Genomic DNA, 69,275 nt, shown 5'->3' on the forward strand with positions numbered 1-69,275 from the left:
TCCCAAATGGGGATGTGGCCTCGGCGTCCTCAGCTCTGAGGGATCCCTGGGAATAGTCACTGGAGGCGCTGGCCCAGAAGGAGCGGGGGCGGGATGAAGAGAGCAGGAAGCGGAGGATGGAGCTTGGGGGTCCCAGACCGTTGGGGACAGGAAGAAGACCTGGAGGACTGCGGGGAGGGGCGAGGCGGTGGCGCACGTGGAGGGAGAGGTCGGCTTCTGGGGGTCCTGTAGGGGTTCCCGGCCATCTTTAGGGATGGGTCAGAAGGCAGAGGCGGGGTCGAGGCTGCCTCTTAAGTCGGAGTCCAAGCGGCTGGAGTCTGGGGGCGCCGACGGTGAGGAAGGGGAGCCCGGGGACTGGCCGAGTGGCCGAGCGCAGCTCCCACCCCAGCTGCCTGGCGGGACCGGGCCACACTCGCCCAGTTCCCTCGACGCGCAGGGAGGCCGCGGCCCCGGTCCTCACGGCCCCACTCCGGGGAGGAGCCACGAGGCGCAGAGGCACGTGCCAAGGGCACTGGCCCGGGGTCTCAGCCCGCGGGAGGCGCCGGGGATGGGGGGCTTGGTCCTCTCAAGTGGCGCGGAGCCCCCGGTGGGTCCCCTGGGCTCCTGGCGGTGGCTGCGCGCTCAGAGCCGCCGGGACCAGGTTGGGGGGCTTCGTCCAGCTCACCGAGGCCGGCGCACTGAGGAGCCGGGATCTGGGGTCAGGGCAGCCTCGCCAGGTCGCGCTTTCCCGGACGAGGCCGGGTGAGGTGCAAAGCTCGGAGTACGGAGGGGTCCCCGAAACCAGGGCTGCACTTCGGACTCCGTGTGAGCAGTGTCGCCCAGGCATCCTGTCAAGACCCACTCCGACTCCGGGTGAGGCGGCCCCTCTTCCAGCCCAGCGCCAACACCCCTCCCGGCAGGCCGGGTGAGGGACCGCTCGCCCGGGAGAAGGCTTGGCGCTTGGGGGAGGGTCCCCTAAAGCCGGCGCGGGGATACCCCCAGGCCTGGCGGGGCCGGGGGCACGGGTGCCTCGCTCACCTGTGTCCGTGGGGAGGCAGGCGCGCTGGGACGCTCTGACAGGCCTGGCAGGGGGCTACGCTTGCTCCCCGGGGCCCCCCGGCGGTGAGTGGGGGAGTGGACATGCGCAGCCGCCCTCCCTCTGCTCCTCAGGCCGCCCACCCCCCTGCGCCGCGCCCCTGCCCCTGCCACTGCCCCGCCCCTGCCCCTACCATTGCCCCGGGGGAGCACGGGGTCGTGCCCCCAGGTGGCTTGCGCACAGGTACGTGGGTGCCACAGCGGCCTCTAGGGGTGCGCGGACGGCAGCCAAACCTCCTTGTGTGTCCCCTACAGCGCCTCTCCCTTGCTTTCCTATTGGTGGGGTGTGTGTGTGGGAGAGTTGGGGGTCAGATTTTGACCAGGATGGCCTGACTTTGGGAACCGTTTTGTGGGAAGCTCTTTGAGGCCACAGAGCCCGTGCTGCCTCAGCTCCGTTTTTTGGTAGCTCTGGAGAAAAGTGGAGAGTGACAGAGGAGAGGTCATTCTGTCAGGGAAGAAAGCCCCTGATCAGAGGCGGCTGCCTGTCAAGCTACACATTTCCCAGGCTCCCTTGCAGCTATGGCAACCACATGCACAGCCCTGATCAATGAGAGGGCAGCAGAGGTGGGGCATCCAGAGGGCTCTTAAAACAGGGCAGCCCCTGGCCCGGGAGTGGTGGCTCACACCTGTAATCCCAGCACTTTGGGAGGCCGAGGTGGGTGGATCATGAGGTCAGGAGTTCGAGACCAGCCTGCCCAACATGGCGAAACCCCATCTCTACTAAAAATACAAAAATTAGCCAGGTGTGGTGGCGGGCGCCTGTAATCCCAGCTACTCAGGAGGCTGAGGAAGGAGAATCACTTGAACCTGGGAGGCAGAGGCTACAGTGAGCCAAGATCGTGCCACTGTACTCCAGCCTGGGCGACAAGAGCAAGACTCCATCTCAAAAAACAAAACAAAACAAAACAAAAACGGGGCAGCCCCGGCCCTTCCCCATCCTTCCTCTTCTTGACTCAGTAAGGCTGTGGTGGTCAGCTCGGGATCATAAGGTGGCCATGAAGACAAGTCCTGGAAACCTCAGGTCCTACTCCCTTGAGCTGCCAAAGCAATTCTCACCACGTGGGAGAAATTCAACTCTCAGACTGTCCTCCAATTTCCCACCTCTGGTCAACGGCAGGCACCCCTTCTGCCAAGAAGCTACCATGACCACCACATTCAAGTTAAACGTGGACCTCCCGCCATCCCGTCAGGCCAATGAGACAAATGGGGAAACAGGCCTGGTGAGGATACTTTCTGCTAGTTTTCTTGCCTTCTCAGCCTAGGGTGTGGGTGTGGCTGGGACTGGCTGTGAGGCCCCTATTTCTAAGGCAAGCACCCATTTTCTCATGGATTCTACCATTTCATCTCCCATGGAGCCAGTCAAAATGGCTGCTCTATTTTCAGTTAGTTTTTTGGGGGCAATGGATGGGTAGGGGATTGACCTGACAGAGACCCACTCCCTCTTTCCTTCATTACTCATTGGCTCTGCTGGCCAGGGATGTGGGGTTCTCCACCTGCTCAAAGTCAAAAGGCTTTCTCCAGGTTTTTTAACAGCTTGTACTTTATTATATATGCAACCTTGCCATACCTGCCAGTTAACTCCCCTCCCGCCAATGTTATCCTCGTGATATCAGCTCCCTCTTGGGGCCACTGAGCTGCCCCCCTTTCCTTCTGGGTTGGAATAGTGGTACCCCTCAAGCAGGCAATGGGCAGGGGGAGATCCACAATTAATCGTCGCAGTTCTCTTAAAAGTATTAACACTTAAATAAGCACTCTTGGGGAGTTGCAAAGGATATTCAGGATGGGATGCAGTGGGAGGCTACCCCTCATCCAAGGTACAGGCTGGAATGAGCTACAGCTGGTCTATCGTGGGCCTCAGAAGGTGAAGAGGGACCGTATTCTGGGGCTTAGTGTGGGTGGGGCATATCCTCCCCAAACTTGTTCTGGTGGGCGATGTTCTTCACATCTAGGAGAGCCTGAGGAGGAGGCAAGAATAGGGCAGGTGAGAGAGAGTGAGGACCCCTCTACCTCGGCTGCAGGGCTGCCCCCACTCCAGCCCTCAACCACTCTGTCTTCTGGACTATCCCACAGCCCCCGCCCCATGCAAAATAATCACATGAGGCAGCCATGCAGAGGGGCCTGTGGTCTCCCTTTACCCAATCACAGAAGGGGTGTGTGTGTGTGTGGGGTGAGTGTGCACGTGTTGAAGGGTCTACCCAGGGCCCACCTGGTGGTGGACATAGGCCTGACAGTAGTAACACCAGGTTGACAGGTCGATGTAGCTGAGGACCAGCGGGTGTCCAGAATTTCCATGGTGTTGGAGCATGTGGCCATTGATGTAACGACCACAGTAGACCTGAGGTTGGGGGTGTGAGTGACAGGTGGGGGTCAGCACCCCCCTGTAGTTCCAACCTCCGCCCCATCCCCTTCCTCTGCTCCATACCTGATAGCAAGAGAGACACACCCAATTCTCTTGGATTGTTCCACAGTCCCCACAAGGTTGGGTCACGTCTAGGCCTGCTGCAGGTATGGGGCATACTGCCACCAAATGGGGACACCAGGGCAGTGGTGTCACAGCATAAAATATGGCCTGGAGTGGGTGGATGAAACTGAGTAAGCTGAAGACCCCATCTCCCCATTATATGTTTATTTATCACATGCTCCTACCTGGAGACACAAAGTGGCAAGAGAAGGAAGCCACAGTCCCAGCCTCTCCCTGAGCTCACCTGATCAGTGAGGCCCCTAGATCCCTGCATCAGCATCGAATCAGCCATGTCCTGACCTCCAGCTGCCTCTCCTAGTAGGTTCTCCTCTCCTGGGGCCTGAGATTCTGAGGCCCCCTGGACACGCAGAAGTAAGAGATGTATCAGAGAAGCCTGATTCTTGCCCCTTCTTGCCCCTACCTGGGTGTGGTGGGCCTTACCTGAGATTTGCTGCCTAGCTCCAAGGTCCTGAGACTCTCAATCAGTGTACTGGGAGATATCTGGGGTGTAGTTCCCTGCACAGGTGAGGTTGGGGGGGTCTGGTGGTCTGTGCTCGAGGCTAGAGGAGTTTGGATCAGCTCGGTGCCCCCTGGAGCCTCCTCTGACGTAGTCTGGTCCAGTGTGGCTCCCTCCATGGCTGCCTCCGAGGTGGTCTGGGCCAGTGTAGCTCCTCCTACAGCCTCCTCTGAGGTAGTCTGGCCCAGCGTGGCTCCCCCAACAGCATCCTCTGAGGTGGTCTGGTCCAGAGTGGCTCCTCCCACAGTCTTCTCTGAGGTGGTCTGGTCCGGAGTGGCTCCCCCGACAGCCTCCTCTGAGGTGGTCTGGCCCAGCATGGCTCCCCCAACGGCTGCCTCAGAGATGGTCTGGGCCAGTGTGGCTCCCCCTGTGGCTGCCTCTGAGGACTGGTCCTGAGTGAGGGCCACCACAGCTGTCTCTGACTTAGTCTGGCCTGGAGTGGACACTTTCCCAAATGATGCCGAGGTGATCTTTCTCATGCCTGCTTCGAGAACCTTCTTTTCTCGTGTGGTCATCCGCTCAGCTAACCTAGGTTTGGCTGGTTGGGGTGCCTTCTTGGTGACCAACTTAGAACTGGAGGGTCCCTCTCTGTCTTCTACCTCTGGAACCAGGGAGGGAGATCCTTGAGTGTGGGTACTGTCCTCCTTCCTACCTCTAATCCCTGCCCCCCAGCCCCCTCCTTCCCTGAGTTCCCTCCATCGCCCCCAAATCCACTCACTCATGACCCGTAAGCTGCGCCAGTATCTGCGATGGACTTGGATGGTCTCAGTGATTGAGGCCAGGGCCCCTGATAGAGGGGGCCGTGGCAGGGTCAGCAGGGGTGGCGGGTCTCCAAGGAGGGAGCGAGTGCAGGCAGCCATGGACTCTGAGATGGATGTCAGGTTATAGCCACCCTTTGTTAAGGAAAAGGGGAGGGAAAAGTATGGTGGGGGTTCATTGGGGAATTTGGAGGGCAACATGTCCTGCCTCCCCAATCCTCCCTACTGAGCCCTGCAAGTCTGGAGAGGGAGGGAGAGTACTGGGAACAAGTGAACAGAACCCACACCTGTAAGATGGGCAGCACCCATTGTGTAAGGTGGTTGTTGTGGGGAGTAAATTGTGATGTAAAGTGCAAGATAACGATACTGATAAAAGCATTAGTAACAGCTGACATTTATTGTTTGCTGTGTGCCAGACTTGATTTTAAGTACTTCATGCATATTAACTCAATCCTCACAACCACAGGTGCTCAATCTATACAGGAACTTGCCTTCATGCCATACAGAAATCCGTCTTCACACTGTCCAGGAACCCCTGGCCTCACATCATACAGTAACCACTGACCTGACCTGCACAAGACGACTGCTGTGAATCCATACAAAAGACCCTGCCCTGACCTAGTACAGGAACAACTGGACTCCCTCTCCACATGGACTCCTGTATTGACTTTTTTTTACATTCCACAGGAATCCCAGTTGCTATTCTTTTTACAGATAAAGAAACTGAGGATCAGAGTGGTTAGATGACTTGTCCGAGGTCATAACAGCTGAAGAGGCAGCACTGGGGTTTGAACTTGGGCTCTCTGATGGAGTCATCTGTGTTCTTAACTCCCACCGTGTCCTGTCACAAGCAGTACTGGGCACACAGTAAGTGGGACTTTTTGCAAGCCAATTAATTTCTTTGTGACTTATTTTCCTCATCTGTAAAGTGGTGAAAATAACAGCACAGGCCAGGCATGGTGGCTCACCCCTATAATCCCAGCACTTTGGGAGGCCGAGGCGGGCAGATTACCTGAGGTTAGGAGTTTGGCCTGGCCAACATGGTGAAACCCCATCTCTACTAAAAATACAAAAAAATTAGCTGGGTGTGGTGGCAGGCGCCTGTAATCCCAGCTACTTGGGAGGCTGAGGCAGAGAACTGCTTGAACCCAGTGAGCCGAGATTGCGCTACTGCACTCTAGCCTGGGCAACAGAGCAAGACAACGTCTCAAAAAAAACAAAAAACAAAAATAAAGAAAAGAAAAGAGAATAAGAGCACAGAAGGTTGCTGAGCCGATTAATATCTGAACAATGCATAACAGTAACCAGGGGCCAGGCGCGGTGCCTCACGCCTGTAATTCCAGCACTCTGGGAGGCTAAGGTGGGTGGATTTCTTGAGGCCAGGAGCTCAAGACCAGCCTGGCAGACATGGTGAAACCCCATCTCTACTAAAACTACAAAAATTAGCCGAGCGTGGTGGCTGGTGCCTGTAATCCCAGTGATTCAGGAGGCTGAGGTAGGAGGATCACTTGAACCCAGGAGGTGGAGGCTGCAGTGAGCTGAGATCGTGCCATTGCAGTCCAGCCTGGGTGACAGAGTGAGACTCTGCCTCAAAAAAAAAAAAAAAAAAGAAAAGAAAAACAAAAAAACAAAAAACCAGATCCAACAGATTCAGCATTTACCATATGCCAGATATTCCTCCATGATTAGCCTGCCTCATAAAAATGAGGAAACTGAGGCACAGGGCATGGGGATACTGGGCCATTTACAAAGGTCAGTGAATTTCCTTTGTCCCAGGAACTTGTTAGAGGCAGTTTAGGTAGAGTAAAAAGTACAAATCCTGGAGCCAGGCTGCATGGGTTCAAGTCCTGGTTCTGCCATCAGTAAATGTGCCATCTCAGGCTAGTCATCACACCTCTTTGTGCCTCAGTTTCCCTGATCTTGAGAGAGGAAAATGAGGTAAGCTGACCCTACCTCATAAGGCTGCCTTGCCAAGTAACTGAATGAATAAGACACATGAAGTGCTCAGAAGAGTGCTCTGTACATAGTGAGCACTCAATTAAGGCTGTTAATGTTGCTGTTATTCTTATTACTACCCAGTATGTGCCAACAATCCCAGGCAGGGACACTCAAAGGAGATTTCAGGAAACTGTCCTGAGTGATGGTGCCAACATTTCCAAACTACCCTCCCACTGTGGGAAGAGGGACCAAGAGAGAATTACCTCTAGAATAAGGATAATGCGGCCACTGGCAAGGCCCATCAGCAGGTGGGTGAGGTGGGCATAACCCTCAGGTGACACCTGGCAGCCCCCCAGCGGGTCCCCCCGTGCAGCATCAAAGCCAGCTGAGACCAGCACCAGTTCTGGGTTAAACTGAGGCAGGGAGAGAAGAGATGTATAAGCATGAGGGTGGGGGCTTTTGGTAGATAGTAAGTGATGGCGACCCAGAGACATGGAGAAAAGGACAAATGAAGACATGGAGATGCGAGTCAGAGAGATGGAGACACAGGATCTGCAGACTGGGAGATGCAGAAGCAGAGACTGAAAATGAAGAGGGGAAGAAAAGAAATACAGACTCAGAAGAAACAGATGCAGACTTAGAGACATGGAGACAGTAGAAAGGGACAGATGGGGACATGAGACATAGTCATGAGACATGAGACAGACTCAGACATCAAGAGAGTGACATGAAAAACAGAGAGACAGAGACATGTCCTTACACACACACACCCCAGGGTCAAATGTGGGACACACATACACAACATATAGGGTTTTATATACATAGTGTCAAAGAGAGGTGTTTGCACACTTCCATAACAGAAGATGGCAATGCAAGTGCCACATACAGAGAAGATAGTCACACAGAGCCACAAGTACTGCCACACACAGTCCCATATAGACCAGTACTACATATCTGCACTAGTCATGTACACACACACACACATAGTTTCTCAAAGAGGACAATAACCCACAGCCACCCTGCAGAGTCACATACACATGCCATTACCACACAGCCACAATGGCGACATGTACTCTGGTGTGTCCACAAGAGCTGGTTACTTGCACATACAGTTGTACACATACAGAAGGCTGTCCTGGCCACCCGCGCATGTGCAGATCCAAAGATGCACATCAGCGCCCAGGGTGACAGAGCGGTGCTCACACCCCCTCCCTCCCTCCCAGAGTCAGCCATATGCAAGCCACTAGCCCCCCAGCTCACACAGAGGGAAGGCAGCTACCTCCCAGTCAGAGACACACACATAAACAGCCAGGGCAGACAGCCAGACAGTGACTGCTGTAACACACAGCCTTTCACATCCAGAGGGTCCCACACAGGCTGTCACAGAGATGGTTGCATTTAGTGACATACAATATCACACCCATCACACAGAGAAAAGGTGAGAAATACCTGCCTGCACAGAGTCGCACACACACATACTCAAGCACTTGTGATGGTACACACACAACACAGATCCAGCCAGGACACGGGCCACTGCTGCATAGTCAGAAGGCCCTCACACACACAGCCAAGACAGTCACCCACATAGTGTCACACAGAAGGCAGTCATATAGTCACCTGTGCACAGGCAAATACACAAAGTGATCACAGTCACCAATTGCCCTGGTAGCCTCATTAATCACCCATGGGCTGTCTCATATCATCAGCCACCTGGCAGTCAGACGCACACATGCTGAGGAGGCAGGTCCAGGCTGCCACCTGCACAGGCATGTCACATACATCCTGCGATCTATCCTGAGCTGTACCTCGTAGGCAATGGGAAGCACCAGGCGATGCCAGGCAGCTAGGTAGTCAGCGTCACCCATGCGGGGCCCGTTCCATGCCACGTTGACGGTGAAGCCTGTGCCAGCAGCCCGGCCGATCTGGCTGCTGGCACCCTCATCCCCCATGGGGAAGAAGGTGCCATGATCATAGCGGTGCAGGGACACATATAGCACACTGCCGGGGAGGGGGTAGGAAGGGGGCCATGGCTGGTTAGGGGCTCCAGTACCCCTGAGGTGCTCACCCACCTCCCTGATCACACTGCGGCCCCTGATTGCAGCCCCTTACCTGGGGTCATCCTCAAACATGTGCTGAGTTCCATTACCATGGTGGACATCCCAATCCACAATCAGGATCCTGGGGAGAAGACAGCACCTCAGTAACCTAGGATACTCACCCCCTGGAAGAGGGCTGGGCCAGACCCCTGGGGTCTGTAGGGGCATTTAGTGCTGAGTGGCAGGACCCTAGTCCTATCAGTTAAGGAGAAAAGTCTGATCCTGGTTCCCGAGGGCTGCCCTGTAGGCCTGAGCAAGTGCTCGGGGCTGGGCCCTGGGCTCTTCTGGGTCATTGCTAGGGAACTGGACCCTGGGCCTTGGGCAGCTAATGCTGGGGACTGGTTCCTGGGTCTTCTGGAGTATGCATCAGGAGCCTGGACCTGGGTTCTGTCGAGGCAGCTGCTATAGGCCAGAAATGCTGGGGTGGGACCCTGAATCCTGTTTTATAAGCACCCAGGTAATATGATCTGGGGGTCCTATCTAAATAGGCACTGAGAGGCTCCATCCTCAGTCCTTCTCTGGGTAAGGGCTGTACCCTTACTTCTTTCTGGGGAAGTCCTGGGAGCTGGACCATGGGGCATGATGAGTAAGCAATGGGCTGGGGAGAGCATCCAGGTCCCCACAAGGATCAGGATTTGGGGGGTCCCCAGGGAGTCCTTACCGCAGGGCACGCCCACTGATAGCCTGGGCATGGCGAGCAGCCACAGCCACGGAGTTGAAAAAGCAAAAACCGCAAGCTGCATCCTGCTCCGCGTGGTGTCCTGGGGGACGCACCACAGCAGCACCATTCAGAACCTAGGAAGCAGCAGGGTGCTAAGATCAGACAGCCTGCCCTCCAGCTCACCCTCACCTTCCTTTCTTCCTTCTTCTTTTTTTTTTGAGATGGAGTCTCGCTCTGTCGCCCAGGCTGGAGTGCAGTGGTGCTATCTAGGCTCACTGCAAGCTCCGCCTCCCATGTTTACATCATTCTCCTGCCTCAGTCTCCTGAGTAGCTGGGACTACAGGCGCCCACCGCCACGCCCGGCTAATTTTGTGTGTGTTTTTTAGTAGAGACAGGGTTTCACCGTGTTACCCAGGATGGTCTCGATCTCCTGACCTCGTGATCCGCCCGCCTCGGCCTCCCAAAGTGCTGGGATTACAGGCATGAGCCACCGTGCCCAACCTTTTTTTTTTTTTTTTTTTTTGACACAGAGTCTCACTCTGTTGCCCAGGCTAGAGTGCAGTGGCACAATCATGGCTCACTGCAGCCTTGACCTCCTGAGCTCACCTCAGCTTCTCAAAGCACTAGGATTACAGATGTGAGCCACCGCACTTGGCCACCCTTCCCTTTCTCCAGTTCCTTCCATTATTACTGCAGCCTCTAGGCCCGCCCCTTCCTGTGCCCCTCCCCATGGCCCCTTTCCTCAGGTCCTGCTTGACTCTCTCAGAGCCTCCAGAAACAGCAGGTGGCCCTCTTTTTCCATTCTCCCCAGGTCCTCCTCTCCCCAGCCCAGAGGACACACCTCTCCCGAGAGCACAGCCTCCACCAGGCGGCAGGCAGCGCCAGTGGCAAGCTGTGCACAGGCGAAGGTACTGGGGCAGATGTAGATGGAGTCAAAGTTGGAACTCTCACGGTGCAGCTCCCGGGTTTTCATTTTCTCTGTGGCCCGGAGATGACCCACATACTCAGCACTGGAGGTACAGAGAGGCGCACCGGCAGGACAGTGAGGAGGGTCCATCCCCTCCCTGGACCCCACCCTCAAGACAGGAACTTCAGCCCCTCTCAAGTCCTGCAGCAGCTCCCTGGGAGGGGAAACCCAAGCTCCAGCCCCTGAGACCTCATCCACAGTCCTGGGAAGCCACCCACCCCAGGCACCGGGGTCTGACCTGTGGCAGGTGAGCAGCTCAGCCTCTGTGGCGGGGCGCGGTGTCAGGGTGAGGCAGCGCCCAGCAAGGCCCAGCTCCTCCAGACGGCACATGATCCGCAAGATGCGCTGCGGTACCTCAGGGTGGTGGCTAGCAGTGGGGAAATGAGAGGTAGGGGCTTAGTGCCTGATGGGGAGGGACCCCCAACACCTACTCATCCAGCCCTCCAAATGCCTACCTGTCCCACAAGTTGCAGTGATTCATCATACTTTGGTCATAGACCAGCCCTGTGCGAGACTGTAGCACTGGCCACGTCAGGACTGGGAGCACAGGGGGCTCCCAGGGTCCTTCCTCCTCATTCTCCTCTACATTGTCCTCCTCCATGTTGTCCCCCTCCACGGTCTCAGCTACAAGGGGGAGGCCACGTTTGTCCTACCCTCTCACTCTGAATCCCCGTCATACTCTGGAACTCAGGTGACCCCAAATAGAAAATGGGGTGGGAGGCCTGAAACCAGGGCCCAGGGAGAGAGAGGGCCTGACCCTCTACCTCCAAGGCAGCCCAGTAAAGTCAGAGAAAGTCCGAAGACAGTCTGCCCCAGGGCTCATCCCACGTCCACCCCACACCAGGCCCACACCCCACTTCCTACTTGATCTCACAAGAACCTCCCAGAAGGGCTCAAGGGCTTCCAGAGCACAGGAGACTGAAGCCTGGGCACTGCAGGGCAGGGCAGGGCAGGGAGAAAATATGAGGTCAAGGAATGTGGGCAGGCAGTGAGGCTCCCGCTTTCCCCTCCTCCACTGGGGCTCACCTCCGGCAGGGGGCACCAGGTGACTCCAGCATGGGGCAAGGGTCTCCCAGAAGGGTGTGGAGCGAAGCACTGACACCTTCAGCCAGGGCGCGGAGGTTGTAGCCACCCTGGGGCAAGGAGTTGTGAAGGGGGATCAGGAAAGGACCAGACATGACCAGGGAATAACAATAATGATGATAATAATAAGAGAGTGCATACCAAATGTCAAGCAACAAGGAACTTAGAAGGGGGCCTCACTGAATTCACTGGACAATGATATGAGGTGATTACCATTATTATGCTCGTTTTACAGAAGGAAAGCGGAGGCACAAAGAAGTGAAGTGACTTATGCAAGGTTGTCCAGCTAGTAAGTGAAATGCTGGGCCAGGAACTCCTGTTGGACTTGAAAGCTTCGTTCTTAAGCCCTCCAGGATCCACAGGCTGAGGGACGAAGGTGAGTCACTCACCTCCAGAGACAGTATCAGCTTGCCTCCTGCCAGACCCATGAGCAGGTGGGTTAGCTGGGCGAACCCTGCCGGAGTGGCGGCCATCTCACCCTGGGGGGACATGGAGGGTCAGTCTGGCTCCGTGCAGCCCATCTGCCGCCCCAGGGAGCCTGCCTTACCTTGGGGTCCCCTTGCAGGGCATCAAATCCAGCAGCCACCAGGACCAGCTGAGGCTGGAACTGAAGGGGGAACAGACTCCATGAGGCTACCTGCCCTCATGGCCTAACCTTCAAGGCCACTCCTCTCCCCCAACACACCCCAGACCCCCAGGACCTCGAGGGCGACTGGCAGCAGGACGTGCAAGAAAGCAGCAATGTAGTCAGCATCCCGCATCCCCACCTGCAGACACAGGAGTGTAGTGGGGGATGTTCAGCCACCTGTCCCGAGCTGCTGACAGAAGGGCGGGGCTGGGCCTCACTCTGGGGACAAAGGGTGGGTGGATGCTGACCTGGTTCCAAGGCACATTGATGGTATATCCTTGGCCTTGGCCGAAACCTGTGGTGGACCAGTTAGAGGCCTTCAGGTGGGGCCAGAACCTACCCTGCTCATAGCGGTGGATGGAGAAATAGAGGACACTGGGGGCAGAAGAAAAAGAGGTAAGAGAGTTGGAGAAGAGTCAATCCCCATAGACACTCCCAACCCAACAGTTGCCAGTTTCCTCTACCACTCATTTCCCCATTCAACCACTCGTTCATTCTCTCATTCATTAATTTCCCCATTAATTATTTAATCCATGAATCCATTCTTCCATTAATTTATCCTTACATTCAGTCACCAATTTAATTATCTTAGCATTTATCCATTCTTATCTTTATTTATCCATTACCTCACTCACTCATTCATTTAGTCTCTCACTAGAACCTCTTCCTCAGCAAACATCACTGCCCCCTCAGTGCCCACCCAATTTCAGGCTCAGCTCTAGGGTCTATCCCAGATCATGGGGGCTCCTGACTCTGTGGGGTATTCTAGATCATGTCTGCCCACTACCTGCCCCTATGACAAAGGTAGTAGTAACAGCAGGTCAAACACTGTGACACTGGAGTCCCAAATGGAGCATGGGTCTCTTAGCTGCAGGGAGCTAGCTAAGGTTGAAAAAAGCCTCAAGCCAGGCTGGGGAGTTGGGTGATTCTCTAGCAGGAAGTAGAGAGACCTGGGGGGAAGGGGTGAGACTTGCTTCTGTGGGTGGAACTGGAGACGGGGTGCTGGCTGGGGCTGCCACAAGGCCAGTGAGAGGGCAATTCCTTCTCCCCAATGCCTTACAGGTCACCTCTACTACTTCTTCTATTTTATAGGCAAGAGAGTGAGCACTCAGAGGGATGAGATGGACCGACATGCAAAATAGATACTGAGAAGATGCGATGCACGTGTTTTAACAGAAAGCCCAGCAAGGGGCCATGGGAGGGCTTAATTCTGACTGGGGAAAGCAAAATGAATAATCTATCATCCATCCATCCTTCTATCTGGTCATTTACCCCCTGCCTTGTTCCAGAGAGGATCTAAGGCAGCTTTTTTAGGGAAATGCAAGAAATAGTGGTATGCACTGAATCTAGACAAACTTAAGAGTCACATTTTAATGTGTTGATAATGTAGTTGTGAAATTTAATGCAAGTGATATAAAAAGATTCTTAAAATTGAGGGAAAAGAGCTTGGAATTTGGGAATAAAAACATGCAAAAGTTCTGGTCTTGAGTGGGTGGAGGATGATTGTTTTATTTTTGACATTGATAGATAAATCTTGGTTCTAAACTTTTGGTAAGTTAATCATTAGAGGAAGAGAAACACAGTAGGACATAAAAATTATCATCAGGGGCCGGGTGCAGTAGCTCACACCTGTAATCCCAGCACTTTGGGAGGCCAAGGTGGGCGGATCACTAGAGGCCAGGAGTTGGAGACCAGCATGGCTAACATGGTGAAACCCTATCTCTACTAAAAATACAAAAAATTTTCTGGGCGTGGTGGCATGTGCCTGTAATCCTAGCTATTTGGGAGATGGGGGCAGGAGAATTGCTTGAACCCAGGAGGTGGAGGTTGCAGTGAGCTGAGATTGGGCCACTGCACTCCAGCCTGGGAGACGGGTGACAGAGTGTGACTGTCTCAAAAAAAGAAAAAAAGAAAAGAAAAGAAAAGAAAAAGAAAAAAAAATCATCGGGGAAGACAGCAATAAAGAAAAGATCTGAAGAAAGCTGACTCTAAAAGAGAGCCATCAAAGTCAACAAACAACAGAACTAGCACTCAAGGAAGCTAAGTTTAAAAAGAAAACAGAAGGGAAATTCAAAATAAGTTCAACTACCTTCAAGTTAAATGGTGGACTGATAGCACGGGTTTACCTCACCCTCCTACCACCCCGGTCAAAATACAGTAAAGAAATTGTAAATAAACAGCAACCCAGAAAGAGAGAGTGGAAGAAAGGATGTCAGAGAATAAGAGACTTCAATGAATTTCTAGAAAGTAGACTTTGAGATTCCAGGAGCCCCAGGGTGCTCTGTCTCATGCTGAGCAGGATAAGGGGGCACCCAAGATAATCTGAGGTTTCTTTTCTGGAGAAATCCAGTACAGATCCAGGTCAATGCACACAAAATCCCTTCTGAAGAGCCCCACCGAATCACCAATGCACCAAAGTTATTTGTTTCTTTTAACTACTTAGTTTTAGATCATCTGCTTTCCTTGTCTTCACAACAGCATTTTAAGGACTGTCCAGTTTGTCTCCCTGCTGCTGGAGTTCAGAGACTGAGAGATGGGGAGCTGGGAGATTCAAGGGTATGGACATGTTCTTTTTGTTTGTTTGTTTACACATGTTTGTTTATAAGGAAGAATGCACTGAATGTGCACACAATGTTTCACATCTGTGTGTGTAGTCAATAGTGTACCCACGAAAGAACACACAGCTATAGCCTCCTATGCATTTATTCAAACAAAAAGAATGATTAATGATATTAAAGAATTCTTTGAATGACAGACCCTTGGCAGATTGAGAAAATAATTCTTGTTAATTTTCAGGTATTGATACTAAGGTAATGCTTTTCCAAAAAAGTATACTTATGTTTTAGAGATGCATTCTGAAATATTTACAGGAGAAATTATATGGTAGGTATCTGGGATTAGCTTTGAAGGAAAACAGGAAGAGGGCAGTGGGTACAGGTATAGATGAAATGAGATCGGCCAATGAGTTGATAAATGTTGAAGCATTCAATTCCAGAAGCCAGAAATGAACAAAATAAAGAATGTAGTAGGAAAAAAATAATAAAGATAAAACCAGAAAAATTAATGAAGTATTAAAAACCCACCACAATAAAACAGTAGAGATGACCAACAAAGCCCAAAGCTAGACTGGGAAAGGTAAGTAGAACAGACACACCTTTGGCAAGGCTGAGGGAAAAGAGATGCTACCCCAAAGAAGAGGCCTCCTTTGTTCTGACATCTGGCAGGATCCCATCTAATGCCCGGGTACTTGCCCACACTCGCTAACGTTGCAACCTGTCAGTGGACATTCCCTGTCCCCATTCTGGGGAAATGCCTTTCAGGAAAACAGATCTACAAACACCGCAGCAGCAGCGTAGTCCTCTGCTCCCTACAATGGGCCTTCATTCTTGGGTATAAATAGCCAAATAAGGATTGCTAGACATTTGAGGGAAACCATCAGCATAAAAGAGAAGGACCAAGAAAAAATAATTCAACCAGCCTCAGAATAAAGAGACATAATTCAGACAACAGAAGAAACTTAAGGCACTTCTTTTTTTTTTTTTTATTTAAAGACAGGGTGTCCCTCTATCACCCAGGCTCGAGTGCAGTGGCACGATCTTGGCTCACTGCAACCTCCGCCTCCTGTGTTCAAGCGATTCTCCTGCCTCAGCCTCCCGAGTAGCTGGGATTACAGGTGCGCACCATCACGTCTGGATAATTTTTGTATTTTTAGTAGAGATGGGGTTTCACCATGTTGGCCAGGCTGGTCTTGAATTCCTGGCCTCAAGTGATCCACCCACCTCGGCCTCCCAAAGTGCTGAGATTACAGGCATGAGCCACCACGCCCGGCTGGCAATTCTAATTCATACTCTATAAAAACAAGATCAGGAACGAGAGGGCACAGAAACAGAGAGGAAGAAAGAGCTTTTGGAGTTTAACAGAATATCTAAATACATAATTCAACAGAAGGGCTTGAGGATAAAGTTGACAAAATCTCCCAGGTCACAGCAAAAGAAAAAAGAGACAGAAAACATGAGATAAAAAATAAGAAGCCTGGGCAATATGGTGAGACCCCGTCTCTACAGAAGATTAAAAAATTAGCTGGGTATGCTGGTGTGCACCTGTAGTCCCAGCTACTCAGGAGGCTGAGGCATGAGGATTGCTTGAGCTCGGGAGGTCGAGACTGCAGTCAGTCACATTTGTGCCACTGTACTCCAGCCTGGGCAACAGAGCAAGACCTTGTCTCAAATAAATAAAAAAAACCTCAAAAAGAGATAGACATAGAGGATCAACCCAGGAAGTCTAACATCTGACTAACAGAAGTCCTAGAATGAGAACAGAGAAAACAAAGAAGAAATTATCAAAGATCTAATAGAGAATAATTTCCAAGAATTTAAGAAAAGCATGAATCTTCAGATGTAAAATGTCTACCTGCTACTGAGCAGAGTGAAAAGGCCAGGGTAAAAGTTTAGAACATCAAGGCTAGGTACAGTGGCTCATGCCTGTAATCCCAGTGCTTTGGGAGGTTGCAGTGGGAGGACACTTGAGGTCAGGAGTTTGAGACCAGTCTGGGCAACATAGTGAGACCCTGTCTCTACAAATAATTTAAAAAATTAGCTGGGTGTGGTGGCACATGCCTGCAGTCCTAGCTACTTGGGAGGCTGAGGCAGGAGGATTGCTTGAGCCCAGGAGTTTGAGGTTACAGTGGGCTATGATCTCGCTACTATACTCCAGCCTGGGTGACAGAGTGATACCCTATCTAATAAAAAAAAAGAAAGAAAGAAAGAAAAAAGAACACCAAGATAACCTTGCAGAGCAGAAAGTAGATTACTTGTAAAGGAATGAAAAGCAGACACCTGTCAGGAACACTGAATGCTGGAAAATAGTAAAGCAATGTCTAGAGAACAACCAACCTAAATTGGATTCTTCAGATGTAAAATGTCTTGGATAAGTGGATTCCCTGTAGTCAGCTGGGTAGAAGGCTAGATAAAACAACTACTACAGGTTGAGCATCCCTAATCTAGAAATCTGAAATGCTGTAAAATCCTAAACTTTTTTTTTTTTTTTTAGATAGGGTCTCGGTCTATCACCCAGGCTGGAGTGCAGAGGTGTGATCTCAGCTCACTGCAACCTCTGCCTCCTGGGTTCAAGTGATTCTCCTGCCTCAGCCTCCTGAGTAGCTGGAAATACAGGTGTGTGCCACCACGCCTGGCTAATTTTTCTGTGTTTTTGTAGAGACAGGGTTTCACCATGTTGGCCAAGCTGATCTTGAATTCCTGACCTCAGGTGATCCACCTGCCTCAGCCTCCCAAAGTACTGGGATTACAGGCATGAGCTACAGCGCCTGGCCCTAAAATCCTAAAGGTTTGAAGGCCAACATGATGCTCAAAGAAAATGCTCACTGGGGTATTTCGGATTTTGGGTTTTCAGATTAGGGATGCTCAACCACTAAATATAATATAAATATTTCAAAATCTGAAAAAATCTGAAATTTGAAATACTTCTGGTTCCAAGCACTTCATATAAGGGATAATCAACCCGTACTTAGTAATGTCCCCTACTCACAAGGACTTGCTCAATCACTTTCTGCAGGAAGGGTAAACTGGTCCCCTCCTGGAGGGAAGTCAGACAGTGTATACCAGACTTTAAAGTATGCTGACTTTTTGGCTCAAGCAATCCACTGTTAGAAATTCATCCTACAGATAGACTCAGAGAAGTGCAGAATTACATATTTACTAGCCTATTCACAGTAGAAGTGCCTGTAATAGCAAAAACTGGGAAGCATCTTAAAAGTCCTGGTGTTAAATAACCAGAGGTACAGTCATAAAATTGAATACTACAAAGAACAAGATACTTTAAGGGGTACTAACATGGAGAAATGTCCCAGATATGCTGTTAAATGAATAAAGCAAGTTGTCGAAGAACATGGGGAGAATTATTCCATTAGGCAGTGTTATTAATAATTATAACAATAATAAAAAAAATTCAGACATCTGTAGAAAAAAATCTGTAAGGATATAACCTAAACTGTCAACACTTATTTTTGAGGTAATGGAAATTAGAGGAGACTCACTACTTCAGACACTTCTGTATTATTTAATTTCTTTAAACAAATAGTTTGTTATTTATTTATATTTATTTTTTACTATCTACTGAAAGGATAAACAAATTTGAAGCATTATCCTAATCAGAAAAAATAAAGCACTAATTTGAGGTTCACTCCAACTCAAGGGTTAATCAGTGAATAAGATCTTCAAATATTTGTGGGTCAAATCCCATCTCTCCCAGTTCTTCTCTGTGTGACCTCTTAACCTATAAGCCTCAGTCCCCCTATCTGTAAAATGGGGAACCCAACAGTCCCTGCCTCAGAGTGAAATTAGGAGAGACGGCAGACACACAGAAAGTAGCACAGATCCTGATCCCAGGATAGGCCCCATGAATGTGAATGCTTTTTCCTCCCTCTGGACCCCTTCTGGCTGGGCCTGTAAGGGTGGGAGGTGGCTGGGAGTCTAGCACCTAGGTGGGAGTTGGGGTATACCTGGGGTCCTGGTCGAAGGTGAACTGTGTTCCTTGACCGTGGTGCACATCCCAATCTACGATAAGGACCCTAGGAGCAGGAGAGAGAGGGGACTCTGTGCAAGGGGATCAAGGTGAATCTGGGGGAAGAGCCCAGACCAGGACACCCCACCCCATGCCACCCCCATCACATCTGCCCTCTGCTGCTGACCTCCGGATGCGGTGTTTCTGTTGAGCATAGCGGGCTGCCACAGCCACATGGTTGAACATGCAATAGCCATCCATAAGACTGTGCTGGGCGTGATGTCCAGGAGGCCTGGGCAAGACAAGAAAGTAACAGCCTGGAGTGTGTGAGGGGTCCTCCTCTTCAGAAACATACTATCCCCTGCTCTCTAATCCTGGACCACCAATTCCTTTAATGCTGATGCCTAAAAATCTGCCGGGAACTGAGTAATGGAGCCCCTCAAACTCTCACCCCCTGCCAATCTACCCCTCTGTTTCCAAAGGAGATTTGAAAATGTTCATTAAAATGATAAAGGCCGGGCATGATGGCTCACGCCTGTAATCCCAGCACTTTGGGAGGCCGAGGCGGGTGGATCACGAGGTCAAGAGATCGAGACCATCCTGGCCAACATGGTGAAACCCTGTCTCTACTAAAAATACAAACAACTAGCCAGATGTGGTGGCGGGCGCCTGTAGTCCCAGCTACTCGGGAGGTTGAGGCAGGAGAATCACTTGAACCCAGGAGGCGGAGGTTGCAGTGAGCCAAGATTGCGCCACTGCACTCCAGCCTGGTGACAGAGCAAGACTCCGTCTCCAAAAAATAAATAATACATAAAAATAAAAATAAAATGATCAATGCATACATTCTCAAACCCAGTCACTCTGTTGCAGGAACTTAGCCCACAACCTATATTTTAAAAAGGGTGAAGTAACATTTTTATTTTATGTTAGTATAAAATAACATTTTATTTTTATAAAGGTACTAGTATATTTGCTGTAGCATTTTTTTTTTTTTTTTTTTTTTTTTTGAGACGGAGTCTCGCTCTGTCGCCCAGGCTGGAGTGTAGTGGCCGGATCTCAGCTCACTGCAAGCTCCGCCTCCCAGGTTTATGCCATTCTCTTGCCTCAGCCTCCCGAGTAGCTGGGACTACAGGCGCTCGCCACCTCGCCCGGCTAGTTTTTTGTATTTTTTTAGTAGAGACGGGGTTTCACTGTGTTAGCCAGAATGGTCTCAATCTCCTGACCTCGTGATCCAGCCATCTCGGCCTACCAAAGTGCTGGGATTACAGGCTTGAGTCACCGCGCCCGGCCTGCTGTAGCATTTTTTTTAAAACAGCAAATGACTGAGGAGAACCAAAATGCCCATTAGTCGGGAGCTGATTAACAAAGAGTACATTTACACAATGGTGTTCTACCGGGCTCCAAGATACATGCTGTCAGAGAAAGGTTTCCAAGATGTGTAAGTGAAAAGATGGTACGAAGGGAGTATGTCGTGTTACTACCATTTGTGGTTAAAAACAGGGGAGGGAGGAGAAACCTTTTGCATTTCATCAATTCTGGGATGCCAACGACGATAAGATGTACCATGATTTTACATGCCAAAAACAAAGCAGAAAATACTGCCAATGGAATTCTGAGATGTCACTGTTTGTAAGATGCATCTGGATTTCAAGATGTTACAGATATGAAAAAATGTACACCTTAGAATCAATGAAATATGGTATTTATTTCTTGAATAAGACTTTGTGGGAGGACACATGAGTCAGTGGTTCCAATGACTACCTCCCATGAGAGGAGGCAGGTGTCTGGGTGACAAGGATGGGAGACAGATTTTTAATTATATTCTCTTTTGTACCTTTGGATTCTTGAATCACATGAATATATTACCCATATCAATACATTTTACACTTGAAGGAAGGGCTTTAAAACAATGTAGAAAATCAAATGCTGGAGAGTCCTACCTAATGATGGCCATGCCATTCCGGATCTCAGCCCCCAGGACCGCATCCACCAGCCTGAGGACAGAGCCTGAGGCCAGGCAGGCACAGGAGTATGAGTTCTGGAGAGACAGTGGGGAGCCAGAGAGGGAGTGAGGGAGAGAACAGCCCTATCCACTCAGCTGCTTGCCCCAGGGTGGGGTGGGCATAGGGATAGGGACCCCAAGATTGCCACCATTCCCTGCCCCCACAGTTCTCATCCATACCGGATGCAGATAAACTGAGTCGTAAGTGTCTGCTAGGACGCGGAGTTCTCCCTCATTCATGTACTGAGTTGTTTCCATCAGATCAATATATTCTAGGCTAGACACAGATGGGAGATGAGATTCAGGGCCCTGTCTCTTCCCCACCTGAGCCGTCCACACACCAAACCCCTGGTCAAATTAGGGCTCGGCTCCCCCAACTGTCAACCTGAAGGAATAGCCGGGATTTAAGACACATTCTGTTTCTTCCCTAGCCCGCCTCAGTTCCAGTAATATTCTCTGCTCCCCTGCTCTAGCCATACCAAATCCTACTTTCAGGCCTTTGGCCACTCTTGTCTAGCTGTCTGTTCTTCCCTTCCCTCAGTCACCCTCTTCATCTGACTCACTCTTTTTCTCCTCTTAAAGCTCAGCTCAGATACCCACTCTGCCAAGCTAGCTTTCCTCGAGCCACACAGCACCAGGCCTCTAAATCTGGGTTCCTGCAGCCCCTGGGGAAACTGTCCACACATCCACCATCACTCTGTCCACACATCCACACATCCACCCGATCACTCTGTCCACACATCCACCATCTGTTCAATCAGATCATGATAACAGTAATAGCTCATGATGGACTGATGATACATCAGGCCCTGTTCTAAGCACCTGACACACATCGAACTCTCCTGAGGAACTTAAGTTTACTGGTTCCCTTGTTACAGGCGATGACATAGATTCAGAGAGGCTCAGCGACTTGCCCAAGGCTGGCCACAGAGACCATGACATTCCTTCCCAAAGTGTTTAGCTTGCCCTGGTTTGTCCAGGGCAGGCTCCTCCCCATCCCTACAAGGCTCCCAAGCCTTCACCTGTGAACCAACATCAGCTCTTCCTTTTCAGCAAACCGGGCCTGGGGAGAGATGAGGAATAAAGGCGGGATAAAGGGTTAAGGCATGGGCTGAGCCCAGGTCAGGTCAGCTCCCTGCCCTTTACCCAGAGTGTTGGCTTGGGGGCCTTACCTGAAAGGACACACAGCGATCTAGGAGGCCCTCCTGGATCAGTTGCTCTTTGATGGCATGGAGCCGCTCAGGGCCTTCTGGGAAGCTGGGGAGATGAAGACACAGTCACAGATGCATGGGGACACTGGGGAGCTCCACATCTGCTCTCTCCACATCTCCCCATCCACCCTTCCACAGCTGCTTACCCCAAAACTGTGGTGTGAGGCGGGCGTGGTGGCTCAAGCCTGTAATCCCAGCACTTTGGGAGGCCGAGACGGGCAGATCACGAGGTCAGGAGATCGAGACCATCCTGGCTAACACAGTGAAACCCCATCTCTACTAAAAAATACAAAAAACTAGCCGGGCGAGGTGGCGGGCGCCTGTAGTCCCAGCTACTCGGGAGGCTGAGGCAGGAGAATGGCGTAAACCCGGGAGGCGGAGCTTGCAGTGAGCCGAGATCCGGCCACTGCACTCCAGCCTGGGCGACAGAGTGAGACTCTGTCTCAAAAAAAAAAAAAAAAAAAAAAAACAACCAAAACTGTGGTGTCAGTCCTGCCTTCCATCAGCTCTGGAGTGTGACCCTCTCCTCACCACTGCCACTACCATACCCTCCTGCCTGGGCTGTGGTGGCATCTCCTCGGCCTCCCTGCTTCGACCCTTGCCACCTCAACAGTCCTTTTTGTGCATGACAGCCAGACACTGGTTAAAACCCTAATCAGTTCATGTCCCATTTTTTTTGAGGCTCCCATCCCATTCTGAGTAAAAGCCAAAGTATTTCCCATGCCCAGAAGGCCCAAAACTGTCTGTTCTCCATCACCTCTCTGACCCCATCTCCTACCCCTCTTTCTTTCCTTTGCTTCACTTCACCTACACTGGTCTCTTCCCTGGTTCTCAGTCGAACCAAATACTCTTCAGCCAGCCCTAGAACTTTACTCTAGCTGCCCCGCCCAGCCCTGCCTAGAATACTCTTCCTCCAACTGTCTCCATGACTTACTCCCTCACCTCTTCAGATCCCTGCTCGAATGTCAGTGAGGCCTGCCCTGACCAGCGTATTGAAAATTGAAGTCTCCTCCACTGTACTTTCTCCTACTATCCTCCCTTTACTGCTTCTCCATAACACTGCCCTTTTCTACCACAGTGTATCATTTACTTTTCGTTTATTTATTGTCTGTCTTCCCCCTTTTCCCTGAAGGCACGGGCTTTTGTTTGTTTTGTTTACTGCTGCATTCCTAGCTCCTCAATAGATGGTAAATAGGTATTCCATAAAAGAAGTCTTTTCCCATAGTAAGTTACTCTTAGGTTGGGATAAGGGATATAGATATTAATTGGTAAACACACAAGTATGACAATTAGCAAACAATGTCATGGGCTAGGAAAATAAGATCAGGTACTGGGGTAGGGTTTGGTCAGGCAAAACCTTCTCTGAGAAAGTCTCATTGGGATGTGAAAGGTAGCTGGAAGAGAAGGTCGAAAAGAATCTCTGGGAAAGGGGTTGGTCAGGGTACAGACCAGAGGTAAGAGGGTGCCTGGCATGTTGGAAGAACAAGGGGACTAGTGTGGGTGAGGATTGGCTGATGAGGTCACAAAGTGATGTGGAGCCAGATCATGTGGAACCTTCGAGGCCAGGATGAAGAATTTGGACTTTACCTTGAGGGCAACAGTTTGCCCTTAAAGCATTTTTTTTTTTTCTTGAGACAGAGTTTTGCTCTTGTTGCCCAGGCTGGGGTACAATGGCACAATCTCGGCTCACTGCAACCTCCGCCTCCCAGGTTCAAGTGATTCTCCTGCCTCAGCCTCCCAAGTAGCTAGGATTACAGGTGCGTGCCACCACGCCCGGCTAATTTTTGTATTTTTAGTAGAGACGGTGTTTCACTGCGTTGGTCAGACGGGTCTCGAACTCCTGACCTCAAGTGATCCACCTGCCTTGGTCCCCCAAAGTGCTGGCATTATAGGCGTGAGCCACTGTGCCCGGCCTCCTTAAAGTATTTTAACAAAGACATCATCTCATACGTATTTTTTTAGGTTGCTGCATGAACAGACAATAGAGGTGAGGCTGGAAGCAGGGGACCACGGAGGAGGCTTCTGCAAGTCTAGGTGAGTGATGATGATGGTGGCAGTGGAGGTGGTGAGGAGAGGTCAGAACATATAGTCAAAAAGATTTGCTGATTCTTTTTGAAAAGTAAAGCAAATGGGAGGTTTCATCCTTCTGTTTCAGTACAAACGTCTCTTCCTCTATAAAGCCTTCTGGGAAGCCTGGATACTAGTTTAGGATCCTCTTTTATACACCCTTGAATCCCCTGGTCTTTAGTCTGTTTTCATTAAACACATCATACTGCTGTTGGCTGTTTAATGATCTGCCCTCCTACTCATCAATCCGCTCCTAGAGAAGGGACCCTGTCTATTGTTTGGTACATTTGTATCACCAACTCTTGGCACACAATAGGCAATAAATGTTTGTTAGCTACACAGAAGAACCCTTTCAAGTGTGAGCCCTACCTCTCCAAATCATCTGCTTCCAGTATCCAGGCTGGGGTAAGAAAGGATTTATTCTTGCTAATGGGCTCTAAATGTGTGTATTTTTGTGTTTTGGAGACAGCCTGGAGGACCCAGCCTCACCTGTCATCCCAGAGGCAATGGAATTCATTTAACTGCTCATCCAACACCAAGCCAGTGCCAGCCAGTGCTTCAGCCTCAAGGTTCAGATCCTGCAGAGGGAAAAAAAAAAAGGACATACAGATCCATTTCAGGCCCTGAGTCAGAGGGAACTGTCCAGGGTTGGGAACCTTTGGGTTTTGATTGTCATAGGAGTCTAAACTGCAGCCAGGCCCTGCTCACCATCCCTTGCAGTCCGGCGATTAGGTCCTCTTCCATTGCTTGGCCGAGCTTCTTCATTTTGCCTTTCTTCTTTACCTCCGCTAGATTGGGGATGGAGCGGGGAACGGCTCCCTTTTTAATGTTTCGCTTCTGTGAATCAGAGAGAAGGGTCAGAGTCCAGGGCATGACCAACTTGCTCCCTCTCCCCCTCATGAGGGCGGGTCTAGGGCCTCACCGAAGTGACACTGGAGTCCTGAGGGGGAGATTGGGGGTTCTGCCTACTTCTTCGCTGCCTGGTTGTGGTAGAATCCTGGCCGGTTGAGGTCATAGTTGAGGAGGCTTGACCCCTGCCGCGGTTCTGGAGAGGTGGGAGCGTGGGTATGTGAGGGGGCTAGTGTGCCCTGAGGACCCCACCTCTCTGCCCTTTTCCAGGCTCCGCCCCCTCTATTAGATTCCATTCCTTACACGATCTGATTCTCCACAGCCTTCCAAACTCCGCCTCTCTCAGGCCTTCTCCCTCCACTCAGGTGGCCATTCTACCTGGCCCCGCCCGGTCCGCTAGACTCCACCCCTTTTACAGGATTCTCTTTCCCTAGTCTTGCCCTTTCACTGAGCAATGAGCCCCCTGGCTCACTCAGTCCGTTTTAGGGCCTGCCCTTTCCAACCAATCACCGCCCCTTCCACTCTCCCAAACCCCATTCCCAGACCCTCTAAGCCCGGCCCAGACCCCATTCCTTCACGAATCTGCCCTTTCGGCCTACCTCCCGGGATAATCACCCACCCTCTCACTCAGCCGGCCCCAGCCCCGGCCCCGGCCCCGGCCCCGGCTCCACCCTTAACGATTCACTTAACTCCACCCCTCATCGGGCCGGACCGGTACCTTCCACTCCGCCAGATCCCGCCCCTAGCGTTTCAACCAGCCCCGCTCCTCAGGGGACTGCCCCGTTCCTTCAACCAGCTCCACCCCCTGCCCAGACCCGACCGCTAACGTTTCGCTAACCCCCTTCAGCCAGTCCCTAGCCGCCTTCGGTCAGCCTCCGCCCCCTTCCCGCCTCCGCCGTCGACGCGCTGTACTCGCCGCTCCACTCACTGGACGCAGCCCCTTTCTCAAACTCCGCCCTTGGCTCGCTCCGCCAAGTTTCTGGCGACCCGTGGGGACGCGAGCGCCCTGGCCTTTCTTTTCCATTGGGCCTGGTCTCTCGACTGCCCGCCCAGATCCCGCCTCCAGAGGGGAGCGTGCCTCAAGGCCGCGCCCCTCGCGCGAGCCACACCTCTCGCGAGCTCACAGGCGGCGAGGGAGCGCGCCAGCGTGCTACGCCGGCTGTGCTGAGCCACACCTCTCGCGAGCTCACAGGCGTCGGGGCGGTGCGTCGGCGTGCTACGCCAGCTGTGCTGCGCTTGCGTAAAACGCAGGCGCCGGCAGTTCCCAACGCGGCTGAGGCGCAAGCTTTCCCGTGCCTCGGCTACCGTCGCTGTCGTCCTGGATGCAATAGCCGCCGCCCCTCCGTCCCTGTCCAGTCACTTAAGAGCCCTTCGGGCCGGCGGTGTCGCGAAAGGAAGCAAGGAAGCGAGGGAATTAGGAAGGGGCGTCTTCCCTTTTCCCCGCGACTTCCCGCGCGACACGCCGTGATGACGTAGAGCGGGCGGGCTGGTTGTGGCTGGGTCGAGAGCGAGGTTGCCACTGGATTTTGGCTGGCGGCGGCCAAAATAGGCGTGGTGACGATGCTAAATGTTGTGATGATTTTCCAAGTTAATATTCACTACGGTGGTACACAGGAAGCACTCGCCGAATGTTAGCTATTAATATTCTGCCGCAATATTCTGGGTGGAAGGAGTCTTAGTGGGGGCAGGGAATGGTAATGATAGCAAGTATTATGTGACAGGCATCGTTGTAAACCACAATTCTATGAGGTAGTTCCCATTATTAAGACTGCTTTGCAGATAAGGAAACTGAGGTTACGGGACTTAACCATGTGACCTTGGGCAAGTTACTGAACAGCTCTGTGCTCCGTTTCCTCATCTGGAAAGTTGTGATAATAATAGTGCCCAGGGCCAGAATGGACTTGAGGAGGGGAGTTCTCATGGGCAGCAGCTCTCCCTATCTGCCCCCTCCAACGGGTAACCACTGCTCCCAAGCAGTAATAAAAAGTGTGTGTGAGTCTGGGGAGCTGTCCCTGGGCACCCTGTCTCCCCCGCAACTCCCACTCCGTGTCTGAATGTCAGCTCTGCAGGAGGCCGGTTTGTCCTCTAATCTCCCTCTCTCATTCTCCACCATTTCCTACCGGGCTATAAGCTGGGACCGGAGAGATAAGCAGTTCGAGGGTTCAGCATCAGACTGACAGATTGACGGTCTCACCGCCCAGTAGCTGTGCCCTCTAATCCTCTTGATGGCAGTTCCTGACGCCGATTCCCTTTCACCCCTCCTACCTGAACCTATCTTTTGTCTCAGCGCAAAAGAGTTGCAGACCTAAGATCTTTAAACCCCTACACTCATCAAAGAAAACACATACAATGATAACACAGTACAAAAAATTTTACAGTTGTGATACCTGCAGCCTAAAAGAGTAGGGAGTCTTGCAAAGGGTCAAGGCCCATTTTTCTGTTGGATCAGAAGAGAGGTTTCTGTAGAGCAGGGGTCAGCAAACTTTATAAAGGGACAGAGAGTAAATATCTTAGGATTTGCAGGCCACATACGGTCTCAGTGGCATTTTTCTTTTTTTCTCTCTCTTTTTAAAACACAACTTAAAAATGTAAAACAGCCCACAGTCTGGCTTTGGCTTGAATGCCGTAGTTTGCCGGTCTGTGCTGTAGTGTCAGGCCTTGATCGTCTCTATCTGACTGGGATTCTTTTACAGGATTGAGGGTAGGGGCCTTTTTTCCTTTTGTGTGAGGTGTGTGAGGACAGGGATTCATGGGCAGAGTCAGGTCACTTCTAGTGTACCTCTGGTGGGTCATTTCAAATGTGCCCTCTGATCCTCTTGATCAGACAGAGTGAGGACAGGGATTCCAGGGATTCCTATGGTTTCTATATTATTGTTCCTTTACTGAATCAAGCAGGGGTTTCTAGAGAGCTCCAGACTATGGGTTCCTGTTCCTGTACAAGTTCAGGATTAAGCTTTTTTTTTTTTTTTTTTTTTTTTTTGAGACGGGACAGGGTCTCACCCTGTTGTCTAGGCTGGAGTGCAGTGGTGTGAACACGGCTCACTGCAGCTTGAACCTCTTGGGCTCAAGCTATCTTCCCACCTCAGCCTCCCGAGTAGCTGGGACTACAAGTGCATGCCACCGTGCCTGCCTAATTTTTTTTTCTTTATAGAGATGGGGTCTTGCCATGTTGCCCAAACTGGTCTCAAACTCCTGAACTCAAGCAGTCTGCCTGCTTCAGCTTCCCAAAGCGCTGGGATTACAGGTGTGAGCCACCGTTCGGGGCCAGGATGGGGCTTCTTAGACCTATGTTATGACAGCTTCCTACAAAGAGATCAGGTGGGCCAGTACTGAGTCACAGGTGTTTCTGTATAGGTTCAGAGCTTGTGTTCATATAGATAGTAAGATCAAGTGTGTAGATTTCAGTCAAGAGGTTATTACTGGCCAGGAAGAATGGCTCACACCTGTAATTCCAGCACTTCAGGAGGCCGAGGAGGGCAGATTGCTTGAGCTCAGGAGCTCGAGACCAGCTGGGCAACATTATGAAACCCCGTCTCAATAAAAAACACAAAAATAGCTGGGTGTGGTGGTGTGCATCTGTAGTCCCAGCTACTTGGGAGGCTGAGGTGGGAGGATCGCTTGAGCCTGGGAGGGGAGGCAGAAGTTGTAGTGAGCCGAGATTGTGCCACTGCACTCCATCCTGGGTAATAGAGTGAGATCCTGTCTCAAAAAAAAAAAAAAAAAGATTACTGGCCAGGCATGGTGGCTCACGCTTGTAATCTCAGCACTTTGAGAGGCCTAGGTGGGCAGATAATTTGAGGTCAGGAATTTGAGACCAGCTTGGCCAACATGGTGAAACCCCGTCTTTACCAAAAATACAAAGATTAGCCGGGCGTGGTGGCATACACCTGTAATCCCAGCTACTCAGGAGGCTGAGGCAGGAGAATTGCTTGAACCCGGGAGGCGGAGGTTGCAGTGAGCCGAGATTGCGCCACTGCACTCCAGCCTGGGCGACTCCGTCTCAAAAAAAAAAAAAAAAAAAAAAAAGAGAGATTATTGTTAATTAGGCTAAATTATCCTAGCTGCTGTAACCCAGAATTTCAGGGGCTTAACAAATAAATGTTTATTTATTGCTCATTCAAAAGCCAATCTGAATATTTACTACTGTTCATTCATGGACCCAGGCAAACTCTATTTTGTGACTCTGTCCTCCTTTAGGTCCTTGGAGTTAGTTGATTTTCAGTTGGTAGACAGGGAAAGAGAGAAAATGGAGGATTGCATGAGAGATTTTTATGGGCCAGGCCTGGAATTGGTATATGTCACTTCTGCCCATACTCCATTGGTCAGAACCCGTCTTGTGCCCATATCTATCAGCAGGGGATGTTGGAAAAGGTAGAGTGAGCTCAGGAAGAACAGGAACAGGTTTCAATGAGCTTATAGCAGTGTCTGCTATAGGGTTCCATAGACCCCACAGACCTATGCTGTCCTATGTGGTAGCTACTAGCCACATGCGGCTACTGCTCTTGAAATGTGGCCAGTCCAACTTGAGATGATATGCTATAAATGTGAAATTTACACCAGATCACGAAACTCAGTATAAAAAGTTTATAATAGCTCAGTAATTTTTATATTGATTACATGTTGAAATGATAATATTTGAATAGATTGGGTAAAAAAAAATTGATGTTATTAACAATAATTTTATCTGGTTTTTTTCTCTTTTTAGTGTGGCTACATTGAAAATATAAAATTACTCATGTGATTCACATATTTCTATTGGACAGCACTGCTATAGAAAGTTCTCTTTAAACTATTGAGACAGGGACTCTTACTGTGTAGGGGTAGGAGCATCTCTGGGTCAGGTTAGTGTTTCCTGTCTGGGGTCAGGAGAATGATTCTGTTACCTGGTAAGGCAGGTTTGCAGGGAAATACGAAGATTGGAGACATTGTAAAGTGAGAGGGAAAGCTGTGAAGGCATTTTTCTTCCCATACAGATTAAGGTTAGGTGTTCCTTTTGAGGCCAGGAGAGTGGTTTTCTGTAGATGGCCAGGCCAGAGGATCACAGCATACTCAGGCCAGGTATTTCTGTCCAGGATCAGAGCTGTGTTACTAGAGACAGACAGATCAGGTGGGTCCATTGGGGGTTAGACCAGGGGTTCCTGTGCAGTCTCCAGGCAGGTATTCATGGTGATTCTGATTATGGGTTTTACAAGTTCAGAACAGAGGTTCCTCTACAGTGTAGAGGTTTTTTATACTGGTTCATTCTTTGGATTACTCTAAAGAGGCAAATCAAAGGTTCCTGTTGAGTGTAAGGGCAGGATTTTCTGTGCCAGCTTAGGACACAGGTTCCTGCTGAGGGTCATAGAGGTTCCTGTGCGGGGTCAGGACAAAGATCCTGTGTGTAGTTAGGACACTGCCCCTTCAGAGATTCAGGTTGGTGTTTCTTCTGTTGGGTCAGGGCAGTGGTTCCTGTACAAGGTGCAGGTGGGGCTTCTAGGACAAGGCCAGGGAAAAGGCTGTTTTAGAGAATCACATTAGACTTCCTGTTCAGGATCAGCAGTGTATTTCCAGGGAGTGAAGCTAGGAGTTCCTATAAAGATCAGAGATTCCTGTAAATTCCTATAAAGATCAGAGATTCCTGTAAATTACAGAGATTCCTGTAAATAAATTACTGTAAAAGTAAAGGATTTCTGTTGAGGTTCAGGACAAAGGCTTTCTGCAGAGACCGATCAGAGGTTCCGGTACAGTTTTAGGGTCAGGCCTCCTGTAGAGCAGTGGTCCCCAACCTTTTTGGCACCAGGGACCAGTTTTGTAGAAGACAGTCTTTCCACGGATGGCGGGGGATGATTTGGGGATGAAACTGTTCCACCTCAGATCATCAGGCATTAGTTAGATTCTCATAAGGAGTGTGCAACCTAGATTCCTCGCATGCACAGTTCACAATAAGGTTCGTGCTGCTATGAGAATGTAATGCCACTGCTGATTTGACAGGAGGCGGAGCTTAGGTGGCAATGCTTGCTTGCCTGCTGCCCATCTCCTGCTGTGTGGACCAGTTCCTAATAGGCCATGGACCGGTACCAGTCCATGGCCTGGGGATTGGGAACCCCTGCTGTAGAGGATTAGGGTAATGGAGCTAATGCAAGGTAAGGACCAGGAGCCTCATGCAGCATCAGTAAATGCCACCCATATAGTGAGAAGGGGGGGGTCCTGTATCAGGTGAGGCCATAGGTGCCTGTATAGGCTGAGGTCATGGCTTAAAGTAAATGGTCGAGACAGGCATTCCTGCCATAAGGTCAGGAAGTGGTTTTCTATACAAGTTTAAGACTGAGGTTCATATTGAGAGTTGGATCATGGGTTCCTGTGGACTCTGCGGGATAGGGTGTGAGATCACAGATTGTTGTGCAGGGCAACGTCAGGGATCATTGTCACCAATGAAGGCAAGAGGTTCCACACACAGTTGGGGTTCTTGAAGAGGTTGAGGACAGGGATTTCTGTAAAGACAGAGCTGGGTTCATGGTTTACTACTCAGTTTATTGTGAGTGAGGTGTTTTTAAAATGCTACCTGGAGGACAGGGCTGCAGCAGTGTGAGGACAAAGGTAGTCCTGTCTGAGGTCGATACAGGATTCATATAGGGAGACTGGGGCTTGTGTGGATGGTCAGGACAAGCGTTCCTGTCCAAGATGTGCAGGGGCTTCCTTACAGCTTAGTTCAGACGTCTCCAGCTGGGGTTAGGCAGAGGTTCTTACTATCCAAGGGCTGGCATTCCTGTACAGGATCAGGATGGGTTTCCTGTCGATAATTAGATGAAGGGTTCCCCTAGAGCTTCAGAGCTAGTCTTCTGTACCAGGCTTGGAGAGCTATACTTATGGGGGTGAGGCCCAGGGTTCCTGAACAAGGTGGGGCCAGGCATGTGTCCAGCACAGGTTCTGAGAGGGGTTTTTAGAGGATGGGGCCTCCTGCAGGGTGTGAGGACTGGGCTTCTGAGGGGAGGCCAGACACATGTCTTTTATGGGATCAGGGCTGTTGTGGACAATGCCCACAATGAGCATAGACTCCTGTGATTCTGCAGCAGGCTACTCAGTGGAACTGGCATGCCCACTAGCTGATGGATGGGCTGGTGTTCTGTGGAGGACAACTGCTTACCTATAATATGGTCAGGACCTATGGGTCCCTGCAACCCCCATATCCAGGGCTCTAGGGGAGAAGCCATAAAGAGCAGTTAAGTGTGGGCAGCACTTATTTGCTGGACTGGGTGTGTCACCCCATCCAAAATCTGCTCTTTAAACTTGGTGGTCAGGGTAAGTTACTCATCAGTTCTGGGCCTCACTCTTCCTTTAGTGAAATGAGTATGGGTATATTATCCTCAGAATATTTGTTTCAGGCACTAATGAGCTAAAGCAACTGGAGCCTCCAAGCCTGCTGCCCGACCCACAGTGAGCCCTCAGGAAAGGGTGCTGCTGCTGGCTGTGGGGAGTGACTGAGCACATGGACCCCAGGCCAGACTGCCCCGCTGGGCCCCTTGCCACCGGCTGTGTGGCCTCCATTGAGCCACTTAAACAGTCTGCCTTAGGATGTCCCCTGACTCAGAGTATGCTCTTGTGTGTTTGTGAAATTGAGGAACAGACTCGCTGTGGGGAGAGCAGCTCACCCAGGTGAGTGGGAGTGTTGGGGAAGGGGTTGGCGCTGTGTGGAGCGCTCCACCTACTGAGGTTGAAACTACCTCCAGGGGCTGCTTTGTCCCCCTAATCTCCCCCTCTCATTCTCTGCCATTTCCCACAGGGCTGCAGGCCGAGCTGGGCTGAGCAAGATAAGACCCATCCGACAGGAAGACCCACAGACAACCCCACGCCCCAGCACTGGCCTCTGACCTTGCCAGCTACCATTCCAGCTCCACCCTTCTCCGCATTCCTTTCCTAAACGTGTCTTTTGTCCCTTGGAAGAGAGTCCCTAACTTACACCCTCTGAAACTCTGCCTGTTGAGAGCTCAACAAACAAATATACACAGAGCTGCTCACATTGTCGGCCACTCAGAGACACTGTGACATGGCACATGCCACACGTAATGCACACACACGCACACCCACGCCCATGCACAGGGACTTGCAGCAAAATATTGCCATTGCCAGACCCACGAACACATCCTGACACACACTTCTTGTTCAACATTCCAAGATTCTTTATCAGATTCTGTGCCCACCATGTATGCTGTCCTGCTGTCTCAAAGGTCCCCCAGCGTTGTGCCCAGCCGCACGACCACAGCCCTGCACACCTCCTTATCACCTGCTCCATCACACACACTTCCAGTGTGCTCATACAGTCACACGGCACCACCCCCAACGTCAGCAGGCCCTGCATGGCCTCTTACCATGACATATGGAACCACCTGGACATTTCACAAAAAGCTTCACATAGGCTGTTCCAATCACACAACATAAACCTTGGTCACAAAGTGTCACATGTGCCGCCTCAGCCAGCCTCACATGGTCACACGTTGCAGGCAGGCACTGTCATCAGAAAGCCACAGGCATTGCTACACACTCCACCTGGCTCTACTGTCCAGCCACACACAGACACACCCCCAATTTCAGGACTTTGATGGTTTTATTTTACAAAAGCTTTGAAGGTTCAGGCCATGGGGTGCCTAGGGCCCAGAGACTTGGGTTGTCCAGACAGCTGGCTACAAGAGGAGGAGGACACCACCCCTCCTCTGGAGGCTGTGCTCTGTGCCCTCACGAGCTGAGCGGAGCCACCACAGTAGCGCTGGTGGTGGGGGGCATGGGGCCTGTGGGGAAGGAGCCTGTGGGTGAGCCCAGCAGGGGTCCAGGGAAAGGCATGAGGTGGCTAACAGGCCCTGACAGCACCACAGGGCCCAGGCCTTGGTAGAGATGGGCAGTACCTGGGGGGCCCAGTGTCAGGCCTGAAGCCACCTCCCCACAATTCCCGCTACCACTGCCCCCAGCCACCACCATAAAGCCACCAGCTGGTCCTTCGGCTGCTCCTGTGCCTCCCAGACTGGAGCCCCGTTTCTTTTTCCCTTTTCCAGATGCCTTGCGGTTTCGAGTCTGAATACCATCCTTCCGCATGGTCAGTGGCCGGTTCACCTGCCAAAAGGGAGGCTGCGGGTGTCCCCAACTCCAGACCTTTGCATCTCTGTGTTTCAACCAGGGACACCCTCTCTACCCCACTTCCTTCAGGGTAAGATAATTTTGGGGTGCAGAGATTGTCTTAAGGAATCCTGAGGTTGTGAGACCCTGAGCTTGGGAAAGCCTCCAAGGCTGATAGGAGCTGCCCAAGGTCTAGGACAGGGGGGTGGACATTAACTGATGCCTGGAAGTAGGGGAGAGGAGAGGAGGAAGGAGGGTGGAGGAGGAGGGAATGGAGAAGGAAGGAGGGAGGGTAATAACAGAGAAGGGGGAAAGTAGAAGAGATGAGGGAAGGGGTAGAAAGGAGGGAAAGGAGGAAGGGGAAAGAAGAAAGAGGGTTGTGGGGAAAGAGAGAAGGTGGAACAGGAACAGAGTCCGGGGCAGTGTGGCATGAAGACAGGGAAAGCAGAGGGGTGGCTCCCAGGGGCAGGGTGTCACCTGGTGTAGCTTGTAGTAGAGGCCGCAGGCATTGCACACGGGGTCCCCGCTGGCATTTCTCCGCCACAGTGTCGTGGTGGTCGTCTGGCAGTTGGTGCACTGAGTACCTGCCCGTTTGCTGACAATCTAGGGGACAACAGGATGTGAGATCAGTGCCCTGGGGATGTGGAAGTGGGGGTAAGAGGCTCACAGGGGATGTCAGGAGGACCCAAGAAGTGAGGGTCAGGTTGAAGGCAGGGCTTTGTGTACAAGGTGATGCCTGAGGATTCTGTATGGGGCCAGTACAGGGGTTCCTGTCTGGTATAAGGTTCTTTTGTTCTGTATTCTATGAGGGACTACATTGGTGGTTCTCAGCTTTGGCTGCGTATCAGAATCACTTGGGGAGCTAAAATATCCTGATGCCCAGGCAGCACCCCAGTCCAATTCCATCAGCACATCTGGGAGAAGGGACCTGGGGTGAGTCCAGTGTGAAGCCAAGGACGAAAACACTGGTGTACAGGGTGAGGACAAAGGTTTCTGTTTGAAGCCTATAAGGGTAGGCTGAGGATAGGAGCTTCTATAGATCTGGGTTCCTGTACAGGGAAAGGGCAAGAGTTCTTATGTAGGGTGAGGGCAAGGATTTCCATACGGAATGAAATTTTCCTGTGTAGGATGAAGGCAAAGGTTTCCATGTGATATTGGGACAGGGGTTCCTGTACAGGGTGGCCTGCAGTAGCTTCCTGTAAGCATGAGAACAGTGTTCCTATACAATGAGAAGAGGTGGCTGCTTGTACAGGATGAGGACAGGGGTTCCTGTGTATATGGTGAAGCAGGTCTGTGGTCTTACCAGGCGCTTCTTGGGCCGGATGAGGGGCCTATTCTGCCCATTCATCTTGTGATAGAGGCCGCAGGCATTGCATAGATAGTGGCCTGTCCTGTCCCTCCGCCACAGTGGAGTGGCTGTTGCTCCGCAGTTGACACACTCCCTGGCCTCTGGTGGGGTGAAGAGGAGAAGAGGGAGCTAGGCTTAGCTCAGCTTTACTTTGTGCCACCCTTCCCACCTCAACTTCCCTGTCCTTTTTTGAGTTCCTCACCACAGGGAGGCAGGGGCAGAGTTCCACGAAGCTTGGGAGAGGAATAAGCTGCTGAACTGAGGGGGCTCCCGGTGGGAGAAAAGAAGGTACTGGAAAAGTCAGGGCCCCCATAAGCACTATTGGGGACAGGGAGTGATGAAGGCAGTGCAGGCCCCAGGGTCAAGAGGTCTGGGCTCAGCCGCTCTGTCTTCAAAGTCTCCAGGAAGCTGGTGCTGCCTTTTCCATCTGGATCTTCCGCGGCCTGGGGAGGGGAGTCCTCGCGGGTGGGACACACAGTTGAGGCAGGGTAGAGCCCCGTCTTGCCGTAGGCCCAGCTGGCATATGGTGAGCCCCCTGGGATCCCCTCCATACAGTTGAGCAATGGGTACACCTGAAAGACTGTTGGGGGGCAGGTAGGGACAGAGGAAAGAAGAGGCAAAATCAGTCTAGGGTCAGCCCATGTCAGGGTGCAGTGGTTCCCGGCACCCCCAACATGGTGGCCAAGTTCCCAGCTTTTCCACAGGCTGCCAGAACAGCTGCTGGCCATTGGATGCTTCCTGGATCCTGACCCCCACTGGTCAGTGTGGCCTCTGCAATAACCTATGACCATTTCCAAGTGGACTTTTGAGGATGACTGTTGGGATTTGGAGCTCCACAGATCACTCAACAACTAGGGCAACCACCACATACTTCCAATATTGCCTTTCAGTGTGGTCGCCCCAATGTGGCAGGTTGAGGAGCATTGGAATTCCCAGGTCTGCCCTTAACTAGGGAAAGTGGTCGGCACATCCATTTGAGAAGCTTCCAGCCTTTTCTGAGATATCCTCACAGTGATACTCTGACCTAGCCAAGGATCTCCATGGCAACTCCAACAGCACTCAGCCAATGCCAAGACAGCCACCCAATGGAGTTACCTGGAGAGTGTCTGTAGGCCTCAGCGTCCCTGTAGTAGGCCAGCGCTGCAGCTGCAGCGGTGGCTGTGCTTGGGGCGGTGGAGGAAGCTGCTGCATCCAAGCCCTCAGGCCCAGAGGGGAAGAAAACCCCTGATTCTGGCGTGGAGGACACCAGAGCAGGATCCACAAACTGGGGGAGGGGCTCTGAGGTCCCCAGGGTCCCCAGGCCAGGGAACTCCATGGAGCCTCTGGGGGTTAACCTGCGAAGACAGAAGGGGTCCTCAGACACAGAAATCCTGTGTCCTTCACCTCCTTTCATCTGCTCCTCTTCCCTCCTTCCCCCTCCTCCCACTCCATCACCTCAGTTTCCATATTCCTCCTTCCCACCTCCCATTCCCCTCCTCCTCCTCACCTTAGTCTCCCTTCTCCTTCCCCTCCTTCTCTTCCTCCCTCTCCTCTCTTTTTCCTCCTGCATCTCCCCCTTCCACTCCTGTGTGCCCCTCCTTTCATCTTCCTCCTCATTCTCCCTATCTTGCCCCGTTTGTCTTTCCTCTCCTCCCTCCTCTCGCTCTTCCTCCACTTTCATCTGCTCCTACCTCTCCCTTCTTCCTTCCATTCTCTTCCTCCCCCTCTTCCCTTTTCCCCCTCTTTCTCCCATCTCTCTTCTTCCCATCTCTTCTTTGTCCCCCTCTTCCCCACTTCCTTCTCTTTCCACTCTTTTCTCATTCTCCTCTCCTACTTCCTTTTTCTTCTCTACCTTCTTCTTTTCCTCATTGACCTCCTCCTTTTCCTTTCCTGTTTCCCCTCTTCCTTGTCCTCCTCTTTTTGTCTTCATTCTCCTTTTATATCTTCCTCACACACCTTATCTCCCTCTCCCCCATCCGCACACACCACTTTTTTTTTTTGAGGCAGGGTCTCCTCTGTTGCCAGGCTGGAGTGCAGTGGCATGATCTCGGCTCACTACACCCACTGCCTCCCAGACGCAAGTGATCCTCCTGTCTCAACCTCCTGAGTAACTGGAACTACAGGTGTATGTCACCACGCCTGGCTAGTTTTTGTTTTTTTTTTGTAGAGATGCGGTATAACTATGTTGCCCAGGCTGGTCTTGAACTCCTGGCCTCAAGTGATCTTCCCACCTCAGCCTCCCAAAGTACTGGGATTACAGGTATGAGTCACCATGTTCGGCCTCTCTTCACCTGTCTACATCTACTCTCCACTCCTTTCTCCTACTACTCATTTTCTCCTCCCCTCCATTTTCTTCATCCTTCTCCTCTCTCCCTTTTCTGTTCATCTTTTTCTCCCTTTCCCCATCTCCTCTCCTCCCCTCCTCCACTTCCTCTTATTCTCCCCATCCCCCCATCCTTTCTTCCCTCCCCCTCTAGAAGAGTCTGGGTGAAGGTGAGATGGGGTGCAGGACCAGAGTCCCTTGAGCCTCTTGGTCACTTCCCCCAGGACTTTGGGGTTCACCATCCTCTGCTCCCCAACTTCATCCCTATCTGTTGTATCTTGCCCTCTAACTTTCTCAGAAACCCCATGGTTTCCGGGCTTGACTCCCTCCTCCCTCCACCTCCGTTGCATCTACAGACAGAAGGCCCCCTTAGTTCCTCCGTACTTCTTGGTGTGGGGGGGTCAGTACCCCCCACTGCTTATCTCTGCCTTCCCCGCCCAACTTTTGAAATCACCCCAAGGCCACTGACTTCCTCTGAAGAGGGTGACAGGTGGGAGGTACCTCTACCGGTACCCTTTCCCCTTGGGAGGCCCACCATAGTTCTGCTTTCAGGCTCTTTCAGTTCCCAGGCCTCAGTTTCCCCATCTGCTGTATTGGGGGTGGTGATGGGCTGCAGCTGAGCTGAGACTTGTGGGATGGCCCTTTGCCTCTGTTTTGCCTTGCGTGTGTCTCTGTCATCTAGCTCTCCACCTCTCTGTCCCCCAGGGCTCTTTCCCCTGACTCTGTTTCCTCTCAAGTCTGACTCTGTAGCTCCCCCAGCTTTCTGTGTTTCTATGATATAGCTTGTCTTGTCTTCTCCTTTTGTGCTTTTTTTTTTTTTTTTTTTTTTTTAAGACAGAATCTCACTCTGTCACCCAGGCTGGCGTGCAGTGGTGCGATCTTGGCTCACTGCAACCTCAGCCTCCCAGGTTCAAGTGATTCTCATGCCTCAGCCTCCCTAGTAGCTGGGATTACAGGCACGTGCCACCACACCCAGCTAATTTTTGTATTTTTAGTAGAGATGGGGTTTTGCCATGTTGGCCAGGCTGGTCTTGAATTCCTGACCTCAAGTGATCTGCCCACCTTGGCCTCCCAAAGTGCTGAGATTATAGGCGTGAGCCACCGCGCCCGGCCTCTTTCTGTGCTTTTATAAATGTTTGATGATTTTCTGTCTTGTTTTCTGTCTTTCCATGTTTCTCTCTCTGGCTCTCTCTGTTACTCTTGCTTTCTCCCTTTCCTCTATCTCTCTGAACATCCCTGCATGTCTCCCATTCTTCCCGCTTGTTTGTCTCTTCCCTCTGTTTCCCTCTCTTTGGGTCCTCTGACCTTATGTCCATGTGCCTCGTAGTAGTCTCATACCCCTAACCGTACCCAGCCACATGCAGCTCGGGATAAGGAGCCTGGAATGCTGGCCCTGGCCCTACTGTGCTGGCCTGCTCTGTTTCTGTGTCTGTAGGGTGGAGTGACAGGGCTAGACTAGAAGGCTGTCTTTAAACTGTCCTTCACCCATGCTTACATGACCCATGGTATAGACAGGCTAAGGGGCAGGCCCAGGCTTGGGGATTGTGCTAGGAAAGAGATGGGCCACAAGTGTGCCCACCACCAACACCTTCACAGCCCCAGGGTGCCTGCTGTTGCTCTCTGAAGAGAGTGTCTTGCTTCCCCATCTTGGTCTCTATCTCTTTCCTCTCTGTCTCTAATTCTGTGTTAGTCTCTGTCTCTTCACAGTGCTACCTGCGGGTATCTCTGCATTTCTATCTCCTTTTCTGCTCCTGGGTCTTTTTTTCTTTTTCTCCGGCCGTTTGTCTGTCTCTGTCTCTTACTCATTAAGTTTCTCTCTCTCTGTTTTTCCTTTCTCTTTCTGTCTCTTTTGTCTCTTGCTCTTTGTCTCTGTGTCTCTGTCTCTCTCTTCCCATCTCTCCCTCTGTTTCTCCTTCCCATCCCTGTCTCATTGTGTGTCTCCTGCTCTCTTTCTTTCACCTACTATTCCCTCATCCCCTCAACCCCACCTTACACACCATGATCTCCCTCTAGCCCCACTGCCCCCAACCCCTGCACTTCACACCTTGGTGAGTCCAGGGCTGCCCACCCCTCCCATGGCAGGGGCCCAGCCCCCTCACCCCCAGTTATCACTCTCCGGACAGAGATAAAGTTTATCTCGAGGCTGGGGGATATGAAAGCTCCTTATCAGCTGCCCCACTAGAGTAAGTGTTGCCCCAACGGTGGCAGCAGGCAGCAGCCGGCACCCTCCACTCTCCCTCGGCCCCAGCCCCTCACCCCAGGTAACATTCCAATCTTAGCCCTCAAGGGAGGGTCTCACGGGGCTGAAGGGAGCAGATATAAGGTCTAGGGAGCAGATACGGGGCTTGGGGGGAGATAGAGGTGGAGTTTGAGGGTCAGATATAGGGTTAAGTCAGAGAGAGGTTTGGGGTGTAGCCATGGAGTTTGGGGGAAGGCAGATATGGGGGTTTATGGAGCAGAGACAAGCTTGAAAGTTCAGGGACACATTTTGGGCTCAGGAATAGGTTGTGAAAACAGACGAGGTTGGGGGATCAGAGGCGAAGTTTGAGACTCAGAAATAAAGTTGAGAAGTAGTGTGGGAGTCAGATTCTGAGGGTCGTAGAAAAATCTGGGGAGTTCAAGGGTTTTTCTGGAGGAGAGATGGAGTTTAGGAGTGAAAGATCTGTTTGGAGACAGAAATGTGGCTAGTGATTAAAGGGGAGTTTGAGAAGCCAAGATAGAATTGGAGTAGAGAAAGACTTGGAGCTGGAGAGATTCAGGGAGACAAAGAGATGTGTTTTAGGGCTGAGATAGGGTTTTGGGAAGGCAGACATGAGGGTTCATGCGGCAGAACAGATTTTGGGGAGTCGACTTGGTATTTGGAGTGACAAAGATATTTTACTGAGTAGGCAGGGAGTTGGGAGAGAGAAATGGTTTGGGGAGATCAGAGAGAAGTCATTGGGAACAAAGAGTGGGTTTGAGAGGGAGAGATGGGGTAAGAGGATGGAGCTAGGGTTTGGCAGATCAGAGACAGGTTTGGGGGCTCAGAGAGAGTGGGGCAAAGACAAGGTGTTATAGAGCGGATAAGGGGTTTGGGAGCAGAAAAGTGAGGTTTGGAGGAGAAGTCAGGGAGACAGAGACAAGTGTGGGTGAGTGGAAATCAGATATGGGACAGGGAAAGGATTTCAGGGGATAAAGTCATGTTTTGAGAGGCAGAGTTAGTGTTTAGGGGAGACAGACCTAGGGGTATAGGGAGCAAAGTGAAAGGATCCAGAGGATATAGATATCTTGGACGGAATGGATGGGAGGGCAGAAAGAGGTGGGGTTTAGGGGGTAGATTTGGGGTAGAAATGGGAGTTGGAAAGACAGATGGGTCTGAGGAGCTGTAAAGGGATTCAGGGCTGGCTGACACTTTGGGGACCAGCCGTGGGTTGGGGAGCCTGGAGCAAGCTGAGGGGTGGGTAGCCATAAAGGTAGGGGTAGCAGGCCCAGGGTTGCCTTGGTGGGAGCTCAGTGGGGGCTGAGACTGACCTGGGCTGGTTGTTGCAGAGGGTTCAGCCGCCTTGGGGATGTGGCAAGCTCAGTGTGATCCCAGGGGGTGTCCTGGCTGGCCTTGGCCTTTGAGGCTCCCTTCCTCCCTCCCTCCCTCCCTCCCTTCTCCCTCCTCCCTCCTCCCCAGGGAGTGGCTGGTGCCCCAGTGGGTGGGGCGGTCCAGGGGAGGGGCCGGGTCCCATGCTTGTGGGGCACCTCTTGGGCACTGGAGGCCCTCTTCCACCCTCCCTACCCACGCTGGGGATTCTTGAACCCCGCTCAACTTAGGCTCCCAGGGACTGTAGTGTCCAGACAAGCAAAATAGGCTGAAACCAAGATAAATGAAAATAGCAGATATGGTTTCATGACTTCACTGGGCTTTTCAGAGAGTAAAGCCCTTAAGGTGTGCGGGGCCAGTGTGGGCTAGACTCCTATGTATGTGCGTCTTCCTGGCTGCAGGGAGAGAAGGGATGTGGCTGTACCCATTTTGCAGGTGAGAAGAGTGAGGCTCAGAGAGGTTCTGCTGGATTTGAACTAGAGCCTGTGGGATACCTTGATGACCCAGGCTAAGCCTGTGGGCCAGGCCAGTGCTGGCGGGAGTCAGGGGCATACTCACTGAGCGCCCCACTGGGGCTTACGCCAGCTCCAGCCTGCCCTGGGGCGACAGATAAGTCTTATCAGATGTAGGCGACTGTGGCTGTTGGCGCCGCAGTAACAGGCTGTCTTGGGGTGAGGGTGTGGGGGTAGGAACACCCAGGGACAGCGGCCTCAACTTCTTCCCCACCATGCTGCCTTGGAGGCCGGAAACTGAGGTGGGAGCCAGGGATGATTCCTCGAGGAGTGAGATAGGGTAGGGAAGGATAGGGATAGAGTGGGAGAGACAGAGGCTGAGAGACAGACAAAAACAGAGATAGGTGGAGAGAGATGGAAATGGGGAGAAAGAGAGTGACAGAGATAAACAGAGAAGGAGACAGACGTGGAAGGAGGCAGAGAGAGGGCACAAAAGGAAAGGAGAAACAAAGAGGGCGAGACATCCGGGGAGAACCAGAGACCATTAAAGACAGATAGAGAGAGGCAAAGAGAGAATGAGAGACAGAGATGGACAGAAGCGACAGACAAAACCTGAAAGGGAAAGAGGCCAAAGACACAAGTGGAGAACTGAGAAGGGAGACAGAGACAGAGGGATATTCAGAGACAGACTCAGAGGAAGGTCATTAGACCTCCGGTGGCAGACTGGATCACACCCTTGGCATGTGGTGCCCACACAAGTGGGATGTGGGGATGTGAATTGATGTAGCTTGTGACTCTGCCCTCAGCCCTCAGCAAGGGACAACCAGAATGTGGCTAGACCTCTGCACCCCAGTCCCCACACTCCTGCCTTGCTCCACCTCCTCCAAATACTAATGACAACAACCACAGTGTCTCATAGACCTGTACCTAACCTGAGCACTTTTTCCACATGAAAGCATCTGACACACATGCACACATGGGACAAGGAGCTGTCCTGCCCACCTAGTCTACAGATGGGGAGACTGAGACCTACAAAGGGCAGAGGGCAAGGATGGAGCCCCAGGTCAGTGGGGTCGACTTGCCCACTGGCCCACCCTGGAGGGATCTTACCATTCTTATCTCACTCCTCTGAACCTCAGTGTCCTCATATGCAAAATGAGAGATTTGAGGAGGAAAGAGAGCAAGCCCATGAATTCCTATTTATTGAGCTCCTGCTGGTGTGCCACACCCCGTGCTGAGCCCACATCAGTAATAAGGAGAACGACTACAAAGACTCCTCTGACTTAAGTGGCAGTGGTTTCAGGAGATGGACTCTAGAGCCAGCTCATCCTCTTTCAGAGACTGCCCTAAACACTAACGGATTGGGTGACCTTGGGAGAGTTACCATCCCCTCTGGAATTTAGCTCCTCATCTGTAAAAATGGGGTAATAATATACCCCAATAAGCCACTCCATGCAGTGACTGGGGAGACTAAATGAGTTTTAACCCATGTTACATGATTTTAGCTTACTTGAATCTGAAATCTCAATAAATATTAAGTATCCTTATTTATTGAGTACCTACTGTATACAGGGGAGAGTACACAGCCCTTTCTAACCCTACAGCTACTTATAGTACTAATGCTAATAATATGCTGACACCAAGAGTAATACCAATATTAATTGTAATATTAATACACTAAAACTAATTTTATTTCTTTAAATTTATGATTGACACATAATAGTTGTACATATATATGGGGTAAAACATGATGTTCTGATACATGTATACATTGTGTAGTGATCAAATCAAGGTAATTAGCATATTCATCGCCTTAAACATTCATCTTTTCTTTGTGATGAGAACGTTCAAAAACGCCTCTTTTAGCTATTTTGAAATGCACATTTATCGTTGACTCTAGTCATTGTACTATGCATTAGAACACCAGAACTTATGCCTTCTATCTAACTGTAGCTTTGTACCCATTGACAGCCTCTACCCATCCCTGCCTGCCTCCTACCCTCCCATCTGCTGGTAACCACTATTCTACTCTCAACTTCTATGAGGACATACTAATTTTCATAGTAATACTCATCTAATGCTAATACTAATTTTAATCTAACAGTAATACTATTATTAATACTAATTCTAAAACTATTCTAATTCTAACAACAATAGTGATAATGATACATACTAAATCTTTTTGGAGGACAGTGTCTGACTATGTCACACAGGCTGGAATGCAGTGATGATTTCAGCTCACCGCAGCCTCCACCTCCTGGGCTCAAGCGATCCTCCCACCTCAACCTCCTGAGTAGCTGGGACTTCAGGTGCATGCCACCACACCCAGCAATAATTTTTTTTTTCAGTAGAGATGAGGTCTCGCTATGCTGCCCAGGCTTGTTTAATTCTGATATTAATGCTAGCATTAATAGACTAATAATAACAGCAGCAGCATTATTTGCTGAGTGACCCCAGGCACTGTGCTAAGCTCCTTCCACCCATAATTCTATCACATTCTTACCAGCTCCTTGTGGTGCAAGTGTATATAATTGCCCTCACCTCCAGACTGGGTCTACATAGGTGTATGGAAATGAAGATGTTCCTCCAGGGCCCTGGGTTCTTGTCTCAACTCTGACACTGATTTGCTGTGTGATTCCTGGGCCAGACACCCTCTGAGCCTCAGTTTCTTCATCTGGAAAACGGGTACAGTCATAGCCCCCCACATGTATAGGAACCACTCAGCACAGGGCCTGCTGGCACACCATAAATGGTGTGCTCTGTAAATGGGAATTCTCATTATCATTATTATTATTAGAAGCAGTGGTCGCAACACAGGGAAATCTGTCCTCACAGGGAATGGCAGGCTGGAGGCATGTCTAAGAGCTAAGACAAGGATTAGGCTGCTGGACTCACCCCATTTCTTCATTTCTGGAGAGCACAAAGGGCTCAGGAAGAGAAACCAAGGGTGAGGAGTGGGGCACCCCAGAGCCCTGCCTCCAGCAAGAGCTGGAAACCCAAAGGCTGTGAGGCCAGGCCTCACCCCATTCCCTCCCCCATCCTCGTGGAGGGGGCGCGGGCTCAGAAGTCTGCGGCGACAGTTCAGCCGGCAAGGAGGCAGCTGGGAGTGGGCAGATAAGGGAATCGGCAGGGCCAGATCAGGCTTTGGGGGAGACGAGGGCGGGGGTGGGGGTGGGGTGTCCTGGCCGCGCATCTTCTCCGTCAGGCCTAAGTTTGAGACTCATCTTCAATGTCCTCTCTTCTCGGAAGCCTTCCCTGACTGGCTCACTCCCTCCTGGCATCTTTTGGGGTTCTAGGGCCCCTGCTTGGTCCAGGCCCCATGGCATTTGTGCTGTTTGTGCCTCTTTGTACTGTGGAGCTCACCAGGGTGGGGACAGAGCCTGACAGACTGTGGTGTCAAAAGCACCAAGGCAAATGTCAACCAAAGCCTGGCTAAGGAGTCAAGCATTTGCCCTCAGAACCAAACTGTTGGTTGATTTTTTTAAAAAAACCGAAAGTATAAAGGGTACTGTAACAAGCATCTGCTTTTGTCAAACATTAATATTTTGCCTTATTGACTTCAGATTGTTTTTAAAAGATATGTGATATTACAGATGCTCTTGTACTGATTCCATTTCCTTCCCTCCTTCTACTGCCTTGAGCTTGGTGTTTATCTTCCTCATGAGTATTTTTACTCCATCGCTCCATATGTTGGTACCCATAAACACCATATGATGCCCAGGGTTTTTGTTGGCCTGTTTTTGCACTTCATGGAAATGGAAGCACATCATACAGTATGTACTGCTTTTGCTCAGCATAATGTCTGTGACGTTCTGCCACGTTGTCGTGTGTATCAATAGTTCATTCTTTTTTTTCTTTTTCTGTTTATTGAGATGTAATTCACGTACCATAAAATTCACTCTTAACCATAAAATTCACTCTTAAAATGTATGGTAAAGCGATTAGTATATTCACGAGGTTGTGTAACTATCCACTACCTAATTCAAGAACATTTTCGTCACCCCCAAAAGGAACTCTGTATCTATTAACATTCACCCTCCCATTCCATTTCCCTCTCCTCCCATCCCCGGGCCATCGCAAATCTCTTTGTCTCTATGAATTTGTCTGTTTTGGACATTTCATATAAATGTATTCATATAATATGTGGCCTTTTGTAACTGCCTTCTTTTACTTCACATAGATTTTTTAAGGTTCATTCATGTTGTAGCATGTATCAGTACTTCATTTTCATGACTGAATAATATTCCACTGTATGAAAATACCTACTACATTATAGCTAGGATATGGTGGCTCATGCCTGTAATCTCAGCACTTTGCGAGGTTGAGGTGGGTGGACTGCTTGAGCCCAGGAGTTCGAGACCAGCCTGGGCAGCATAGCAAGAACACGTGTCTACAAAAAAGATTAGCCGGGTGTGGTGATGCATGCCTATGGTCCCAGCTACTTGGGAGGCTCAGGTGGGAGGATCAGCAAGTTGAGGCTGCAGTGAGCCATGATTGCACCACTGCCCTCCAGCCTGGGCAACAGAGTGAGACCCTGTCTCAAAAGGTAAAAGGGAAAAAAGAAATACCACATTATGCTTATCCATTCACCCATTGATGGACTCTTGGCTATCATGAATAATGCTGCTATAAACATTCATGTGAAAGTTTTTATGTGGACATATGTTTTTCGTTTTCTTGGGTATATAACTAGGAATGGAATTGCGGGGTGATATGGTAATTCTATGTTTAACTTTCTGAGGAACTGCAAATGTTCTCCACAGCTACTGTACGGGGATTCAAATTTAAATTTAACCACATTCTCTCCAACACTTGTTTTTCTTTTCTTTTCTTTTCTTTTCTTTTCTTTTCTTTTCTTTTCTTTTCTTTTCTTTTCTCTTCTCTTCTCTTCTCTTCTCTTCTCTTCTCTTCTCTTTCTCTTTCTCTCTCTTTCTTTCTTTTTGGCAGGATCTCACTCTGTTGCCCAGGCTGGAGTGCAGTGGCATGATCTCAGCTCACTGCAGCCTCAACCTCCTGGGTTCAAGTGATCCTCCCACCTCAGCCTCCTGAGTAGCCAGGACTACAGGTGCATGCCATCACACCCAGCTAAATTTTTGTAATTTTTTTGTAGAGGTGGAGTTTTCGCCATGTTGCTTATGCTAGTCTCAAACTACTGGGCTCAAGCAATCTTTCCGTCTTGGCCTTGCAAAGTGCTGGAATTACAGGCTACCACACCTGGCCTCCAACACTTTTTATTGTCCCTCTTTTGATTCTAGCCGTCCTACTGGGTGTGAAGTGGTATCTCGTTATGGTTTTGATTTGCATTTCCCTGTGATCACTGATATTGGGCATCTTTTCATAAACTTGTTGGTCATTTATCTTCTTCTTCTTCGTCTTTTTTTTTTTTTTTTTTTGAGATGTGGTCTTGCTCTGTCACCCAGGCTGGAGTGCAGTGGCATGATGTTGGCTCACTGCAGCCTCCACCTCCCGGGTTCAAGCGATTATCCTGCCTCAGTCTCCTGAGTAGCTGGGATTACAGGCGCCCGCCACCATGCTTGGCTAATTTTTGTATTATTAGGAGAGATGGGGTTTCACTATATTGGCCAGGCCGGTCTTGAACTCCTGACCACAAGTGATCCATCTGCTTCAGCCTCCCAAAATGCTGGGATTACAGGCATGAGCCACTGTGCCCGGCTCATTTATCTTCTTTGGAGAAGTGTTTATTTAAATCCTTTGCCCACTTTGAATTGGATTATTTGTCCTTTCATTGTTGAGTAGTAAGAGTTCTTTATGTTCTCTGGATACTAGACTCTTTTTAGATATGTGATTTTCAAATATTGTCTTCTATAGGTTGTCTTTTCACTTTTTTTTTTTTTGAGACAGAGTCTCACTTTGTCGCCCAGGCTGGAGTACAGTGGGGGTGAACGTGGCTCACTGAGGCCTTGACCTCCCAGGCTCAAGTGATCCTCCTGCCTCAGTCCCCCAAGTAACTGGGACTACAGGTGCATGCCACCATTCCTGGCTAATTTTTGTACTTTTTGCAGAGACAGGGTTTCACCTTGTTGCCCTGGCTGGTCTTGAACACCTGAGTTCAAGCAGTCCACTCACTTCAGCCTCACAAAGTGGTGAGATTACAGGCGTGAGCCACTGCGTCCGGCCAGAAAGCTTATAGTTTTGATGAACTCCAATGTATCTATTTTTTCGTTGGCTGCTTATGCTTTACATGTCATGTCTAAAAACCATTGCCTAATCCAAGGTCACAAAGACTTATGCCTGTTTTCTTCTAAAGTAGCAGTCCCTAACCTTTTTTGGCACCAGGGACTGGTTTCGTGGAAGACAGTTTTTTTCCACAGAAGTGGGGATGTTTTCAGGATGATTCAAGCGTATTATATTAGAGTCTCATAAGGAGCGCACAACTAGATCCCTCGCATGCACAGTTCACAATAGGGTTTCAGCTCCTAAGAGAATCCAACGCTGCAGCTGATTTGACAGGAGGCAGGGCTCAGCTTCATGAATGGCAGCAAGCTACAACTCACCTCCTGCTGTGTGGCCCAGTTTCTAAGACACCACAGATGGGTCTGTGGCCCGGGAGTTGGGGACCCCCATTCTAAAAGTTTTATGATTTTAGCTCTTGTATTTAGGTATTTGATCTGTTTTGAGTTGTTTTTTGTATATGGTATGAGGAAGGGGTCCCACTTTATTCTTTTGCATGTGGATACTCAGCTGTCTCAGCACCATTTGTTGAAAGGAGCATTCTTTCCCCATTGAATGGTCTTGGTACACTTGTCAAAAATCAATTGCTGGCTGGACACAGTGGCTAACACCTGTAATCCCAGCATTTTGGGAGGCTAAGGTGGGAGGATCACTTGAACCCAGGAGTTCAGTCTGTCCAACACAGTGAGACCCTGTCTCTACAAAAAGTTTTTAAAAAATTAGCTGAGCATGATGGTGCATGCTTGTAGTCCCAGCTACTTGGGAGGCTGAGGTGGGAGGATCACTTAGCCCAGGAGTTTGAGGCTGCAGTGAGCTGTGTTTGTGACTGGGCAACAGAGCAAGTCCCTGTCTCAAAAAAATCAGTTGCCTATAATGTATGAATTTATTTCTGGACTTTCAATTCTATTTCGTTAATTTATATGTATGTTTTAATGCCAGTAGCACATGGTCTTGATTACTGTAGCTATATAGTAAGTTTTTAAACTGGGAGGTGCAAGTCCTCCAACTTTGTTTTTCTTTTTCAAGATTGTTGTATTTTGGGCCCCTAGCACTCCCATGTGAATCAGCTTGTCAGTTCTGCAAAGAAGCAAGCTGGGATTCTGATAGGGATTGCATCAAGCCTATAGATCAATTGGGGGAGTATTGCCATCTTAACACTATAAAGTCTTCCAGTCCACGAACATGTGATGTCTTTCCATTTATTTAGGTCTTCTTTAAGTTCTTTCAATAATATTTTATAGTTTTCAGTGTGTAAATCTTGCCCTTCTTTCATTCATTTTATTACTAAGTATTTTATTCATTTTGAAGCTATTGTAAATGGAATAGTTTCTTAATTTCACTTTTGGATTGTTAATTGCTAGCATATATGGTTAAGTTTTGTATGATCTTGAATCATACAAAATCTCATATCCTGCAACCTTGCTCTAATGGTTATGCACTAATGGTGCTCTAATGGTTTTGTTGTGGATTCTTTAATATTTTCTATGTATAAAATCATGTCATCTGCATAGAGGGATAGTTTTACTTCTTCCTTTCCAATATGGATACCTTTTATTTCTTTTTATTGCCTAATTGCCCCAGCTAGAGCATCCAGTACAATGTTGAAAAGATGTGGTGAGAAGGGGAATCCTTGTGTTGTTCCTTTCCAACTTTCAGCATTAAGTATGATGTTAGCTGTGGGTTTTTTGTGGGTGTCCTTTATCAGGTTGAGGAAGTTCTCTTCTATTCCTAGTTTGTTGAGTGTTTTTATCATGAAGGAGTGTTGAATTTTGTCAAACGTTTTTTCTGCATCTCCTGAAAAGATCATGTGGTGTTTGTTCTTTATTATATTTATATAATGCATTATATTGATTGACTTCCATTAGTTGACCAAACTTTGCATTCTTAGGATAAATCCCACTTGGCCGTGGTGTATAATCCTTTTATATGTTGCTGGATTCTACTTACTTGTATTTTATTGAGGATTTTTGCATCTATACTTATAAGAGATATTGGTCTGTAGTTTTCTTGTGATGTCTTTGTCTAGTTTTCTCATCAGAGTAATGCTGGCCTCATAAGTTCGTTCCCTTTTATTGAAAGTAATATTCCATGGAACGGATATACCACATTTTGTTTAACCATTCATCTGTTGATGAACATTTGCATTGTTTCTAGTTTCTTTCCCTATTATAACAAATCTGCAATTTATAAACTCATATTCCTCTCTCTCTGCACAACTGTGAAGGAGTTTCTCAGGGGAGGAGGAAGGAAATATCAGAGCATCTACCCGTTTATTCATCTACCTACCCACTCACCCATCCACCCGTCTGTTCCTTCCTTCCTTCCTTTATTCCTTCATTTTCTCTTTCCTTTCATCCATAAATCATCCATCTTCGGGCATATAATGTCTGGGTCCATGGCAAATTGTCTTTTAGAATGAGGCAGAAAACCTGGCTGGGCTTGGTGGCTCATGCCTGTAATCCCAGCACTTTGGGAGGCTGAGGTGGGAGGATCCCTTGACCCCAGGAGTTTGAAGCCAGCCCGGGCAACATAGCGAGACCCTGTTTCTACAAAAAATTTAAAAATTTGCCGGGGCCGGGCACAGTGGCTCATGCCTGTAATCCCAGCACTTTGGGAGGCCGAGGTAGGCAGATCACAAGCTCAGGAGATCAAGACCATCCTGGCTAACATGGTGAAACCCCGTCTCTACTGAAAATACAAAAAATTAGCCAGGTGTGGTGGCACGCGCCTGTAGTTCCACCTACTCGGGAGGCTGAGGCAGGAAAATTGCAGTGAGCCGAGATTGTTCCACTGCACTCCAGCCTAGGTGACAGAGAGAGACACCATCTCAAAAAAAAAAAAAAAAAAAAAAAAAATCCTCTTACCTCAACCTCCCAAACTGCTGGGACTACAGGCGTGAGCCACTGCACCCAGCCAGGAGATGATTTTTTTTTTTTTTTTTTTTTTTTTGAGACGGAGTCTCGCTCTGTTGCCCAGGCTGGAGTGCAGTGGCCAGATCAGCCAGGAGATGATTTTTTTAAATGGCTAGATTCTGGAGATATTTTGAAGATAGGGACTGGATGAGTTCCCGAAAAAGAGGATGTCAGCTAGAGAAGAGGCCTGAGGACATTTCGGATTCTAAAACAAGAGAAGGGACAGGCAGATGAGTCAGGCAAGTGGGAAGGAAAGTGTGCGGATTCCTGAGTGAAGGAGTGATGGATAAAGGAGCATGTGTGAGAGTCTCTTGAAGTAAAGGAGCCCCTGGTCTTCTGGACTCTGGTCGCTAAATAGTCTTCAGAGGGTAGTTCAGCCAGACCCTGTGAATGAACCGCCAAGGAGCCCCAAAAGTGCTGCGAAGAGAGGGAGTATAAGGATATGAATTTTAGTATGTAAAAGGTTTTCCTAAAACCTGTAGCATTTTCCGGCAGTGGAAAAAAGAAGGAAATGAAAGGAAAGGAAAGGGAAGGGAAGGAAGGAAAGGGAAGGGGAAGGGAGGGAAGGAAAGGAAAGGAGGAAAGGAAGGAAAGAAAGGGAGGGATGGGGAGGGAAAGAAGGAAGGAAGGAAGGAAGGAAAGAGAGGAAGAAGAAACAAAAACTGTAGCAGGTTTTCTGGGTTTTTTTTTGTTTGTTTTTTTTTGACAGGTCTGGCTCTGTCACCCAGGCTGTTAGCCAAAATAGTCTTGATCTCCTGACCTCGTAATCTGCCCGCCTTAGCCTCCCAAAGTGCTGGGATTATAGATGTGAGCTACCGCGCCTGGCAGGAGGATCTCTTGAGGCCAGGAGTTCGACACCAGCCTGAGCAACATAGTGAGACCCTGACTCTACCAAAAAAAAAAAAAAAAATACAAGCCGGGCGCAGTGGCTCAAGCCTATAATCCCAGCACTTTGGGAGGCCAAGGCAGGAGGATCTCTTGAGGCCAGGAGTTCGACACCAGCCTGAGCAACATAGTGAGACCCTGACTCTACCAAAAAAAAAAAAAAAAAAAAAACCCCAAACAAATAAAAATCACTTCCCGTGTCCCACCATCACACTTGCGTGGACCACTGCAGTGGCCTCCCCTTCACTGATCGCCTGTTTCCACCCTCGCTCTGACAGTATATTTTCCATGCAGTGGCCAGAGGGAGCCTGTTAAATCCTAAATCAGATCACATCCCTCCTCTGTCCACAACATTCCTTCAGCTGCCTGTCACTCAGAGTAAAAGACAAAGCCCTTGCCCTGGCCTGCCAGACCCCACCCATCTATACCGCTTGCTTCCCCCACTGACTTCCTTGCTGTTCCTCACACACACCAGGCACATTCATGCATTAGGGCCTTTGCACTGGCCGATGCCTCTGCCTGGTGTGCCCTTCCTCCACTGGCTAGCTGTGTGGCTTACTCATCTCTTCAGATCTGTGCTCAAGACCCTTCTCAGTCAAACTTTCCGGGACCACCTCATTAGACATCAGAAGCTGCCCCAGCAATTTCTTTTTTTTCAAGTCAGAGTCTCGCTCTGTCACCCAGGAAGGAGTGCAGTGGCGCGATCTCGGCTCATGCAACCTCTGCCTTTGGGTTTAAGCAATTCTGGTGCCTCAGCCTCCCGAGTAGCTGGGACTACAGACATAGGCCACCACGCCTGGCTAATTTTTGTATTTTTAGTAGACACGGGGTTTTGCCATGTTGGTCAGGCTGGTCTCGAACGCCTGACCTCAGTGGTCCGCCTGCCTTGGCCCCCCGAAGTGCTGGGATTACAGGGATGAGCCACTGTGTCCAACCTGCCCCAACAGTTTTTATCTGCATTCCCTCTTTTCCGTGTTTTCTTTTTCTCCAAACCATTTATCAACCTGTAACATACTTAATATTTTACCTACTTAGTTTTATTTATTTTCTATCTCTCTCACTAGAATGGCAATTCCACAAACAGAGGTATGCTTATCTCTTTTGCTCAATGCTGTCTCTCCAGTGCCTGGAACAGTGCCTGGCACACAGTAGGTGCTTAACATACATTTTTAGTTGACTGAATGATGGAGGGGCACAGAAACAGAGGAAATTTGACCTTGTCCCGCCTACCCTGCCATGAGCTATGCTTCAATTGAGATGATTTGGTTTATTTATTTATTTATTTATTTATTTTGTGGAGGGGAGGGTTTCACTATGTTGCCCAGGCTGGTCTTGAACTCTTCGATCTACTAGATCCAAAGGTAGAAAGTGCTAAATACCCTGAGAGTGAGACTAGAGAAGGCTCTCCGGGAAGAGGTAGTATCGCCTGATGCTGGTCCTGGAAGGTCTGATGGGAATGAGAGATCCTGGGATTCTGCGAGGCCCAGGAATGGAGGAAACAGCAGGCAGCAACTGGAGGAGTGAGGCGAGTTAGGAAAGGATGAAGATGATGGCGTCACTGACAAGGAGAAATCTGTCAGGAGCCTTGAATTCCAAGGGGATGATCCTAGATTCCGTGCTCAGAGGTGTCATACCCTGGTCATAGGCCTCCGACCGAATAGCTCAGAGATCTCACACCTTACATAAACACCCATGCATGGCTCCAATACAATAACGAAGATCCCGTATTCTTAGAGAGGTTATGCATTTATTAGGCCAGCTTAGATGACATACAGACATGTAGGTTTGGTCCCAAACCTGTCTTGGGTCCCCCCTGAGCAGGATGTGTGAAGTGCCTAAGTCCTCAGTCCTCAGAGGTCTCTGGGCCTGGGTGGGGGTTTGCAGGAAGGAAAGGAGAGGGCGACATCGAGGGGGACAGAATGGAGGAGGAGGACAGAATGTGCCTCCATCACGAGGAGATGTAGTTTGACACCTCAATCAGATTTCTGTCGGGGTCTCGGAAGTAGATGGACATAATAGGCCCTTTTGCCCCTGTTCTGGGGACTGGCCCCTCCTCAATAGGGACATCACAAGCCTGAGGTGGGAAGAAAAGACAAAAGTCATTCATCAAAGTGTGTGAGACCAAAATTTAATTCTTTTTTTTTTTTTTTTTTTTTTTGAGACAGAGTCTCACTCTGTTGCCCAGGCTGGAGTGCAGTGGTGAGATCTCAGCTCACTGCAACCTCTGCTGCCTCCCGGGCTTAAGCAATTCTCCCACCTCAGCCTCCTGAGTAGCTGCGATTACAGGCGCATGCCTCCATGCCCAGCTATTTTTCATAGAGATGAGGTCTTGCTATGCTGCCCAGGCTGATCGCGAACTCCTGACCTCAAGTGATCTGCCCACCTAAAGTGCTGGAATTACAGGCATGAGCCATTGCACCCGGTCTGTAAAATTTAATTCCTTATAGTGGCCCAGAAGACCTTAGAACACCACTGTATCTTTCTGACCTCATCTCCTATCATCCTCCCCCCATCACTCTGTTCCAGCCACTTATCAGCTAGATGGCCTTGGGCACGGTACCTAACTACCCTGTACCTTGGTCTCCTCATCTGTAAAATGGGAAGGATAATAGTGCCTAGTATTATCTAGTAAGTGGCAGAACCAGAATTCGAACCCAGGCAGTCTGGGTCAACGACCATACTCTGAACCCCTATGCTTCACCCATTTTCCTTCCAAACCAGTCTTTTTCACTGACACTTCCCAAAGAAGGCGTGTAGGTTATTTGCACAGAATATATATAAGACCTCAATCCGTGTTCTGCAAAAGGGAAACTAATATCCCTTTATTTATTGTAGAGGCGGGGCCTTGCTCTGTCACCCTGACTAGTATGCAGTGGTGCGATCACAGCTCACTACAGCCTCCCCCCAGGCTCAAACAATCCTCCTACCTTTTAGCCACCCAAGTAGCTGAGACTATAGGCACACACTGCCACGTCCGGCTAATTTTTTTTGTATTTTATGTAGACACAGGGTCTCACCATGTTACCCAGGCTGGTCTCAAATTCCTGGGTTCAAGTGATCCTCCCTCCTTGGCCTCCTAAAGCACTGGGATTACAGGCACGAGCCACTGTGCTCCTGGCCTTATTTTAATTTTTTAGAGACAGGGTCTTGCTGTATCACCCAGGCTGGAGTGCAGTGGCGTGATCATAGCTCACTGCAGCCTCAACTTCCTGGGCTCAAGTGACCCTCCCACTTCACCCTCTTAAGTAGCTAGGATTACGGGCATGCATTACCACACCTGGCTAATTTTTTTATTTTTTGTGGAAATGGGATCTCACTATGTTGCCCAGGTTGGTCTGGAACTCCTGGCCCAAATGATCCTCCCACCTCAGCCTCCCAAAGTGCTGGGATTACAGGCGTGAGTGACCATGCCCAGCCAATGCCTCTTCTAGATGACATCATTTTAAGTATTACAGAGACACTGGATTAAATAACAGCAAATCAGAAATTATTCCCTCTTCAATCGTCTTTCAGTCCTTCTTGTTATACAAAGAAGGTGGATGCTAACAAGTTCTTAGTATCTCTTTAACCACCTGCTATATCTCCCTTTGTAATGTCAGGGCCAGGGAGTACAGGGAATGGAAGTGGCTAGAATCTAATGACATTGTTATGCTTTTATAGCTGTTGGTTTTTACAGTTACTTTTCCTTTATGCCAAGACATAATGGGTTTTTCATGTACTTAGATGAACATTTTCTTTTTATATAAATGTATTTAGGGCTGGGCACGTGGCTGATGCCTGTAATGCTAGCACTTTGGGAGGCCAAGGTGGGTGGAGCACTTGAGGTCAGGAGTTTGAGACCATCCTGGCCAACATGGTGAAACCCCATCTCTACTAAAACTACAAAAATTAGCCAGGTGTGGTGGCACGCGCCTGTAGTACCAGCAACTTGGGAGGCTAAGACAGGAGAATCGCTTGAACCTGGGAGGTGCAGGTTGCAGTGACCCTGAGATCACGCCACTGCACTCCAGCCTGGGCGACAGAGCAAGACTATCTAAAAAAAAAAAAGTATTTAAGTGTATAAATGTAGGTTTTTTTGTTTCTTGTTGGTTTGTTTTACAATGGGGATGCTTAGTTTCCTTTTTAAATACATTTATTTACATGAAAAAATTATGTCAGTCAAAATAGTGAGTACATAACTGTGTGCAGACATTATCTGGTTGTGGTAAAACTCGTTACCTCTCTGGGTCATGCTTCTGTTTTCACTGTGTTTGCAGCAGCCTTTGCAAAAAGAAGAGAAGTCCCACTCACCTTGAGGTGCTGGATCATTTCCTCCAAAGGCACCTCTGTTATCAGACATATGTCCAGGGAGCCAGGAACCGGGTGAGCGGCTTTGGGTTCAAATTCCTTTCCCACCTCGTGGAGGTTAAATTTCTGGTCTCCAAAACACAGTGCTTTCCGGTCTTCCTACTTGGCGGGGAAGGGTAGAGACAACAGCCTAGAATTAAACCTCCAAGGTGAGTGTGAGATGAAACCTTTCCACCCATCCCAACAAGGTTTTAAAAAAATAAAAACTAGAATGGGGCTAACTACACAACAACCTTTTGCCCCACCCAAGTCTCATTCCCTAGAGGCAAGTGTACGAGTTCATTTCTCCCTGAAATTATTTCCGTATCTCCAAATAGTGCTTATACCACCCAAGGCAGAGATAGCAATTTGCCTACCGAGTATACATTTCCCCTTTATTTCTTATAAACAACAGAAATTTCAGTGGGGTCAACTGTGTGCCCAACTTAAAAAACCTACATTTCCCAGCACGTCCGGAGGCCACGTTAGCTGGACTGGGTAATGAGATGCAGGCAGAGGTGTGGGTGGGGCTTCCGGGAACCTCCCTACCCCACTGTGCTGGCTCTTATTGCCCATTCACTTCCTCTTGCTTCCCAGTCACTGCCCATGACCTGACTACCTCTGGACTGGTTGTTCAGTGAGAGGAAAAGAAAACTCTGTCTTGTTTAACCTACAGTTAGTTAGTTGAGTTTTCTCCTATGTGCCTCCAAAGTCCCTAACTGATGCACCACTGTTTATTTATTTATTTATTTATTATTATTTTTTGAGACAGAGTCTTGTTCTGTTGCCCAGGCTGGAGTGCAGTGGCACAATTTTGGCTCACCGCAACCTTCACATTCCTGGTTCAGGTGATTCTTGTGCCTCAGCCTCCGGAGTAGCTGGGACTACAGACGCACGCCACCATGTCCAGCTAATTATTATATTTTTAGTAGAGATGGGGTTTTCTATGTTGGCCAGGCTGGTCTCGAACTCCTGACCTTAGGTGATCTGCCCACCTCGGCCTCCCAAAGTACTGAGATTACAGGCGTGAGCCACTGTGGCTGGTCTTTTTTTTTTTTTTTTTTTTTTTTTGAGACAGGATCTTGCTCTGTTGCCCAGGCTTCAGGGCAGCGATCATGGCTCACTGCAGCCTCAACCTCCCAGGCTCAAGTAATCCTGCAGCCTCAGCCTCTGAGTAGCAGGGACCACAGGCACACCCCACCATGCCTGGCTAATTTTTTTATTTTTTGTAGAGACCGGGTCTCCCCATGTTGCCCAGGCTGGTCTCGAACTCCTGACTCAAGTGATCCCCACCTCAACCTCCCAAAGTGCTGGCATTACAGGTGTGAGCCAGTGTGCCCAGTCGCATCACTATTTCTTGATTTAGCAACTTGAGATATTTCCTATCATCTCCCTGCTATGATAAATGAGAATTTAGCTCATTCACATTACTACCTCTTCCAACACAATTTGATTATCATTTTTAGTTTCTCTTTTAGCTCCTTTACAATCTTTAAATAACCCACTTGCATGTTTATTTTATTTATTTAATTTTTTTTAAGAGACAGAGTCTCGTTCTGTCACCCAGGCTGGAGTGCAATGGTGAGATCTTGGCTCACTGCAACCTCTGCCTCCTGAGTTCAAGCGATTCTCCTGCCTCAGCCTCCCGAGTAGCTGGGACTACAGGCGCAAGCCACCATGCTTGGGTAATTTTTGTAGTTTTAGTAGAGATAGGGTTTCAGCATGTTGTCCAGGCTGGTCTTGAACTCCTGACTTCAAGTGATCCACCCATCTCAGCCTCTCAAAGTGTTGGGATTACAGGTGTGAGCCACCACGTCTGGCCGATTTTATTTCACTTTTGGACTTGAAGATAGTTTGGCTCAGTGTACAATTGTAGGTTGCAGCTTATTTTCCCATAGCCTTTTAAATATGTTGCTTCATTGTCTTCTCCAAATGTGGTGTTGCTGTTAAGAAGTCTGATGTTCATCTGCATTTTCTATTATTTGGTTGGTGATACATCCATCTTCCACTACTGCAGCTTTAGGATTTTTCTTAATCCTAATGTTCTGAAATTTCACTCCATTGTGTCCAAGTACAGAGGTTGAGGCATCATACACCTCGTTGTCACCATTGGCCCACGCAAGGACTATCTCTTGTTTTATTTATCTTTTTCTCTTCATTCTCCATTCCCATCTCTACCTTAAGCAACCATTATAATGTGTTTGATGTGTATCCTTGGGTTTTCATAAATTGCTGTAAAAAGTGTGTTACTGTTTTATGTGTGTGTATTGTAAAGGGTAGCATGCTGTAGACCTGATTGTTTCTTCATTTTTCACTCAGCACGTTCTTTTCAAGACCCATTCATGTTGCTGTGTACACATCCAGTCTGATGTTGCATAATACTACAGTTCTGCATAAGGTTCCATGTTAGATTTAACATTTTTACCCAAATAGAAAAAATTGGCCAGATGTGGTGGCACGTGCCTACAGTCTCAGCTACTCAGGAGGGTGAGGCAAGAGAAGCACCTGAGTCCAGGAGGTTCAGGCTGTGGTGAGCCATGATCGCAACGCTGCAGTCCAGCCTGGGCAACAGAGCGAGACCACGTCTAAAAAAATTTTTCTTCTCCTGTTTGTGATTCCTCGAGCCCTTTCTATTTAAGTTGTATGTGTGTGTGTGTCGGGGCGGGGGAGGTGTTCATGTGTACTTAATTGTTTTAGAGCGGTTTTAGGTCCACAGCAAAAGTGAACAGAAGGTATAGGGATATATACACCTTGCCCCCACATATGCACAGCCTCCCCCACTTCTTTTACTTAGTAATAGGCACTTAAGTTTCCTCCATGTCTTTTCATGGATTGATAGTCCATTTATTTTATTTAATTAATTTATCTATTTGAGACAGAGTTTTGCTCTGTCACCCAGGCTGGAGTGCAATGGCGCAATCTTGGCTCACTGCAACCTCTGCCTCCTGGGTTCAAGTGATTCTCCTGCCTCAGCCTCCTGAGTAGCTGGGATTACAGGCACCCGCCACCATGCCTGGCTAATTTTTGTATTTTTAGTGGAGATGGGGTTTCACCATGTTGGCCAGGCTGGTCTCAAACTCCTGACTCAGGTGGTCCACCCACCTCAGCCTCCCAAAGTATTGGGATTACAGGCGTGAGCCTCCGCACCTGGCAGATAATCCATTTATTTTTATCACTGAATAATATTTCATTGTCTGGATGTGCCACAGTTGATATAGCCATTCACTCACTGAAGCACATCTTAGGCATTTTTTGCTTTCTTTGCATTTGCCTTTTTTGAAGTTGTTCCAAATTCTCAAGGATAGTTCAATCTCTGGAAACCTCTTTTTTCCCTTGGATCTGTCTTTCCTGGGGTCTTTCTTACACCTGTACCAAACTGGACTGATTGTTCTCTAAGTGCCTTTCTGGGATCCTCCTCTTGGGATCTGTTGTGGCCTGACTTCCATATTCTGAGATTAGTCATCTTTTTTTTTTGAAATGGAGTCTTGCTTTGTCATCCAGGCTGGAGTGCAGTGGTGCAATCTCGGCTCACTGCAACCTCTGCCTCCCAGAATGCTGGGATTACAGGCGTGAGCCACCGTGCCCGGCCAGTCCCCCATTTTGATATAGCATACCCTTAAGTAATTTTCAAAGCAAGTGGGAAATTTTCTAAGACTTCGCATGACTAAAAATGCTTTTATTCTACATTTACCTTTTTGTTTGTTTGTTTGTTTTTGATACAGTCTTGCTCTGTCACTCAGACTAGATAGTGCTGTGGTGCAATCTCGGCTCACTGCAACCTCTGCCTCCCAGGCTCAAGCAATTCTCATGCCTCAGCCTCCCAAGTAGCTGGGATTACAGGCGTGCACCAGCATGCATGGCAAATTTTTGTATTTTTAGTAGAGACGAGGTTTTGCTATGTTGGTCAGGCTGGTCTCAAACTCCTGACCTGAAGTGATCCACCCACCTCGGCCTCCCAATGTGCTGGGATTACAGGCATCAGCCACCACACCTGGCCCCTACATTTACCTTTGGTTAATAGTTTGGTTGGACATAGAATTCTAGGTGGAAAATTTTCCCCTCAGAGTCTTGAAGGTGTCCTTTTATCTTTTGGTCTCTGGTCTCTTGGAAAATCTGATATTTGTTTGTTTTTTTTTTCCTTTGTAGATAATCTACTTTTTAATCTCTATGAAAGCTCTTAGCATCTACTTTTTCAGTTTGATGTTCTATAATTTCATAAGGATCCATTTAAGTGTCAACATGCTGGATACTTGGTTAACCTTTTTCATGTGGCGACTGCAGAGTTCTCTTGTATTGTTTCTATGATAATTTCCTCCTCTCCTTTTTCTCCATTGTCTCTCTGGAAGCCCATATATTCAATCTGGAATCTCCTCTATTGATCTCTTTATATTTTCTCTCAGATTTCCTGTGGTTTTCCTTTTAGAGTTAAGTTATATGTTAAAGTGTTATCAACAAATTTTAGCCCACCTGAATTTTGGCATTTGGGAAAGTGGTTACCTTAAAAGTCACGACCTCCATGCCCAGGATCTTGGAATAAAACTTGGTGGTGTCTTTGATGCTCTTCACCGTCATCACGATGTGGTCAAGTCTACGGATAAGACATGGGGGAGGGGTCTGACTGCTGTCCCTCCACGACTAAAAAAAGAAAAAAAAGTCAGAGGAGACCACATTGCCACTTGTCACGTCCGTGTTTTCTTCTCCTTACCTCCCCCTACCTCCCCAATTACTCTACTTCCTCCTCACCCTCTTTCAAGGGGAAAGGCCTGAGAGAATACTTATTGGTAGAGTCTTACTGCCCATGTGTGGATTCACGAGAGCCCACCTGTCTGCCATGACCACTCTCCACTGTTTTCTTGTTCCCTTTCTTTTCTTTTTTTCCTTTTTTTTTTTTTTTTTTTTTTTGAGACAGAGTCTCACTCTGTTGCCCAGGCTGGAGTGCAGTGGCACAATCACAGCTCACTGCAACCTCCGCCTCCTGGTTTCAAGCGATTCTCCTGCCTCAGCCTCCTGAGTAGCTGGGACTACAGGTGTGCGCCACCATGCCCAGCTAATTTTTGTATTTTTAGTAGAGACAGGGTTTCACCATTTTGATCAGGCTGGTCTCAAACTCCTGACCTGAAGTGATCTGCCTGCTTTGGCCTCCCAGAGTGCTGGGATTACAGGGGTGAGCCACTGCACCTGGCCTTCTTGTTCCCTTTCTCCTCTTCCAGAAGTGAAGATTAGTGGAGTGGAGACCAAGACAATGCCCTCCCTGTTTTCCCCTAAATAGAATTCATCTCTTTTCCAAGAAGTGACAAGACACAGAGGAGGCCCAGTTCTGTGAATTGGCCAATTTTACCCAGCCCCCTCCTTTCTCATTCTGCAGCTTCAGTCACAGAGAACAGGACAAGAAGGGGGCATCTCAGAAGAAATGAAGGTTTCTGGGCATGCGTGTTTACAGATCCACCTTGACACCCAGTGGGAGGACTACTACCATCCCTTCCACTTTCCCGCTGTCAGCACACTTCCCATCAGATCTTTCTCTTGACTTGAATTATTTAGTAATTTGTGTATTTACAGTATCTCTGCTACAGGATTATAAAGCACCTGTGGTCTGGCACTATAAGCAATGGAGTATAATGCTTAAAAGAATAGATTCTGGCGGTGGCGCCTGGAATCTCAGCACTTTGGGAGGCTGAGGCAGGCAGATCCCTAGAACCCAGGAGTTTGAGATCAGCCTGGGCAACACAGTGAGACCCTGTATCTACAAAAAAATACAAAAATTAGCTAGGTTGGGGGACGCTCACGTGTAGTTCCGGTTACTTGGGGGCCTGAGGTGGGAGGATCACTTGAGCCTGGGACCAGAGATTGCAATGATCTATGATCACGCAACCAGACTCCTGGGTGACAGAGCAAGACCATGTCTCAAAAAATAAATAAATAAATAAATAAATAAATAAATAAATAAATAAATAAATAAAAATAAAAGATTCTGAAGCCAGACTGACATTTAAATAATTTCTCTAATTTCTCTGTGCCTTGGTTTCCCCTTCTATAAAATGAGCATGATTTTATACATATAGGAGTATTGTGAGAGTTTTTAAAAAGTACTGTTTTTAAGGGCATAGAATAATGCCCGATACATATCAAGTGCTATAAAAGGATTGATGATGATGATGTGTAGTTATCTTCTTAAAATCTAGACTCAGTTACAATGACCCCCTATCTCTACAGTCTCATCCATTGCTCTTGAACTCCAATCTACACTGTCCTTTTTCCTGTTCCTCATAAGGACCACCCTTGTACCTTTCATTTCAGGGCCTTTGCAGATGGTAATGCCTGTCTCCCTGACTAGAATGTAAGCTTCATAAGAGCAGGGGCTTCTGTTTGTTTTGTTCCCCACTCTTTCCCAAACAACTGGTTCAATCATATTTGTTCAATAAATAAATATCTACTGGAACAACTAGGGACAGTGCTTGGCACAAAGTCTGACTAATTTCTATTCTGTTCTATTCGATTCAATTGGATTCCATTCTACCCTTTGCTATTTTATTATTTTCTATTCCACTGCGTTTAGTTCCATTGAAACCAGCCCATTTTAAACAATTGATTTCACTGAACTCCAGCTAAAAAAAAATCCTGTACCATTCTATTTTCCTGAGCGGAGGAGGCATTAGCGAAGTTGCTGAGTTCTGCTCTCCCAGTGGATACAAAAGATCCACATGGACATAGGAACTGTAGAAAGAGAAAATGACCAACATTTTGGCTCCATTGAAAATAAAGTCATATGTTGAAAAAAATTTTATTAACTTTCTTTTTTAATTCCCTTTTTGAGACAGGGTCTTGCTTTGTTGCCCAGCCTGGAGTACAGTGGCATGATCACAGCTCACTGCAGCCTCAACCTCCTGGACTCAAGCAATCCTCCTACTTCAGCCTCCCTAGTAGCTGGGATTACAGGTGTGTGCCACCATGCCCAACTGTTTTTTGTTTTCTTTTTTCATTTTTTTGTAGAGGTGAGGGCTCACTGTGTTTCCCAGGCTGGTCTTGAACTCTTGGGCTCAAGCGATCCTCCCTCCTCAGCCTCCCAGAGTGTTGGGATTACAGGCATGAGCCACTGCACCCAGCCCTTATTAACCTTCTAACATCTATAGAATCTGTCACAATACCCTATTTACTTTCCTGATAATTGGCAATCTATATATTTTCTCTTAATTTCTCGAGATAAAATAGACATTGCTAATATTTTATTATTCTGTTCAAAGAATCAACTTTTGACATTGTTGGCTTTATTGTATGTTTGTTTTCTATTTCACCAGTTTCTGCTGTTATAATTTCTTTCCTTCTACTGTCTTAGGTTCCATTTGCCATTCTTTTCCCAGTTTCTTGATAGGGAAGCTCAGGTCATTGATTTTCAACTTTTCTACTTTTCTGATCTATGCATTTAGAACTATAGATTTTCCCTAAGCACTGCTTTGGCCACATCCGTATCATTTTGATAGTCTATTGGAAATAAACTCCACCTATTCCTCCCATTATTCAGTTCCCTGCCAGCTCAGATTCACTCCCCAGATCCTGCTTTGTGGACTCGGAGCTCCATCCTTGCAAATTCAAGGATGAGCAGGGATGGCTCTCTTCAAGAACAGGAAGGCCAGCGTGGCTCAGAACCCAAGAGTGAGTAAGAGATGAGTGGGAGGACAAGGCAGGGTCTGGATCCTGCGGGGTCTTGGAGGTGAAGTTACAAAGCCTGCTTTATAAAATGATGATCAAGACATAGTCATCACACAAAGGACTGAGTGCGGTGGCTCACACCTGTAATCCTAGCACTTTGGGAGGCTGAGGTGGGTGGATTACATGAGGTCAGGAGTTTGAGCCTGGCCTACATGGTGAAATCCTGTCTCTATTAAAAATACAAAAATTAGGTGGGCATGGTGGTGTGCGCCTGTAATCCCCTATTAGGGAGGCTGAGGCAGAAGAATCGCTCGAACCTGGGAGGCAGAGGTTGCAGTGACCTGAGATCGCACTGCTGCACTCCACCCTGGGCAGCAAGAGCAAACCTCGGTCTCAAAAAAAAAAAAAAAAAAAAAAAAAAAGGCATAGGAATCACACAAGGCTTACTGTGTGCCAAGCCCTGTTTTACACACTCTACAAAAATGTAATCCATTTCATTTCTCACCACAACCTATAAAATCCCTATAGTCAGAGTACCCGGAACACCATGTCCTTCCTCCTTTGGCCTCCTCCACAGGGAATGGTTCTGTCTTCCTACAGGGTCCTCTTCAAGGTCCCCTTCAGGTTGCCAGGGGCCTCTGAATTCCTCTCCTAAAGCTCAAGGTCAGCGCTGTGTTTCTTAGCCTCTCTCCACACGGCCTTAATCATGACAGCTTCAGAGACACCCTGCGTGAGTCACCTTTGTATCTCTCCACCTGTCCCTGGTAAACTGGGGGAGGAGCCAGCCCTCAGCCCTGGCCCAGCCCTGCACACCTGAGCACTGGGCCCTCCGTGGCTTAGAGCCGGGCCTTTCCATGGGCCTCTGCTGCCCTCTGCTTGTCTCTGAAAGAGAAAGGGAGAGAGGAGGACAGGAAATGGAAGCCGGCAGAGAAGGGAAACAGGTTACTAGACTAGCTTCAGTGTCAACACCCTTGCCCCAGAACCCCAGCGGCCACTTTGTTCACCTGTTTCTCCAAAATCCTGCCCCACATCTTGACTGGCAACCTGGAGGGCAGATGGCGCAGCATGGCAGGGTAGGTGTCTTTGTCCAGGGGCCTCCCGACAACCCTCTGGCTCAGCACCTGGAGATCAAGGGGCAGGAATGGGAGGGCACAGGCTGAGGACTGTGGGAGGTGACACAGGTAGGTGGTGCAAATGGAAGGACTTTGACATTAAACTCAGGGCCTCGAAATTAAAAGCTTAAAGTGGATGTGTAAGGGATTACTTCTTGTTAACATTGAAGGCTGGGTGCAGTGGCTCACACCTGTAATCCCAGCACTTTGGGAGGCCAAAGCAGGTGGATCACCTGAGGTCAGGAGTTCAAGACACAGCCTGGACAACATGGTGAAACCCTATCTTTACTAAAAATACAAAACATTAGCCAGGCGTGGTGGCGGGCGCCTGTAATCCCAGCTACTTGGGAGGCTGAGGCAGGAGAATCGCTTGAATCCGGGAGGCGGAGGTTTCAGTGAGCCGAGATGGCACCATTGCACTCCAGCCTGGGCAACAGAGCGAGACTCCATCTCAATAATAATAATAATACTGAAAAACCACCAAGTATTAAGGGGATCTTTATTCTAGGGTTTGATGCCTCTGTTCTACTTAGGGGTATGTCTCCAAAGTGTGAGATCTGTGAGCTGTTTGAGAGTGTGTGTCAGGGGTGTGAAGTTATGAGCTATCTGAGTTAGAGTATGACTGCTCTGACCTATTATGGGTCTGTTTCCAAGCCAAGATCCCTAAACTCTTAAGAGTTCTGAGCCCCTTGGCCAAGCACGGTGTCTGATGCCTGTAATCCCAGCACTTTGGGAGGCCAAGGTGGACGGATCACTTGAGGCCAGGAGTTTGAGACCAGCCTGGCCAACATGGTAAAGCTCCATCTCTACTAAAAATACAAAAATTAGCTGGGCATGATGGTGTGCACCTGTAGTCCCAGCTATTCAGGAGCCTGAGGCAGGAGAATAGTTTGAACCCGGGAGGCGGAGGTTGCAGTGAGCTGAGATTGTGCCCTTGCACTCCAGCCTGAGCGATAGAGTGAGACTCTGTTTAAAAAAAAAAAAAAGTTCTGAGCTCCAGGGTGTGATGTTCCTGAATTATTTTGGGGGATGAGTTTTGGGGGATGAGATTTGCAGTCTTCCTCCTCCTCCCCACTCACCCTCACTTTCCACTGCTGAGAGTCAGAGAACATTCATCAGCCCGGTTGTTGTTCACTTTACCCTGAGCTGAGCTGCTGAGCTCCCCATCTGTCTTACAAGTTACCTGTCTGGCCCCTGGAGCATGTGAGTTTGAGATTTTTGTTTCTAGTTACCCCCAACACAAACACTTTGTGTTGTGGATATTGTTTTGTTTTTGTTTTTTTGAGACAGGATCTCACTTTGTCACCCATGCTGGAGCCCACTGGTGCCATCATGGCTCAGTGCAGTCTCAAACTCCTGGGCTCAAGGGATCCTCCTGCCTCAGCCTCTTGGGTAGCTGGGACTACAGGTGTGCGTTACCACACCTGGCTAATTTTTGTATTTTTAGTAAGGATGAGGTCTTGCTATGTTGCCTACAATTGGCCTCCTTTGGCCTCCTGAAGTGTTGGGGTTACAGGCGTGGGCCACCGCGCCCGGCCAGATACTGTTTTTAAGCATATGATTTTCCTTTAAAAAGAGTTACACAAATAATATGTGAATACAGGTTTGTATAAAAGATTTGAAAAACAGGCCGAGGGCAGTGGCTCACACCTGTAAAAAAAGGAAAAAAAAAAACAGGCCGAGGGCAGTGGCTCACACCTGTAATCCCAGCACTTTGGGAGGCTAAGGCAGGTGGATCAATTGAGGTCAGGAGTTCGAGACCAGCCTGGCCAATATGGTGAAACCCCATCTCTACTAAAAATACAAAAATTAGCTGGGCATGGTGGCACACACCTGTAATCCCAGCTACTCGGGAGGCTGAAGCACGAGAATCACTAGAACCCGGGAGGCAGAGGTTGCAGTGGGCTGAGATTGTGCCACTGTACTCCAGCCTGGACGACAGAAGGAGACTCTTTCTCTAAAAAAAAAAAAAAAAAAAAAAAAAAAAAAAAAAAAAATTTGAACAACACATCAGTACATGGACTCTAGCAATCATCTCCACCCCCATTTCCCCAAAATGACCACTGGGGTCAAATTCTGGTGTTTCCTTCCAGATTCAGTTCTCTGTGTTTACATAGTGTGTGTGTGTGCACACTACACAGATGCACTAGGTCACTGTAACTGACTCCCCCTTGCTTTTCCCTGCCTGTAGCACATCCTGTAGAAGGTAACCCCCACCCCCACAGGTACACACAAGTCCCATCCATTCTGTGTCATGTCCAGTGGGCACTCTGTGCTGTAACATGAACCCCCTATTATTCGTTTCACTCTGTAATAGTCCTTGGCTATCAGTGAACATTTATAAGATTTTCCTGGTTGTTTACTCCTACCAGCCTTGTTCTGACAGCTCCGTGCACATGTCCGAGTACTAGAATTAGAAGTGGAATTGCTGGGTGTATTAGTCAGAGTTCTCTGGAGAAACAGAACCAGTAGGAGAAACAGAACCAATATGTAATATATTATAAGGAATTGGCTCATGTGATTTTGGAAGCTGAGAAGTTCCACAATCTGCTATCAGCAAGCTGGAGACCCAGGAGAGCCAGTGGTGTAGTTCCAAGAACCAAAGGGCTGATGGTGTTGGCTGGGCATGGTGGCTCGCGCCTGCAATCCCAGCACTTTGGGAGGCCAAGGCGGGCGGATCACTTGAGGTCAGGGGTTCAAGACCAGCTTGACTAACATGGCAAAAGCCCATCTCTACTAAAAATACAAAAATTATCCGGGCCTGGTGGTGCATGCCTCTAGTCCTAGCTACTTGGGAGGCTGAGGCAGGAGAATCGCTTGAACCCGGGAGGTGGAGGTTGCAGTGAGCCAAGATTGTGCCACTGCATTTCAGCCTGGGTGACAGAGCGAGACTCCATCTCTAAAAAACAAAACAAAACAAAAAAACAAAGGGCTGATGGTGTAAGTACCAGCCAAGGACAAAAGACTGGTGTTTCACCTCAAGCAGTCACAGAGCAAATTCCACCTTCCTCCATCTTTTTGTTCTATTCCAACCTTCAGTGGACTGGGTGATGCCCATTTACACTGGGCAGAGCCATCTGCTTTACTCAGTCCAACAATTCATTTGCTAACCTCATCTGGAAACACCCTCACAGATCCCCCCAGAAATAACATTCAACAGGGCACCCTGTGTCCCTATCAAGTTGACACATAAAATTTACCATCACAAGTCCACCCCTTGTCAACTGTCCTTTTTCACTGTCCTTCAGAGATGTCTCAGAAAGGGGTCATAGTGTTTCAGTTGTCTGCTTTCAGAGCGTGCCTGCATAACATGCAGAACCATCTGTAAACCATGCCCAAGTCTTCTCTTTCTCTGTCAACTAATTGTAGGGAACTCACTATGAGGCCACAGGTTCAGGCTGGGAGAAACGAGGCAGGGTGGAAGGAGTGGGGACCATGGGCATTTAGGCCTCTTCCTCATGTAACTTACTTGTGTCTTCAGGGCCTGCTTAGGCCCCATCACATATTTCCCATTTCCATTCGACGATGGAGCGCTGCTGTGCACACCGACTCTTGGTTAGTTGGGTAACACCCAGTTCATGATGGGCAGGAATATAACTTGGTGGCCCATGGTCAAGTATTTAGTTTCTACTAAGACCCAGTAGCAGATCAACAGCTGTTTCTCTCTCTCTCTCTCTCTCTTTTTTTTTTCTTTTGAGACAGGATCTCACTTTGTCACCCAGGCTGGACTGCAGTGGCACAATTACAGCTCACTACAGCCTCGACCTCCTGGGCTCAAGCAATCTTCCCACCTCAGCCTCCTGAGTAGATGGGACTACAGGCATGCACCACCCCACCCAGCTATTAATACTTTTTGTATTTTTTTTGTAGAGATGGATTTTTATTATTATTATTATTTTTTGAGACAGAATCTTGCTCTGTTGCCCAAGCTGGAGTGCAGTGGCGCTATCTCGGCTCACTGCAAGCTCCGCCTCCTGAGTTCACACCATTCTCCTGCCTCAGCCTCCCAAGTACTGGGACTACAGGCGCCTGTCATCACGCCCGGCTAATTTTTTGTATTTTTAGTAGAGACAGGGTTTCACCGTGTTAGCCAGGATGGTCTCGGTCTCCTGACCTCGTGATCCGCCCACCTCGGCCTCCCAAAGTGCTGGGATTACAGACGTGAGACACTGCGCCTGGCCTAGAGATGGATTTTTGCCATGTTGCCCAGGGTGGTCTCAAACTCCTGTGCTCGAGAGAGATCTGCTGGTCTCAACCTCCCAAGGTGCTGGGATTAAAGGAGTGATCCACCACGCCCAGCCAAGAGCTGTTTCTTAAAAGGAGGGTAGTTATCTGCAGAGAATAGTAGGGCTTTGCTCCCAAATCCTAAAGGAGGCTCACCAAGTTTCATTTGGGAGGCTGAGACGGGTGGATTGCCTGAGCCCAAGAGTTCGAGACCAGCCTCGGGAACACGGGGAAACCCTATCTCTACAAAAATTACAAAAGTTAGCCAGATGTGGTGGTGCACACCTGCAGTCAGTCCCAGCTACTAGGGAGGGTAAAGTGGGAGGATCACTTGAGCCTGAAAGGTCAAGGCTGCAGTGAGCTGTGATTGTGCCACTGCACTCCAGTCTGGG

The 69,275-nt window shown here is 49.1% G+C and overlaps 4 protein-coding genes across 6 annotated transcripts in view; all 4 read right to left on the reverse strand.

Moving 5' to 3' along the window:
* The window catches only part of ERAS (ES cell expressed Ras), a 3,364-nt gene extending 2,316 nt beyond the window's left edge, over positions 1-1,048 (reverse strand). The window contains exon 1 of the mRNA XM_011991405.1: positions 1,018-1,048. The gene's annotated coding sequence lies outside the window, so the exon portion shown is untranslated. The remainder of the gene's footprint in view (positions 1-1,017) is intronic.
* A 1,548-nt stretch (positions 1,049-2,596) lies between these two features.
* Positions 2,597-26,022, reverse strand: HDAC6 (histone deacetylase 6). Of its 3 annotated transcripts, none has more exons than XM_011991406.1 (29): positions 25,748-26,022; positions 24,905-25,027; positions 24,691-24,819; positions 24,472-24,560; positions 21,877-21,961; positions 21,727-21,767; positions 20,885-20,981; positions 20,643-20,740; positions 18,890-18,994; positions 18,701-18,769; positions 12,432-12,558; positions 12,257-12,322; positions 12,103-12,162; positions 11,945-12,034; positions 11,499-11,605; positions 11,337-11,404; positions 10,928-11,096; positions 10,711-10,839; positions 10,347-10,515; positions 9,506-9,639; positions 8,858-8,926; positions 8,554-8,746; positions 7,012-7,161; positions 4,771-4,945; positions 3,977-4,653; positions 3,780-3,893; positions 3,497-3,643; positions 3,281-3,409; positions 2,597-3,029 (listed from the first exon to the last, which is right to left on the reverse strand). In XM_011991406.1, exons 1-29 carry the CDS (start codon positions 25,853-25,855, stop codon positions 2,961-2,963), a joined length of 3,786 nt encoding a protein of 1,261 aa, XP_011846796.1. In that variant the 5' UTR covers positions 25,856-26,022; the 3' UTR covers positions 2,597-2,960. The 3 variants fall into 3 exon arrangements, with proteins under 3 accessions (XP_011846796.1, XP_011846799.1, XP_011846797.1); XM_011991409.1 differs by lacking the exon at positions 25,748-26,022 and adding an exon at positions 25,550-25,697; XM_011991407.1 differs by lacking the exon at positions 25,748-26,022 and adding an exon at positions 25,522-25,658.
* A 7,371-nt stretch (positions 26,023-33,393) lies between these two features.
* Positions 33,394-41,167, reverse strand: GATA1 (GATA binding protein 1 (globin transcription factor 1)). Its single transcript, XM_011991410.1, has 6 exons — positions 41,076-41,167; positions 36,359-36,597; positions 35,466-35,843; positions 35,219-35,364; positions 34,393-34,518; positions 33,394-33,912 (listed from the first exon to the last, which is right to left on the reverse strand). Exons 2-6 carry the CDS (start codon positions 36,576-36,578, stop codon positions 33,541-33,543), a joined length of 1,242 nt encoding a protein of 413 aa, XP_011846800.1. The 5' UTR covers positions 36,579-36,597; positions 41,076-41,167; the 3' UTR covers positions 33,394-33,540.
* A 12,140-nt stretch (positions 41,168-53,307) lies between these two features.
* GLOD5 (glyoxalase domain containing 5) lies at positions 53,308-64,649 on the reverse strand. The gene is made up of 4 exons (XM_011991411.1): positions 64,552-64,649; positions 60,398-60,535; positions 55,865-56,020; positions 53,308-53,648 (listed from the first exon to the last, which is right to left on the reverse strand). Exons 1-4 carry the CDS (start codon positions 64,612-64,614, stop codon positions 53,523-53,525), a joined length of 483 nt encoding a protein of 160 aa, XP_011846801.1. The 5' UTR covers positions 64,615-64,649; the 3' UTR covers positions 53,308-53,522.
* Between the last annotated feature and the right edge of the window lie 4,626 nt (positions 64,650-69,275).

The sequence above is a fragment of the Mandrillus leucophaeus genome, unplaced genomic scaffold (genome assembly GCF_000951045.1).
Source record: "Mandrillus leucophaeus isolate KB7577 unplaced genomic scaffold, Mleu.le_1.0 Scaffold395, whole genome shotgun sequence".
Lineage (NCBI taxonomy): Eukaryota > Metazoa > Chordata > Mammalia > Primates > Cercopithecidae > Mandrillus > Mandrillus leucophaeus.

Coding starts and splice junctions, on each gene's coding strand:
- GATA1 (XM_011991410.1), bottom strand. CDS start 36,578: ATGGAGTTCCCTGGCCTGGGGACCCTGGGGACCTCAGAGCCCCTCCCC. Junction 34,519..35,218: donor TCCGGCCCAAGAAGCGCCTG/GTAAGACCACAG, acceptor GTTGTCCCCTAG/ATTGTCAGCAAACGGGCAGG. Junction 33,913..34,392: donor TCTACTACAAGCTACACCAG/GTGACACCCTGC, acceptor CCCTTTTGGCAG/GTGAACCGGCCACTGACCAT.
- GLOD5 (XM_011991411.1), bottom strand. CDS start 64,614: ATGCTGCGCCATCTGCCCTCCAGGTTGCCAGTCAAGATGTGGGGCAGG. Junction 60,536..64,551: donor GCAGGATTTTGGAGAAACAG/GTGAACAAAGTG, acceptor TTCTTTTTTTAG/TCGTGGAGGGACAGCAGTCA. Junction 53,649..55,864: donor AAATGATCCAGCACCTCAAG/GTGAGTGGGACT, acceptor TTCCCACCTCAG/GCTTGTGATGTCCCTATTGA.
- HDAC6 (XM_011991406.1), bottom strand. CDS start 25,855: ATGGAAAAGAAAGGCCAGGGCGCTCGCGTCCCCACGGGTCGCCAGAAA. Junction 11,405..11,498: donor CCTGGTGCCCCCTGCCGGAG/GTGAGCCCCAGT, acceptor CCTGCCCTGCAG/TGCCCAGGCTTCAGTCTCCT. Junction 11,097..11,336: donor GGAGGTTCTTGTGAGATCAA/GTAGGAAGTGGG, acceptor TCCCCCTTGTAG/CTGAGACCGTGGAGGGGGAC.